This window comes from Camellia sinensis, chromosome 5 (assembly GCF_055761805.1).
Source record: "Camellia sinensis isolate YWXY chromosome 5, ASM5576180v1, whole genome shotgun sequence".
Classification (NCBI taxonomy): domain Eukaryota; kingdom Viridiplantae; phylum Streptophyta; class Magnoliopsida; order Ericales; family Theaceae; genus Camellia; species Camellia sinensis.
This window is the reverse complement of record NC_138965.1, coordinates 192,283,031-192,355,119: the sequence shown is the minus strand read 5'-3', so window position 1 is coordinate 192,355,119 and position 72,089 is coordinate 192,283,031. Positions and strand designations below refer to the sequence as shown.

The 72,089-nt window shown below is 33.4% G+C and overlaps 2 protein-coding genes across 5 annotated transcripts; both read right to left on the bottom strand.

Annotated features, from left to right (window-relative positions):
* Positions 1-25,336: 25,336 nt before the first annotated feature.
* On the bottom strand, positions 25,337-37,837 carry LOC114285664 (GDT1-like protein 4). Its single transcript, XM_082870952.1, has 13 exons — positions 37,557-37,837; positions 37,377-37,445; positions 32,025-32,084; positions 31,867-31,914; positions 30,418-30,506; positions 30,254-30,290; positions 30,129-30,176; positions 28,532-28,600; positions 27,934-27,978; positions 27,787-27,848; positions 27,094-27,166; positions 26,911-27,002; positions 25,337-25,716 (listed from the first exon to the last, which is right to left on the bottom strand). Exons 1-12 carry the CDS (start codon positions 37,575-37,577, stop codon positions 26,931-26,933), a joined length of 693 nt encoding a protein of 230 aa, XP_082727078.1. The 5' UTR covers positions 37,578-37,837; the 3' UTR covers positions 25,337-25,716; positions 26,911-26,930.
* Positions 37,838-44,688: 6,851 nt separating this feature from the next.
* Positions 44,689-63,795, bottom strand: EMB1997 (para-aminobenzoate (PABA) synthase family protein). Of its 4 annotated transcripts, XM_082870951.1 has the most exons (16): positions 63,505-63,795; positions 60,050-60,442; positions 59,268-59,452; positions 58,764-58,895; positions 58,175-58,242; positions 54,509-54,573; positions 54,222-54,288; positions 52,420-52,529; positions 52,245-52,317; positions 52,037-52,163; positions 50,339-50,613; positions 49,543-49,622; positions 49,301-49,403; positions 48,440-48,522; positions 45,923-46,540; positions 44,689-45,496 (listed from the first exon to the last, which is right to left on the bottom strand). In XM_082870951.1, the coding sequence occupies exons 3-16, from the start codon at positions 59,434-59,436 to the stop codon at positions 44,995-44,997; spliced, it is 2,472 nt and encodes an 823-aa protein (XP_082727077.1). In that variant the 5' UTR covers positions 59,437-59,452; positions 60,050-60,442; positions 63,505-63,795; the 3' UTR covers positions 44,689-44,994. The 4 variants fall into 4 exon arrangements, with proteins under 4 accessions (XP_082727077.1, XP_082727075.1, XP_028084528.2 ...); XM_082870949.1 differs by having other exon boundaries at positions 52,245-52,529; XM_028228727.2 differs by lacking the exon at positions 59,268-59,452.
* Between the last annotated feature and the right edge of the window lie 8,294 nt (positions 63,796-72,089).

The window sequence follows — 72,089 nt, the reverse complement described above, 5'->3', positions numbered from 1 at the left end:
TTTAGAAATGAATTCAGGGAGCATGACTTGAGAGGGAGCCTTTCTTACTCCCAAATCAAATTAAAATATCATTGTGTGTCATCATCAAAAAGGGGGAGATTGTTAGACTTATTTATTTTGATGATTTATTTAATTATATTTTAATTTATTTGAAAAAGAAAAATAAAATCTAAAATTTATTTTGATGATTTATTTAATTATGTTTTAATTTATTTGAAAGAGAAAAATAAAATCAAAATTTATTTTGTCCCATTATTTCTCACCTAAACCTTTATCTTAAATGTTGTTAGAATGTATTTAATGTTTGATTAAATCAGGAGTTTAAATAGCCCAAAACAGAGGTTCAAACAGCCCAACACAGCAGCAGGCCAAAAGGTTCAAACAGCCCAGCACAACAGCAGGCCAAAAGGTTCGAATGGAAGATATTCAAATTAGTAATGATGGAATGGAAGATATTCAAATTAGTAATGATGGAGTACAACGGCTATAAATTCAAATGAATACAACAGCTATAAACGGCTATAAGTTTCATTATATATACCAAAGCCTTTAATGTAAACAAGTTACAAAAAATCAGAAAATATTCTTTGATCTATAATCACTCATATCTATTCTCTGAAAAATTCTCTGAGAAATGTTCTTCAATTTTTGTTTACATCCTCTTTCAAAAATTATACACTGATACGTATAGCTTTAAGCCTATCTTTCATGTGTGAGGTTACAGAAAAACTAGAGTTTCATTTCGTATATCCATCTGGGAGAGATATTTATTGTAAGCTTTTTTTTAAAGCAAAAATACCATTTCATCTTGTAATAGTGTTCCAAACACTGTGTTCTTGAAATCTTGAAAGTGATTGTGAATCACCTAAGATTTGCAAGGGTTTGGGCTTGTGAAGTCTGTGTAAAATCTATGGAGGATTGCTCCATGTTTATGAGGTTGCTAACACCCCTGTGAAGCTAGAAGATAGTGAAAACTCTCAATTGAAGTTTGATGAGTGGATGTAAGCTTGGTTGAAGCCGAACCACTATAAATCTGTTTGTCTCATCATTCCTAATCTCTTCACTTTCCTACTACTGCTATAGCTACCTAATATTCATGTGTTAATCATTTGATTTACCCTGTATGTTAGTTATACTTCATTGTTATTTTGTTTGATCATTTACTGCTAAGTTCATCATTGTGTTTGTTAATAATTTTTTGTACTAGTAGTTAATTGTATTGGGGTATTATTAATTTTAATTTGTAGAAACCTAATTCACCCCCCCTCTTAGGTTACTCTTTGGGTAACAGCTTTCTTCTTTCTTCTAAAGATCCACTTACTCCCAAGACCTTACTGCCTAAGGGTAGTTCAACCAACTCCCAAGTATGGTTCTGTAAAATGGAGTCAATCTCACTCTTAATTGCTTTTTTCTACAAAAGACTTTCAGGTGAAGTCATAACTTTATGAAAAGTTCAAGGTTCTCCCTCTAACATATAAGTCAAGAAGTCCGGACCAAAGGAGTTTATAGTCCTAGCCCTCTTACTCCTTCTTGGCTCATCTACATCCTCAGCTTGATCATCAACTTGATCATCTAAGTAATCATCTGGTTTATTATCTATGTGATCATTGTCACCTTTAACATCTTTCATGGAACTCAGAATCCTTCTTGGAGACGACAAGGAAACACATTTTCAAAGAAAGACGCATCTCTTGATTCCATGATAGTATTCTTATGTATATCTGGAATAGCAAACTTCACCACAAGATATCGATATGCACTGCTATATTGTGCATGACCGTTGAATACAAAGTCAACGAATTTTTTGGCTTATCCTGACCCTCTTGGGTTTAGGTATTCCCACATTTTTGCATAACACCCCCACATTTGTATAATTTATACAAAGCCTTTTGGCCTTTTCCAAAATTCATACAGGATCTTTAAACAATTCCTTGTGTCACAATGATTTTAAAACTCTCAAAATCATATCACAATAAATACATTCCTTGAATGTCATTAACCGAATTAGGCACCCAAACATATTTGGTCCAACCTATCACTCTAAAGCCAATAGTCTTACTATTAAAAAACACAAACCTAGTGATCAATAGTCTGCTATTCGGAACTTCATAACATGGACAGTAGTCTTATCACTAGGAATCACTCATTTCTCATCATGTGGTCAGTAGACTCTCTACTACTAGGAATGACAATGTTTTCACATGTGATCAGTAGTCACTCTACTACTAGGAATCACAACGTCTTGACATAGGATCAGTAGACCATTTCATTACTAGGAATCATCATGTCTTGACATATAATCAGTAGACACTTTTACTACTAGGAACCATCATGTCTTAACTTATGATCAGTAATCTATTTAATACTAGGAACCAGAATCTCATAACTATATAGCCAGTGATCTAACACCTCCTAGAAACCACCAGTCTTTTATCTCTATGATCAGTGATCATATACACACTAGGAGCCACCAATTTAAGAATATATTTGGAATTTAAAAATTTAAAAATATATTCACACACCCTAAAGGGTTGTCTCATCTTTGCTTTCAAGCAAAGTCACATAGTAATCATATATGTCATGACCCAAACCCGGTACCCAAAGGTTCAGCGTCGCAACAAGATAAAAATAAAATAATTCTAAAATTTCTGTAGTGGTAGCGCAACTAGGGGTGTGCATAATACCGCCGAAACCGCCGAAACCGCCAAAACCGCACCGAACCGCACCGCCAAGGCAAATTCATTATTATTTGTCAATCGAACCGCCGGTTTTTGGTAAGAAAAATGGCAAATTCTAATGACACTTTTATCAATCCGCCGGTTTCTATTTTTCTTCCAAACCGCACCGACCCGCACCGCTATTAAATCATGTTTTATAGGATTCTAAAAATTCTTTTTTACTTAAGTTTGCTTATTGTTCTATACCTTAAAATATAGTATTACATTACTGCTCGAGGGGAATTTTATGTATTGTATTTGATCATTGTAGCTTCCACAGATGCTTGTAATGAACTGATGGTATAGTCGTTGATATTATCATGTTGTTGCTATACTTGCTGCATCAGAAGAAAGCTTCACAAGATGCTTAACATTACGATATCTCTCGTCTTTTTTTTACTCTTTGATTTAAGTTTTGTAATTTGAATTATATTTTTTATAAACCGCCAATCCGCCCGAACCGCCAAGGCAAATCCGCCATTATTTGCCAACCGAACCGCCGGTTTTCGATAAGGAAAATGGCAAATTCTAGTGACACTTTTATCAATCCGCCACCCGCCATACGGTTTCTATTTTTCTCTCAAACCGCACCGACCCGCACCGCGCACACCCCTAAGCGCAACGAACAAATTAAATAAATTAAAATAAAATAATTGGGTACCAAAAGTTTATTAAAAAAAACAAAACTAGTGATTTGGCTTTTACTTTATTACAAGAGTGATAGTAAAAAAAACAAAACACTGTGATTTATCCCCCATCTTGATCCTGCTAAATTTCGTCACTTGAAAGGGGTAATAGCTATAAGCACATAGCAGAATGAGAAATATTATACTGTGAATATAAGGGTACAAATTAGCCATAGATAGTTATTTAACTTAAAACATTAACATAATTTAAGTTGAATAAACAAATTAATTAAGTGGCAGAAATTAAAATTTAAGTTAAACAAACTATAACCACGATACAGAACAGAATAGAACAGGGGTCACTAGAGTGACAATCAGAACAGGGGTAAATGGATCCATAACAAACAGAGGACCATAAAGTGGCCAAACAGGTTGCCAATGGTTATTTAAGTCCCCCAAGGCATGGAACTCCCGTGGTGATACTTACAAAAAATAATTGTTTACAAGATATTTGTCAAGTACTTTTTAAAATATAAACAAACATATTCATGGATTTCCATTTAAGCAAATAGAGATCATAAAATAATCCACATAATTGAAACATTAATATAACTACAAAACATAAAGTATATAAATAAATTGTGGTAATTCAAAACATCCGTAAAATATATTATGGCGACTCAAGACATATAGAAAACATATTATGGTAACTCAATGTATAACATAACTCACCTTAATATCAACCCTTAGCCTTTACTTTCCTATGATTGTCTCATTATTCTCTGCAACTAGTAACTAGCACGCTGCTTCTTAGATTTGTATCTTTCCTCTATAGTTGCTCCCTATTTATAGGCATGATTGCATGGTTTCAAATTAAGTGGGTTGCTCAAACTTGGCCACCTGCCTAACAGGTGCCATTTCTCCATTCTTTCATGTGGTCATTAAGTGGCCTAAGCTGGTGAATTACTTAGTCACCATCCCATATATTAGGATGGTGATAAACCACCATTTTTTTCCCCTAACCTTTGATTTAATTCACATTAGGTCCAAGGTTTTAATAATCTAATTAGATTACATTTTATCACCTACAGCCATAACATTTATTATTTTATTTTATTGGTTATGGTATTATTTACATATTTAGGGTTTATTATTATTATTATTATTATTATTATTATTATTATTATTATTATTATTATTATTATTATTATTATTATTATTATATTCTATTCATGAGTAATTGATCTAATCACGATATTGAATTAAATTAAAAATTCGGGTGTCACAATATATGCTATAATTGACACAAGGATAACATATTAATTGCCTCTGATTAATTCAGAGATATTATCATGCAATCTTTATGATTTACTTTAATCACACATGATCTCTCTAGATCTTCCTTTGAGAATCTCGCAAGGCTTAAGGTTGTCAGGTGGAATAACAATTTTGTTGTCACCTCTTGAAGCCATTTCTAAAAAATCACAACAGAATTTCACTTTTTGTGTTTCCAGAAATTAAACTTATTAACACTAGAAAATCCCCCAGTTGGAAATTTAATTAAAAACTGGTCTCACCACTTAACCTAGAATCAAACATGGTCAGGAATATTTTTAGGAAGACTAGATGGGTCACATCAATCCCACTTAAAATCTAATTAACTTTTTGACAAAAAATTTCAGAGCATGTTGACTCCTTGTCCATGGGAAACGATTTTAGAATTAAGTTTTCCAGGGGATAAACCAACTTAAAACAAACTCAATTACACCACGCATAAAAGTTAACCAGTACTCCCAGAACTGAGCCCATTATTTCTGTCACAACCCAAACTTAGTACCCAAAGGCTCGGCGTCGTAACAAGATAAAAATAAAATAATTCAAATAATTTTGTAGTCGTAGCGCAGGCAGATAAATTAAATAAATTAAAATAAAATAATTGGGAACCAAATGTTTATTAAACGGAAACAAAACATAGTCATTTGAGCTTTATTGTATTACAAGAGTCCGATAAAAAAAAAAAGATAGAAATCTTAAAAAAAGAAATTAAAAAAATAACACAGCGATTCATTTCCCATCTTGATCCCGCTAAACCTCGTCACCAGAAAGGGGTAACAGCTATAAGCATATAGCAGAGTGAGAAATATTATACTGTGAGTATAGGGGCACAAAATAGCCATGGATAGTTATTTAAGCTAAAACATTAACATAATTTGAGTTGAGTATACAAATTAATTAAGTGGCAGAAATTGAAATAAATAACTATAACCACGGTGCAGAACAGAACAGAACAGGGGTCACTAGAGTGACAATCAGAACAGGGGTCAATAGATCCATGACAAACAGGGGACCACAAAGTGGTCAAACAGGGGCCAATGATTATTTAAGTCCCCCAAGGCATGTGACTCCCGTGGTGGTACTAACAAAAAATAATTGTTTACAAGATCATTGTCAAATAATTTCTAAAATTTAAAAAAACATATCCATGGGTTTTAATTTACGCAAATAGAGTCCAAAAAATAATTCACGTAATTGAAACATTAACCTAACCATAGAATATAAATTATATAAAATAACTTGTGGTAACTCAAGACATGTAGAAAACATATTATAATAACTCAAGGTATAATAAAACTCACATTTGCTATAAATTTTCTCTTATTTTTCTCGTATTCCCGAACTTCTCTAAGTTTTTTGTTGCTCACTCTACCCCAATGCCCTCTATTTATACTTGAACAAGAGTGAGGCCGAGATCACACGTACATGCCCCCCTCTTGTGCCACTTGTTTGTGTGGGGCCCAAGGGGACACTCAGATGCTTCTCATTTTTCCATTTGTTTGACTATTGTTTTCATCTCCATGATATCACCAAGGGCCAAGTTGACCCTTGGCCCCCACCGAAATTTACTTGGTTTTTTTTTTAATTTTACTTATTATGTTATTTCAATTTTAAAAGTCATAATTTCTAAAATTACTTATGATTATACGTTAGATTCATGTCTAAAAAACCTCACTTACCACTTACTAAAATATTTAACGTGTGGTGTCTCACAATTTATTTCCTTAACAATTTAATCGATTAATTCCCAATTTCCTAAACTATGCATTTATTATTATTATTATTATTATTATTATTATTATTATTATTATTATTATTTGATTTATTTATTTTTATTTTTTTTGAGTGCTATTTATTGCAATATTAAAATTGAAAAGAAAATTCGAGTGTCACATTTCTCCTCTCCTTAAAAGAAGTTTGTCCCCAAACTTGACGTACCTCGATTTTCGAAGAGGTGTGGGTATTTGGTTCGTATTTGGCTTTCAGTTTCCCATGGCGCTTCTTCAACGCGATGGTTTCTCCATAAGACTTTTACGAGAGGTATAGTTTTATTTCGAAGGACCTGATTACGGCGATCAAGAATTTGTACTGGTTGTTCCTCATAAGCGAGATCTTCTTGAACTTCCAAGTTCTCATAATTGACAACATGCTCTGGATCCCGAAGATATCACCGATGCATCGAAACGTGAAACACATTGTGGACATTGGATAGTTTGGGTGGAAGGGCAAGGCGATATGCCACAGAACCAATCCTTTCGAGTATCTCGAATGGGCTGATGTAACGTGGGTTTAACTTTCCTCGCTTTCCAAATCGGATAACCCCCCTTGTTGGTGAGATCTTTAGGAACACATGATCGCCTATTTGAAACTCTAAGTCTCGTCTCCGTGTACCTGCATAGCTTTTCTGGCGGCTTTGGGCAGTGTGAATTCACCGTTGGATGAGTTGAATCTTATCACTTGTGATTTGCACCACTTCGGGGCCTAATAATTTCCTGTCTCCGACTTCCGTCCAACACAGAGGTGATCGACATCTCTTTCCATACAGTGCCTCGTACGGTGCCATTCCAATGCTTGCATGGTAGCTGTTATTATAGGCGAACTCCACCAAAGGTAGGTGAGCATCCCAATTACCTTTGAGGTCTAGTACACACAAACGTAACATATCTTCCAAAGTCTGAATCGTCCTTTCAGATTGCCCATCAGTTTGTGGGTGATAAGCCGTGCTAAACTTCAGAGTGGTTCCCAAAGCTTTTTGCAATTTGTTCCAGAAGTAAGACACAAAGTGGGGGTCTTTATCGGATACGATTGAAACTGGGGTGTCGTGTAAACAAATGATTTCCTTAATGTATAGAGTAGCAAACTTAGAGAGGGAGTACATGATTCTGATTGGTAAAAAATGCGCCGACTTCATCAATCGATCTACGATAACCCATATTGCATCATTCTTCAAGACTGATTGCGGTAGCCCAACCACAAAGTCCATAGTAATATGCTCCCATTTCCATTCGGGAATAAGGAGTGGTTGCAACATTCCTGCAGGTCTCTGATGTTCTGCTTTAACTTGTTGACAATGCAGACATTTGGAGACATGGCTTGCTATGTCTTTCTTCATTCCTGTCCGCCAGAAATGTTCATTCAGATCGTGATACATCTTCATATTGCCAAGATGGATCGCAAACCTCGAGCTATGAGCTTCTACCAATATCCTTTTCTTAAGTTCTGGAAGGTTGGGTACGCAAATTCAATTCCAAAATTTTAGCATCCTATTGCTTATCGTGAAGTTAGGATCGGGCGTGCTTCCTTGTTCCTCGTACTTTTTCTTCAAAAGTTTATATTCACATTGGCAGATTCTAATTTCTTCAATCAACTCGGGTTCCATGATTATGTTGGCAAGCAGTCCATTGATCTTGCGGGGAACGAGGGTACATGCCAAACTTTTTGGTCGTTTTCTGACTTAATGCGTCTACTACTACATTAGCTTTGCCGGGATGGTGATGGATCTCTATATCATAGTCCTTCATAAATTCTAGCAATCGTCGTTGCCTCATATTCAATTCCTTCTGTGTAAACAGATATTTGAGACTCTTGTGAGCAGTGTAAATCTCACAGGTTGCACCATAAAGATAATGACGCCAGATCTTGAGGGCGAAGATCACCGCAGCCAATTCTAGATCATGAGTTGGGTAGTTCCTTTCGTGAGTCTTTAGTTGGCGGGAGGCATAAGCCATGACCTTCCTATTTTGCATAAGAACGCAGCCCAAACCATTGTATAAGGCATCGCTATAAATTACGAACCCTTCTGTTTTTGCAGGGAGTGCTAGTATAGGAGCCGTCACGAGTCTGTTCTCCAATTCTTGGAAGCAACGTTCCTGCTTGTCGGTCCATTCAAAAGGTGTGTTCTTCTGAGTTAGCTGGGTCAAGGGTGAAGCTAGCTTCGAGAAATCTCGCACGAAGCGTTGATAATAGCCGATTAGGCCTAAGAAGCCCCGAATCTCAGATACGTTAGTAGGTCGTGGCCAATCCACGATTGCTGTAACCTTTTGGGGATCAACTGAGATGCCATCTTTGTTAATGACGTGACCAAGGAAGTGTATACTATTGATCCAGAATTCGCATTTATTCTACTTGGCATAAAGCTTGTGATCACGTAATGTCTGTAGAACTCTTCGCAAGTGGTGCTTATGATCTTCTGGCGATTTGGAGTATATAAGAATGTCGTCAATGAAGACAATGACGAACTCGTCAAGATAGGGTTTGAACACTCGATTCATGAGGTCCATGAAGGCCGCTAAAGCATTTGTGACACCAAATGGCATAACGAGAAATTCGTAGTGCCCGTAACGAGTTCTGAAGGCAGTTTTTTTGATGCTTTCTGTTTTGACTTTTAGTTGATGATAACCAGAACGCAAGTCGATTTTTGAGAATACTTGGGCGCCTTGCAATTGATCAAACAAGTCATCTATTCGTGGTAGAGGGTATCGGTTCTTGATGGTGACTTTTTTCAGCCCCTGGTAATCGATGCATAGCCTCATTGTACCATCCTTTTTCTTTACGAACAGTATCGGAGCTCCCTATGGTGAGATATTTGGTCGGATGAAGCCTTTGTCCAGTAGTTCTTGGAGTTAGGTTTTTAGTTCTTTCAATTCTGTCATGGACATGTGGTAAGGGGTCTTTGAGATTGGTTGTGTACCATGTTGAGTTTCAATGGTGAATTCAATTTCCCGATCAACTGGGGTACCAGGCAGGTCTTCAGGAAATACATCCGGGAATTCTCGAACCACAGGGATTACATCAAGTGTGGGGATCTTTTGTTGAGTATCGATCACATAACAAATACTACAACAATCCTTTCTTAATAGCCGTTGGGCTGTTATGAAGGATATAGCACATGGAGGGGGAAAGGCCCCAGTTCCTTCGAAGACAAACTCGAGTTGGTTTGGTGACCGGAGGAAGACCTTTTTGGCTTTACAATCAATAGAGGCACGGTGGGCAGCTAATCAATCCATTCCTAAGATCACATCAAAGGTACTAATGTAGAGGGGAATCAAATCTACATGTAAGGTTTCACCTTTTAAGGATATAATACAAGATTTGTACATATTAGTACTAAGGGCGGGATTACCAGAAGGAAAAGACACAAACAATACATATCCTATGGGTTCGGGTGTTGATGCCAACTTGGTAGCAAAGTGTGGTGTAACAAAAGAATGAGTTGAACCAGAGTCAAAGAGAACATAGGCTAAGTGACCACAAACAGAAAGTGTACCTGACACAATGTTCTCTGTAACTTCTAGGTTTCCAGGCACCAAGGCAAAAGCTCTTTCTTGGCGTTTTTGGTCCTTTCTCACTCCTCCAGGTACTGTGGGTTTTCGGACTGGTTCAGAGGGGCCAGCTGTAAGACTAGTAAGCTTTGGACAATCTCTCAGCAAATGGCCAACTTGGCCACATCTAAAGCATGCTCCCGTATCTCGATGGCATTGTCCCCAATAAGTCCTTCCACAGGTAGAGCAAGCTGGAATGGTGCCACCTCAAGGATTTGTAGGACCTTGATTGCTTGGACCGGTTGAATTGGTTGTGCCTGTATTTATCCTCTTGGAAGGCGCGACACCGAGCCTTCTGTTATCTCTTTCCCAAAATCGCTTCATATGGCTTGGTTCCCCGGGGCGCAAGGTTTTAATCCCTTTTTCCGCAATGTGTGATCGATCTACCACCGCCGCATAGGCTAGTAGTTTCAAAACCTCCAGCCTGTCCTTAATTTCAGGATCCAATCCTGCTTCAAATTTTCTGGCTTTTCGAGCTTCGATGGGGATGATTTATGTCGCAAATCGAGCTAGTTGCGTGAACTTGCTCTCGTATTCGGCCACTATCATGGTTCATTGCCTTAGATGTATGAATTCTGATGCCTTTTGTTCCCATAGTGAATTTGGGAAGTATTTTTCATAGAATACCTCCAAAAATCTTGCCCAAGTCACAATATCTTCCTTCTCCTAGGTAAGAAGCCACCATTCCTGTGCATCGTCTTTGAAGGTGAATGTGGCGAAAGTCACCTTCTGTCTTTCTGTGCAAGGTAGCGCGCGAAAGATTTTCTCCATGTCCCTAACCCAAGCCTCTACCACTAGTGGGTTTGGACCGCCGATAAACTTGGTGGGTTTCAGATCCTAAAATTGTTTAATCGCAGTCGGTTCTTCTCGTCTCTCTAGTGTCCCATTGGTTATACCGGTTTGCAAGGCCTGCAAAAAGTTGGTGACTGCTCTTTCCATGATTTGCTCCATTAGGACGGTACCGCTGGCTGATGATCCAATTTCATTTCCTTCATTGGCCATTGCTACAAGGTAAAATAATATAAGCGTGACATCACATTGATACAACTTTGATACAACGTCATATATAACATATTAGTTTTACTAGTTTTACTATAATATTAATACTACCACATTAATACCACATAAAACATCATATATACATCATTGTTACTATACATAAGGCGTTAGTCCAGCCGTCAAGAGTTAATGTCTAATCCTACTTATACAAAATTGGATTAGACTAATCATGGTCAAGTCACAAAAAGGATCTCCTGGTCGGACATCTAGAAGGGACCATTAGGCCACCACCATGAGAACTGGCCCCGAAAAACTGGCCAATGAAATAACCCCGCGAACTCACTCTGCACGAGGGACTCGAACTCCCACCCACTGTGCTCTATTCCAAAGCAACTCCATACCACCTAGACTATGTAAATAGGAACACCATGATCATAACCCCAAAACTCCCGTCTGGTAATTTGTACCGGTACCTCCAAGTATGATGCACTGTCAGTGAAGTCCACAGCTGGGGTATGGACAATGTGCTGTGGAGAAGGTATCGTGGTGCGGATGTGGCTGCTAGGATACGCATGCCCCCTCCTCTCTGCAAAGCCTAGGAGTAGAGGTGTGACCAGAAAATGCGGTTGTTCTAGGTTTGGAGCAAGACCAACGACATGGGTCGGTCCTGTGTACCTCTCATGAGTGCTGCCTCGGCTAAGTCTCCAGAATAAGAAATCCTCATCGGGGTCGGCCTGCAAATAAATGGGTCGTCCCATGAGTCGGTCAAGTGCCGGGTGGGCTTGCCTGACAAGACTCTCCAAATCACCCCTGCCCTTTAATAAGTTTGGGACAAGATGAGCTCCTGGGGGCTCAAGCCAAAGCAACTCCATAAGGTTGGTCATTTCCTACAACACAAGAAAACTTAGCCTAGACATTATAACATGGTTTATTTGTGTTAGACATACCATAGAATATCAAATAATACAAGGTTAATAATTTTTTTTTTCAAATATATATATTTTTTTTGCAATTCAAATAATGTGAATTTCAATTAATGTAAATAAAATTCATGTGAATAATTGTACAGGAAATTTCAAAAACATACAATTTTTTTTTAAAAAAAAAACCATTGCTCTGATACCACTTTTTGTCACAACCCAAACCCGATACCCAAAAGCTCGGCATCGTAACAAGATTAAAAAAAAATAATTCGAATAATTTTGTAGTCGTAGTGCAGGAGAATAAATTAAATAAATTAAAATAAAATAATTGGGTACCAAATGTTTATTAAACGGAAACAAAACATAGTCATTTGAGCTTTATTGTATTACAAGAGTCCGATAAAAAAAAAGCAGATAGAAATCTTAAAAAAAGAAATTAAAAAAACAACACAGCGATTCATTTCCCATCTTGATCCCGCTAAACCTCGTCACTTAAAAGAGGTAACAACTATAAGCACATAGCAGAGTGAGAAATATTACACTATGAATATAGGGGCACAAAATAGCCATGAAAAGTTATTTAAGCTAAAACATTAACATAATTTGAGTTGAATACACAAATTAATTAAGTAGGAGAAACTGAAATAAATAACTATAACCACGGTGCAGAACAGAACAGAACAAGGGTCACCAGAGTAACAATCAGAACAGGGGTCAATGGATCCATGACAAACACAAAGTGGTCAAACAGGGGCCAATGATTATTTAAGTCCCCCAAAGTATGGGACTCCCTTGGTGGTACTTAAAAAAAAATAATTGTTTACAAGATTATTGTCAAATTATTTCTAAAATTTAAAAAAACATATCCATAGGTTTTAATTTACGCAAGTAGAGTTCAGAAAATAATCCACATAATTGAAACATTAACCTAATCATAAAACATAAATTATATAAAATAAATTATATAAAATAAATTATGGTAACTCAAGACATGTAGAAAACATATTATAATAACTCAAGTTATAATAAAACTCACATTTGCTATAAATTTTCTCTTATTTTTCACGTATTCCCAAACTTCTCTAAGTTTTTTGTTGCTCACTCTACCCCCAATGCCCTCTATTTATACTTCAACAAGAGTGAGGCCCAAGCTTAGGAGATCACACATACATGCCCCCCTCGTGTGCCACTTGTTTGTGTGGGGCCCAAGGGGACACTCAAATGCTTCTCATTTTTCCATTTGCTTACTTGGCTTTTTTTTTTTTTTTTATTATGTTATTCCAATTTTAAAAGTCATAATTCTTAAAATTACTTATGATTATACGTTAGGTTCACATCTAAAAAACTTCATCACCCATCTATAAAACATCACTTACCACTTACTAAAATATTTAACGTGTGGTGTCTCACAATTTATTTCCTTAACAATTTAATCGATTAGTTCCCAATTTCCTAAACTATGCATTTATATTATTATTATTTATTGATTTATTGATTTATTTATTTTTATTTTATTTTTTTATTTTTATTTTTTTTGGGTACTATTTATTGCAATATTAAAATTGAAAAGAAAATTCAGGTGTCACAATTTCTAAATAAAAATCAGAATATTTTAGTTAATGCTAAAATTGGTTTCTTTTCTCAAAACCAAAACACTTTGGAAATAATCAGATCATAACCAAGACTTTCTCCAAACTTGGTTTTTCAATACTTTGGGAATAAAATGATTAAACTCAAAGACTCCCTCAAACCCCAAAGGTTTGAAACCAAATTCGTCTTAATTATCATTTTTGAACAAATAAGAACTACTCTTTAACCACAGCTAAACACTTGGTTTCTATTATAGAAAACTAAACCAAGTTCCAAACTTACAAGCAATTTTAAAATTTGCTAACCAAAGGGTTAAATTAGTAGAGAAGTCGTCAAAAGGAATGGGTTTAAGGCTTGTAGTGTAAAGTGTTACCGAAATAGAAACCCAATCTAGTTGATTGGAGATCCCAAGATCTAGATTCAATAGGAAAACCTAATTGCGTATAATGGTGGTATGTCATTGAGGAGGTTAAACCTCCAGCCATTCATTTTTTCAGTAATACTTGCAAGTGTAGATGTTAAGCTGAGTTTTTAATGACTCTAATGTGTTAAGCTGTTGAGTGTAGTATAGCAGGATACTCAAGTAGAGTCACCTATGTGAGTGTGAAGTGAGGCCACTTCTATAAGAATTGACAGGGCCTAATTCTTTAAACCACTCACTGAACCAGGCTAGTATTCCAGAGCCAAACCGGACACAACAATGAGAACAGAACGATGGTTGAAGTAATTTATGTGTGAGGTCTGTTGTCTTGGTTTACATAAACGATAGAACAGTTCAAGACTTCGTGTTCACTAGGTAGCTAGTAAATCCGATAGACTTCACTAGGGGGGGTTCAAAGCCAAAAGCTACCCTTTCCGATGTCGGGGTTATTCCGTTGCACTCTCTCCGAGTCTTTGTTATTAAGCGTTGTCTGTTTGTTGTTATTCGATCAACTTTTTATTCATCTGGGGAATTGTTGGAAAAATAATAATTTTTTAGTGGCTTTTATTGCAATATTAAAGTGTGTGTCAATCCTCAATTGAGGTAGAGTAAAGTGGATTTAGATTCTTTATAATGAAATTTTTACACCACAAAAAGAATGACCAAAAACCTTAAAGGTTTGAATAAGAAATTGACTCATTAAGTTGGCCTCATGAAAGAGGTGTTGGGAAAAATGTAAAACCTTGTATCCCACATCAATAGTAGAGGAGAGTATTGATGGTATTTAAATCTCATTTTTTGCATAAGAGTGTAAGTCCTTTGGGGCATCCAAATTTTCCGAAGGAAGAGAGTTATAGATGTTTCAAGGATAGACTTAGGCTAAGACTATGGTCTAAGTTGGTTATGCAAAAATTGCCACATGAGCGCGCGCCGCCTACCCTCCCGGATCGGACCGGACCGAGCTAGGTCCAGGTTCGGATCCGTGATTCGTAGGTCGTGGATCTTGGATCTTGGGCTTGGGTTTGGACTTGCTGGAATGGATAGAGTGTGGGGGTTGGGTTTGTCCCACCCATCTTAATCTTTTTGGGCCAAGCTAAATGTGTGGGCTACAGGAATGTATACACAAAACCTATGTGTATAATAGAGTTGGTAACTTCTCTATTCATGATGAATTTATTCCATTAGTTTTGCAAATTAATGCAAAATTAATTTCAGCATTTGTGAGGGGCTCTAATTGCTGGAGCCTTTTCCTCTCTCCCTCCATGTGTATAAAAAGAAGACCCTTCTCCTTCATTCTTTGGACCTAGAATATTTGTTCTTGTCTTCAAAAATGTTCCTCTAGTTTGTATATTATACTTTTCCTGTGAGAGAGTGTTACAAAGTACTATTCACCGAAGCTACTCAGTCGGTGCATTGCTGTAGCTGGTCTAACCATCATATCCTTGGAGACAGACATCGAACAACCTCCAGCATCCAGCCGGTGAGGCGGCGAATCTATTTTATTTTATTTTTTTATTTTATTTTAGTTTGCTTTCCTTTACTATTTTATTTATTATGTATTGTAATTTTCAGCATGGTTTGTTTGTTCTGAAAATTCAATTATCAATTATGAATCTATTTGGTTATTTAATTATACAATTTATACAACAAAATTGACTTAAAAATTTTTAAAAGTAAATTCATTTTTTAGAAAATCATACAAAAATATTTTTCTTAAAAATATTTAACTTACTTTTTTCAATTCAATAATAAAAAATAAATAAAATAATTTTAATAAAAATATGTTACGTCAAAATAATCGAAACCCACATATAATTGGGGTATTTTTTTTAAAGTCCCTGATATTATGATTTTATAGTATAAAGGACATCAAATATTTTTATGATGTCTAAGGTCCCTCAACATCAATCCAGAGAAAATTGGTCCAGAGAAAATTCAAGTCAGAGAAAATTGGTCCAGAGAAATTCTTTTCTCTGAACTTCCCTAAACTTCCCACTGTAAATTGCTCTGTCTTTTTTTTTTTTTTTTGAACATAAGAATTCCCCTATCTCAACTCACTTCCTTGCTTCTCAAAGGTGAGGAAGAAAGGCAACAGTACAATATTATATACATACTTTCTCTCGAATCGCTCGCTGTCTCAATAACTCTCTGTACGTGTCTGGATCCTTCAAGTATTTGTTATAAAGCCACTTGGATGTGTCGAGAGCATCTCCATTGCTTTGCACCGGATACAAATTCCTACTGCTTTGCCAATCATTTGTAAGCTTAATCCATTCCTTCCTCCAATCTTTCACGCGAAAATCATCACCCTTTTTCGAACTCTCTGCTGGGTATTTTTGTTACCTGTCAACACAGGTGTGAAAACTATGAATTGCAAGTCGGCATAGAGAAAATTCATATGTCCAGAGAAAATTCACAGTCCAAAGAAAATTCACACATCTGGAAAAAATTCATAGTCCAGAGAAATTTCACACATCAAGAGAAAAATCACACAATCCGGAAAAAATTGAATCTGATTTTGGATTTAAGAGACAATTTTTTTTTTTTTTTTTTTTTGGTGCGTGAAGGTACAAATTGTTACTTAATATGAGAATAGCATATCCTAAACAAGGTGTAGCATCTGGCCATGATAAAGGGAAGTTGTGTCATACCTTTCTGCATTTGCAATCACAAATGCTTCCAAAGCCCATCTTGGATAGCTCAAGTTTGCTAGTTTCTTCACAAATTTACTCTCTCCAGCCTGAATTGAAATCAGAGCTAAAACTACCGGAATCAGCACCGCACACTATAGAAAGTGGAAGTATATTGTCAGCAAAAAATAAAAACTAATTTATGGAAACTCATATTGAAAAGCTGATGAGCTTTCAATGTAAAATGTTATTGCTCACCAGTTGGGCAAGACCAGGTCCAAGGAAGATGGACAGTGCATAACCTATGCGAGTAACACAGTACACGAGGCACAACAATACAATGTAATTATCAACAAAAGAAGATCTGGGGTTGCTAAAGGAATAGAACATTGAGAGATACACCACAGGCTTTATCACTGTATTAAAATGATCTATTGTTTCCTTGGAAAGAAAATGAGCCATACTGCTAATGCCAGAAGCACTCTCCATCCAATATTGTAACTTGTCCAGAGAAAATGTTCGCAAAGACGCAATTTGGCATAAAAGAGCTGAAATCAACAATATGAGGCACAATAAGGAGGACAATCTTGAGCAAAACTCAGAGAAATTCACTGATAAATTCCCAGAGAAAATCACAAAAACTCAGAGAAATTCACTGATAAATTTCCAGAGAAAATCACAAAAACCCAGAGAAATTCAAAAAAAGATACTCAAAAAATGGACAAACTTAAGAAATATGTTCAGGAGAAATATGTTCAATCAGCCACTAAGCCCATCTCCATCTCTCTCTAGCTGGGTCTCTCTCTCGGCAACTTTTCTCTCCATGCATGACCAACCTCTCTCTTGTTTTTCCATGAATGACAATTTGATGCCCACATAGACAATTGATCACCCTCTCTCTCTCTCTCGTATACACTGCAACTGCTCTCTCTCTCTCAACCTGATCTCTCTCTCTCTTTCGGGGTTCAAGACTGTGCTGGTTGTTGTTGGTGTAAAAAAAAAAAGAAAAGAAAAGAGATACACGCACAGCAACACACAAGCTCCCTCACTCTCTCGGTGATGGTCTCGTCCTCCGCCGACTTCTTCTTGCAGATCATGCAAATGCTGTCTCCGTCGTAGGAGAGGTTGCTAGAGTACGTCATTGGAGAAGGAAAGGCAGGCCGGGTCACGGATCCGGGCTGCGCGGAGGTTTGTGACGGTGGAAGAGCGGAGGGAGGAGTCGGAGGAGAAGCTGTTGAGGAAGAGGTCGTAAAGGAGGGTGGAGAGAAGGGTGGAAGAGCAGAGCTTGTTGCCTTGGATCTGGAAGACAGTGGGTGAGAGGAGAAGAGAGAGAGAGAGTAGAGTAGAGACAAAGAGTCAAATTTCTCTGATATATGTTTAGGGGCCTTAGACATCAAAAAATAATTTTGTGAAACTCTTTCATTACGAAAAGTGGGAGAGGGATCCTAGACCAATTTTCCCCATATAATTTACCAGTAGTACAATAATGCTCGACAAAAACAATTTACTTCTACACTCAACAGGAGAGTAGGTGCGTGAGTGGGCATGTCGACACACCCACTATCTCTAGGTTATATGGGGTGTGTATTTGAGTAATGTTACAGATTTTAAAAATTTGAGTAATTTTCTTTATGTAAGACATTTGATTCAATTTTTAGTAGAATTTTTAAAATTTCTAATATTTTTGGTATGTATTTGGATGGAAAAGTACATGTAATTCATTTTCCATGAGTATGTATTTCGATGTAAAAGTAAATGTAGGCTTTTTTGGAAAATGAATTAAAAGTCATTTATCAATTTTTAATTTATTTTAAGTTACATTATTTCTCATATTTTTTATATATTTTTTTATTAATAAAAAAGTTTTAAAAAAATAAATTTTTAACCATCTTCTCAAAACAACCCGTAATTCATTCTTTTTTTATTAAATTTTCAAAATTTATTTATATTCAACATTTATTTATATGCTTCTTCCATTTTAAATTGATAGTGCCTTCTGAAAATTTAAACATATTAAGAAGATATAATCATTACATATTGAATTCAAATTTTACAAAATAAAATTTCAAAAATATCTTTCTATTTTTATATTTTTAAATTTGTTTATAATTATTTATAAGGGGCAATTCTAACTTCTAAATTTAAATTTTTTAAAATTTTGACCGTTGAAAAGTAGACATGCATTTTGAGACAATAAAAAATGAGATAATAGACTAATAAAATGGGAAGAATGGAGTATATATATTTAAAAAAATAAAAATTAATTAGGTAAAAAAAAAACTTATCATTTTCATATGGATCATTTTTTGATAAATCATCTTTCTAAGTGTTTTATTTCATCTAATCCATCTTCTTTTTTAATATTCCGTTAGGTCTTATTTAATTTAATATGACCAAATCACTCTTCTAATTTTTTGCACATGTTTCTCTTTTGAAACTAATACACAATAAAAAAATAACAATTGTCTCTCATTTCATGAAAAAAAATCCCTCCCTCATTCTAAAGAGAAAATCTCTCAATTATTCTATGGAAAAAATTTCTCCCTCATTCTATAAAGAAAATCTCAAATTATGAACTTTTAACTTTTTTATAATGTGAATTTTAAAAGTAATGGAACAAAAAATCTGAATGAAAATAAAATACAATGTGAATGTTCACAATAAATAACAAACGTACAACTAACTTTCGAAAAAACAAAACTCATACCAAAATATAATAATATTCACAGTTTACAATTAACATACAATTAGCCTTAAAAAAAAAAAAAAAAAAAAAAAAAAAAAAAAAAAAAAAAAACTCATACCAGTGTAAACATTTATACTGCAACGTGAAAATATAAAACAAAATTTAAAAAGTGAAAATCGATTATTTTGATTATTCAATGGTAACTAATATGATTGTCCAACCAATAAGCATAGTAATAAAACAACAAACATTCAATTAGCTTTTGAAAAAATAAAACTCATACCAAAATACAATGTGAATGTAATACATAATTAGCCTTAAAAAAAATAAACTCATACCAATGTGAACATTTACACTGCAACATGAAAACATAAAACAAAATTGAAAAAAGTAAAAATCAACTATTTTAATTGTTCAATGGTAAGAAAAATAATTATTCAATTAACAAGCATAATAACAAAAAAAACAAACAAACAAACAAACAAACATACAACTAACTTTCTAAAAAAATTATAAAAAAAAAAACTCATACAAAAATATAATGTAAATATTCACAATTTACAATTAACATAGTCTTAAAAAAACTAAATTCATACCAATGTAAACATTCCCACTGCAACATGAAACAAAATTTTTTTTAAAAAAAAATCGACTATTCCGATTGTTTAATAGCAACAAAAAATGATTATCCAAACAATAAATATAGTAATAAACAATATATAAAAAATCATCAAACAATATATAAAAAATCATCAAATAGTTCATATCTATTGACGCACCTTTTTAGAAAGAAAAAAAAAATAACTATATATAATTAACACCAGTATAATATTGGTGAATAAACTACATAATACTAGTGGCTATATAAATCGATGAAGATTTATGTGTTATAGTAGCAAAAAAATAATTATTTATCGCCAATTTACCATCATCTCTGTTGCGAGTTCATCATCATATTTCTTCTATGGCAGGACCTTAATGCAAAATAATGGTGAAGGTTCTTAATTAAGTGAATCCCCTACATTGAGGCAAAAAAATACTAAAAATAATAATATTTCATATTCTATATACAATGTTTTATATGTACCACAAATAAAATATATCTAATAATTGATATTCTCTCTCTTAAATATGTGGTATATATATATATATATATATTATAATAAAAGTCTATAAAGGTAAAATAATCCACATAATAATTTTAATATGGGAAAACGGACATATTAGAATATAAATTTAAAAATTTATGGACTTATTAGACTATGGATGAGATTTATAAATAAGAGAATTTTTTTTAAAGTCCTTGGTATTAAAATTTTATAAGATAAAATACATGCAATATTTTCATAATGGTTGAGATTCCTCAACATTTTTCCAAATAAATTCGATCCAAAGAAATTTCAAAACACATTCTCTGGTTTGCTCAATTTCTTTGATTTTCTCTATGTTGAAATTTCTCAATTTCTCTAATTTGAAATTTTTCTAATTTTCTCTGTATTTTGAAATTTCTTTGAGTTGAAATTTCTCTAGTTTGCTTACAAATTTCTTTATGTTTTGACTAATTTTCTATGATTTACTCACAATTTTCTCTGATTTAATTTTCTCTGTGTTTTGACCAAACCAGAAAAAATTGAACAGAAATAGACTCATAGAGAAATTATATTCATATATATATATATATATATATCAGTTAATACAACAATAATTGAGCAAAACCGGGCAAAATACATAAATAACTTCAAATTTTAGAGATCAAAGCCCTAATGTCACAGTCATGCTAGCAATCAGCAATGATAAACTCTATCCTGTTTGGCTTGGCTCTGTTTGGCTTCGCACTTTCGATGGTTTCACGTGATGGAAAATCGAACAATCGGTTGTGTTAATGCTTCAAGTATCTCCACAAGCCCATTAAAACACCATCTGGAAGAAGCATAGTTTTTCGACAGAATCACAATTCAAAACCTAGATCGATTAAAAGAAATGAGAGAGTGAGTGTGATATATGAGTGTGGGTGAGGGACCTTGGGCTAAAAAAAAATATTGTTATTCTCTTCTATTATTAAAAGTTCGAGAGGGATGTTAGATTAAATTTCCTTATAAATCTCCCTTTTGGGATACTTTTTTCTTTTTTGGGATAAAAAGTATTTTTTTAATTTAAAAATATTTCTTAACATTTTTTTTTTCTATTTTGGGATAAAAAGTATTTTTTAATTTAAAATTTTTTTTAACATATATTTTTGTCAAATTAATTTTTTTTAAATACCTATATAAATAAATTTTAAAAATTCAACCAAACATATTTATTACTACTATTTTTACTGTCAATTATAATATCATGCTTTGTCCCTTGGATTATGCCATGGCCCATTACAATCGGTAGCTAGCTAGGAATTTTTCGTTTTTTGTTTTCTTACCTTTTAATAATTGAGTGTCTGAATCAGCTGCAAATAGCTCAATTAATCTCGAGACTTTAAAATTAACGAAGAGATAAATTTTCAACAACATTTTAAAATAATTCAAATTCAAGAGCTTAAACTTTATTTTTAAAACCAATCATTAGGGTTGCCCGTAACCTTGCATGGATGCTCCAGCCACAGATTCAGACGTGGCCGCTTGGAGAATAAATAAAGGATAAGTATGGCCCAAGAAGAAGAATACTATCATTTTATGCCAACAAACAAACAAGACGCACATTGTTTTTATACAAGCCCCCAATGTCGAATATTCGTGGCATTTCATTTCAAGGATAAGATGTGTTATTAATATATAAATTTATATGTACACATCTCAAGTACATTGGTTTATTATGTATAATAATATAGACAATGTGCATGCAAGTTTCCATTTCAATTTTTTTTTCATTTGTCAAGTGTATTCTCCAATTGTTTAACTTATCTTCTAGGTTAAGGAGCACAAGAGAGACAAATATATATATATATATATATTTTTTTTTTTTCTAATCCTTGCAATATTTCCTTTTGTCCAAAATTTCATTGTATAATGTAGGTCTCTATAGGTGTTTCTATATATTTATTTTCAGTAATTTTATGTACAAAAAAAAAAAAAAAATTAGTAGATGAATAATTTATGTAATGAATAAGATCCATATCTAAAAGCAATGATCTCCGGTTTACAATGTGACTGACCTATACAGTTCGGTTGTGGACCTACTAGGGCTCCACTTTGATTATTTGAATTATTAATTTTTTAATTTTCATATATAACATAATCTTTTCACATAAGGTGAATATTACGTTTTATGAGTCCTACACTATATTTATGTGAAAATTATATCTAATTTTATAATTAATTTCTCTACAAATAAATAAACTGAGCAGAATTATAAAAGTTGATATTGATATAAACTATTATCATACACCACCAATGGCTAATTCAAAAGGTGGGTTGTTGGTAAACCAAACCATATGGAAGGTCGCAGAATGCCATGTTGTCTATTCAATTTGAGTGACATTATATGTATTAATTAATATATTAATTAGTATATTAATACTAATTATGATATTATTATTGACCTCAATCATTATATAAATTATAAATATCAAAAATATTTTAAATTATATCACATTATTAATTAATACATAGAGCATTGGTCATTCAACTTTGTTTATTTTGTTCTTCTATTCATTAAAAAGCATTAAATGTTATTTAATCTGTGGGTTTTGGGAAGATAGACATGGAACGTGGCAATAGAGAGAGAGAGATATATACGTCCCTTCAGTGAATCTGAGGGTTTTTTGAGGGTGTCCCTTGCGGTCTCCTAAAACGCAAAGCACTGTTTACAGGATTCATAGGAAAGTCTTGGTTTGATTTGTTTGACGACTCACCCATTTTGGGACTTTTCTGGAACTTTGAGAATATTTTGCATAGCCTAAATTTAGACATCTAAGGTTAGGATATTAAAATATTAAAAATTTTGAATAATTACAAATTCTCCTCTCATGAAACTTACAAAATCTTATTGTCAAAAAATTTCCTACAACTAACCTAACAGAAAAAAATAAAATTACTCAAATACCCACCACTAAGAAGTTATTTGGGATGAACGATATAAGTGCACTTTTTTATTATTTGGCTAAAAAAGTAAAGAAAAAAAATAGATATTTGGAATAACTTTTTGATTTTTTACGAAAAAAATATATATTAAAATATGTATGAAATACCAGAATTATCTTCCTACCCTTTTGACAGTGCACTAAGCACTGAGCACTTGTCACTTCCCCTCTCAATGCACTGAGCTGCATTGGTGCATTGTTTGACTTTCTTCTTCTTTTTTTCTCTTAATATGTCAATGAAGGGCAAAAATGTCCTTTTGCCCTCTGAGTATTCAGTCCCATTTTCTCGCCCAAACATTGTGAATAGTATAAATTTTTTTACTTTTTTAGCCTCCGTTTGGGAAGTGGGTTGACTTTTTGGCTATTTTAGCCTAGGGCTAAAAAGTCTGGTTTGGGAAGGATTTTTTGACTTTTTGACTTTTTTTGTGAGAGAGAAGTGTAATGATTATGGGTTGGAATTGATATTTTGTTTTTTTTTGGCTAAAATAGCTTATTTTGTTTTTTGTGACTGTTTTAGCCCCTAACCCACCAAAACCAACTTCTCAAACTATGCCTTAGTGACTTTTTAACTTTTTGTCTTTTTTAAATGATGCCAAACAAGCACTAAATCTCTCTTTTTACACTACCACAATATTCCTCAATCTTCCTCAGTGACACATCAAATGTTTGTAGACAATAATGACAATATTGATAAAATATATATATATATATATATATATATTTACATTTTCACGTAGCAGTGTGCAATTAACCTGGATTTTCTAATTTGGGCTGCCATTTTTTGAATCTCTAGTATGCAGCAATACAGTTACCATCACAGACATTGCTGTTATTACACATGTTTTTCTAGCCTTTTATACTGAAACTAAATTCAAGATGGATCATTCATGGACTTTGCTTTTGGATTTACTCTCTTCTCTATACTCTCCAATTACATTACAAATTCACTTGTGTTGTGGGTTTACGATAAGGTTGTGCCCAAGCCACATATATCTACTCAGAAGCAACAACAGCAGAAAGAGTTGCAAACACCAGCAGCAACTGCAAGCACCACCACCACAATGACGACAACGACAACAACAACAGCTTCCACAGATGCACCAACACCAACAAATTCCACAACAATTTCAGCAGCAACAAGTTGGGACAGGAATGAGTCGTGCTTATGTTGTTCAAGGTCCAAGCTAGTCACAGATTGTATATGCACTACTTTACATCTTTACCCGTATTCAAACGAAAAGCAAGTTCGTCAACATTACTTCAAATGATTGGTTATGTGTTCCATCATCAATACAATTAGGCAAACACTAATAAGTGTACTAGGGTATTGTTTAATATTTGAATGTGTAAAAAAGAATGCCCTTGGGAAGGTTAATGTTTTGCTCATATCTAACAACTCTGATGTCTACACCCTTTTTTTTTCTTTACTTCATTGAGGCCCAGAAGGCTAAACCCTCGTCCAACCTTCTCAAAATTTTCATCTACTTGTGTTACCAAACCAGTTTGTCAGCTTTTATCTACTCCTCCACGCTCTGCAGTATGTTCAAGCCACCCCAGCTTGACCAATACTAATTGACAGTGAAATTTAACATTCAACATGCATCAATGTCAATTAACCCTACTGTTTAAGCAACGTGGGATAATCCCAAGTTTTTTTTTAGTCCAAAATCCAGGGTTTACACCATGTTTGATAGTGCAGGGACAACCTTTTTTTAATAAAAGAAAATACAAAATTCCTTCCCAGGATTATGACTCCTGGAGCCAATCTAATTAATCAATCAAACAGCTTTAAGAAACACCAATTCCTTCTTTTACAAGGAACATACAAGGATTGCATTACACACTGCAGCAATGGAATCCAGAATTAGCACAATTTTCCCTGGAGTATCTTTAACAAGAGAGACCTTTTTCAAATAGACAACAATTTTGAATTAGATTTGTTTAGCCTCTAATATACGCATTAGAGGATGTACTTAAAAACCCATAGTTGTAGAACCAATCCATCAGTATAGAAAATTTTCTTTTCCAAGTGAAATCCAATAACATAGATAACAAAAATGGTTAATTTAGTGCATGGAATGATGCCCTATTAATACCTAAGTCAAGTCAAATATCCAGAAAAATTTATATCAAATAACCTATAAAAAAAAAATAAAAGATAAGTCTTGAGGCTAAAGGAACAAATTATCAATCCACTCCAAAATGCCAGCATGGAGTAACTTTGACCTTTGATCCTTGTAATAAAAATATATCATAGCTCTAAAAACCAGTTCTCTTCTGGTTATGTGAATCACCTTTATGACAAATATATGACCCTCCGCAGTGGTGAAAGGAAAAGAACCCTCACAATGTTGAAATGTATTTGCTCTTTAACCTTCACAATTATCCTTTGTTATCTGTATGAAAGCAATACACATAAGGGAGTCAGCAGTATACTTTTTAAAATTTGAGCTCTTACAAATTAAGGATTCGTTTGAAAATTGACTTTTTTGGTAACTTCTTAATTTTTTTACAAAAAGACGTGCAAAAAAATAAAAATAATGAGTTGACTTTTTGTATTGGCTAATTTAGCCAATTGCCAAAATGGTAGTGTCAGCTTCCTTTGTGCATGCCAAGGCAAGGCCAGTAGGGCTGTCAATAGGCCACTAAAATGGACGTACATTTTGTATTTCAATGAATTTGAATAGCAATCCGGTTTAGCAAACCCAACTAAAATCAAAACTTTTAACAGGCTTTACTGAAGTTGCCTCAAGGTGAGGCTAAGTCAATATGTATTGAGGCTTCAATTTTTAGATAATACTCCCCAAATACCTGCACAGTGCAGTCTGAGGTGGGCTACTAAAATGCCCCTTGTACGCCTTTTCCAAATAAGCATATAAGTATGCATATGAAGAGCTTGTCTTGGCTCTTGTTAAACTTAGTCGGTTTTAAACATAAAAAAGAAAAAAATCCTATTTCACTTCCAATGAGGGTCTTTCTCTGCAGTGAAATCTTTGATATCTCAAGGAGAAAAGTATTTACACCTTCATATCTAAATTTTAATTTTTTTTGTACTATTTTAAAATATTTAATTTATTTACTGAATAGAAAATTTTAAAATTCAAAATACTTATGCCTCAACTCCTTAATGCTTACACCTACCCTCACAAAGGATAAAACGCATCACATTACACTTCGCCTTTAAAAACTTTAATCATATCATACTTTAATCTAAGTAAATCAATCTGATTGATATCTGATATTGTAATAATATATTATATAAAAAGGATGAATAGAAAAATTCTTAAGGTAGTATATGGTATAATATTAATATAGATCTTAAAAACCCTTATTTTCATATTACTCTCGGATTGGATAGAACTCAGATCATGGATTTTGGTAAATTCTAATTAAGGTAGTATTACAAAACATACTTGGATTTGAATTTGATTTTGAATCATGGAATGTGTACTCAGATTCAGATCTTGTCGGATCAGCACTTAATCTGACTCATCGACAGCCCCAAAGGCCAGTAACTATTCTGACGCCACCATCCTAGCATCTATCTTATTAAAGATGTGTACCATGATGATAATGTTGGTAATACTAACCATTAGCAATGTTACAGACATCATGACTCAACAGTCGCAAGGAAGGATTGGATTCCAAAAATTATGAAGAGAGCCCCACCTGAGAGTGCAACCTGCATCAGAATCAAGACTACATGGTTACAGCTAATTTAACAAAAAGGACATCAAATGTGATACAACAAAAATGAAAATTTTGTAAATTACAAATTTCTCAGATATCTGAGATGCCAAGCTCTTTCCTCCCAGGACAGCAGCAGTAGTGCACAATGCTTGTCCTCTGTTAAAGGCAAAACATAATCAGTCCAACATAATAAAAATTAAATGTCATTTTATTACCTTAACTCTAAAGAGTATCACAGATATTTTCTCAAGATTGTAATGTAAACAAAATTAGTGAGAGTCTGAGAGACATTGTTAACTCAGAACTAGTGCCAGGAAAGGTCACACATTCCAGGTGAAATTGAAAACCTAAGTATGATTTTCGCTCAGGTGAAAAAAGGAGGGTGCTAACAAATGTTTGCCGCCAGTTTTAGGGTTTCATGCAACCAAGAAATTTGTGTCCGTAAAGGTCCTGTCAATCTTTTAAGTAACAATCATCAATTCATGAAAGATCCAAAGGGTCCAATATACTGTCCTAGCATCATTAATCACAAACCTATGTGGGCACGAGGGTAGATGTGTATCTGTGCATGTGGGCTAGTGCGGTGGTGGGTGTGGCTGGTTTACAACTGTGCATGAGAGAGAGAGTGTTTTCAAATTTGCAGTGTTTTTTTTTTTTTTTTCCCTTGATAAGACAAATTTCGTCACAAGGAAAAAGAAATTTATCAAAAAAAAAAAAAAAAAAAAACCTAAGACCCAAAACAACTCATATATAAGCAGAGAGAATTGTAGACTTACAAGATTCCACCAAGGACAACACCAAGTGGGTTCTCATCTGCAGCCAAGCCGATGGTAGCTATCTGAAAAGGTATATGCGCAGTGTAAAATAGCAAGCAAAAGTGGTAGTTACATGTGAAATATACACATAAATGTTCTCATGGTTACCTGACTTTTGTCACCCCATTCACCAAAGAAAGTAATGGAAAATGCCTGTAAAATGGTCATGATCATTGTCGTCAAATTGTGAATCGTGAATCGCTTTGCTAAAATAGTGAATCATGAATCTTAAGATTCACTTTATTTAGCATAATATATAACTTTATATATGGATATACATATAAAGCTACACATGTAGTATTTAAAATGAAATAAATATCAATATAATTAAATTATACATATACATATATTTATCAATAAATAAATATATATATATATATATATATGTATATACATATGAAATCACATATATCAATATAATTGTTGATCTCTTTTTTTGGTGAAAAAGATGTCCTTCCATGCATTTTGCAAACAGAATTGAGTAGCATTGAGTAGCAGTGAATTGCAATTGAATTGTAAGATTCACTTAATTTAAGATTCAATTAAACTGTATGAATCAAATCATTTTGCTTAAAAGTCATATCAAATCGTATGAATAGAATTCTGAATCGTAAGATTCTAACAACCATGGTCATGATACATAGATCAAATAACTAGTAGCAGCATGTTAGCCTTGTCGAAGTAAACAATTGATAGAAATCATAACCTTTAGAAAGATGGGTGAGAAGAACTGAGTGAGAAATTGTCGCCTTTCCTTTTTTAAATCGTCATTAGCCTGAAAGAACATAATACAGATTGATGTCTTCAACACACCAAACAGAATGGATCCGATAAATCCATATACCAGAGTTCAAATTCTAATTGCTTGATGAGATTGAAAACCAAATTCATGATGACCAAACCAATAAAATAAGGACAATGAGAGTCCAAATTGACCATGCACTTGTCATGTGAAAACAGTTAATGAAAAATATTCATAAATCAACTTGGCTCTGTAACAAAAAATTTAATTCTCTGTACCAAAATTGACCATGCACTTTCTACTTTCCACAATATGATAAGCTGTTTTTGTGTTTTTTTAGATTTTCAGTCATTATATATATATATATATATATCTATTCATGGAATAAGCGACGTGATGATCCAAAGGTTCTTATTCATGGAATTCTAGGGCTTAGTTTAGGATTTTGTTGAATCATCATGGTTCTAGTATGAATATGACGTTTCAATCGATTTATAGGGTCTTAACAAGAGAATTCCTATCAATAATAAAGGAAAAAATAGTACAGCCATTCAAGACGCCAAGCAAGTGTCCTCCCCTACACAATGATTTTGGATAGTGAAAGCCTTAATAGATTGGATGATAGGTATGGGAATTTGAATAAATAGACTAATGAAGTTCCAGGAATTGTCTTGTTCCCCCTTCTACTGCTTTTTGGTATGTAGATGGTTTGCTAAGGGGGTTCAATGTTTCTACTTGTAAAGAGCTCCTCTGTGTATTAACTTATAGTACTAACAGGCGAAAACATAAATTAACTTGTACAGCACATCTCTGCATGTAATTTCTATAACTCGTGATCTCCATGCAAACAAAGAACCAACATATTGAGAATTCCTTTTCCCTTTCTAATGCAAAGAATAAGTTATTATATCACATACGATGGGAAACAGAAATTTTCAACCTACAAAATAGACACCATTCTCTTTGTATCTACTAGTGCGTTAATATATCAAGAGCCCACAAACAAAACTTAAAAAGATGTTGTGCAGAAATTTCACAAACTAAAAGATGGCCCAAAGCACCAGCTCATGGTCATTCACCCCATTATTGTGTACAGAACATAGTCATGGACCCAACAATACAATTGCTTTAGTTTATCCTTTCAGTACTAGTGATTCATGCAATTTCTATAACTCTTTTAGTGAGGGAGTTGCTTAGTCATATTTTAAACAGGAAAAGTAGATTGGGAATCTTGCACACAAAAAAGACAATAAACAGATATTGCATCCCCTGAAATTTTTTAGTAGTTATCACATAACCAGTTTTAAAATGGTCTAAAGACAAAGAAACAAAACATAGCAAGACAGTGTCAGTATCTGGTCAGCCAGAGATACAAAGCAAGAGGAACAAAATGACAATGACAATAATAATAATAATAATAATAAGTAGAAGAAGAAGAAAAAGTAGAATAATAAGTAGGAGCTAGAAAAATCAAATAGAATGCAAACAAAATATTCTGGTCCCCTTGGTCAAAGGAACCAGTGTCACCACATTTCATGCACAAGGCTGTCATTCATTTTACCTTTTTACCCTGTTTTGTACTTCCTTTATTAGCTCTCCAATCAGCATCCTAGTAGCACCAGAATGGTAACGGTTAGAAAGCACATGATGAAAATATAGAATAACTCAGGGGAAAGAAAAACAAACCAATTTCGCTTCAACTTCAGCCAATTCTTCAGCCTCCCTGGAGAGTGAAACAACATCAGTCTTTAATAGAAGCAAATCAAAGTGTACAAGATGAAGGTAATCAAAACTAATGGCTATTCAAAATGACAGTGAAGGAGGCAAACGGACAATAAATAATTCATTACCCTTCTCCTTTAACTACGTCCCACAAAGACCATAGACCAAACCCCAAAAACAACAATGTTGTTACGTGATGAGTCCATTTACGAGAGATCTGCAAGGTTTACAATTGCTGACATAGTATAAACCAATTACAAGAAAACAAGAACAAAGAAATAAAACAAAGGGACAATAGTCTGCCTTAAACACTCACCACCACCACCACCACCACAACAACAACAAAAAAGTGTGCTCAACAATTCTAGAAAAAATATACAAGAACTTGACCGCCGTTTGCAGCAGAAATTATAGAATAAATCACATATGACTTAAGCTTCATTTTGTCTTCTAGAATAGAAATCATACAATATCATACACAAACTAGGAATGCAACCATTATAGATCAAACCATAGTTTTCAAATCGGGATTCGAATCGTGAATCAAAATGGTATTATACCGAATTGTGCATCAAACCGAATCGTGAATCATAAAGATTCGGTCACCTTTTTTTAATTACATACAAAAGATATCTACACACTTAGATATTAAATATATCTAATAAATATGAAATATTTAGAGTTAAATCAATAAAAATATTGTTTTAAATGATGATCATGTGGTCTGGGTAAGAAATTAACACGGGTTCCCATGTTTACCAATTCATCTTTTCCCTTTTAGATACTATTTCTTATCAACCGTTCTTAATAAAGAAAGCAAACAAAGACAAACTTTCAATTTCAAGTAACAATAACTCAACAACAATATTTTAACTTTTTACAAGGTTAAAAAACCAAAATCTTCGAGCTTTTTCAAAAATCTCCCTTGATGTCCTCAAAAAATTCATTTTGTAAATGCAAGTACTTATTAGATAAAATTAAATATGTAAGCCTAGAATATTGTAGAGAGAGAAAGTAATTTTTTTTTTCTACTAAGGTTTAAGTATTTTAGAGTAAATAGGGAGGGAGAAAGTCAAAAGATGATATATAGTAATCCTAGAGACCTTAAAAAAGCTGTGTGAACCCTTTTCGAACAATAAAAAACCAAAAAAAAAAAGCCAAATATCAATTTTAGCAAATCAAATCAATTCACGATTCACCTACGATTCATAGCTATTTGCGATTCACACAACCTGTTTGAATCGATTACCTACTGAATCAAATCGAATCGTACGATTCGAATCGTACGATTCAAATCGCGAATCATAATAACAAAGGATCAAACATATAATAAACCTGCCTTTAACTTATTTATTAGTTCTAAAGATAGGTTTTATTGGCTCAAGGGATCCTGTGTCACCCTGTCCCCAAAAAAGTCATGTCCATTGGATCATATCTTGGGATTCATACCCCAAGATTCTCAGAATCCAATAGTTGAGTGTTTTGGGACAGAGAAACAAGAAGATTTGGACAATGGATCCTTAGCCCAAATCAGTAACACGTCCTCTGTGAGCATCCAAAAGTTAAGCCACTCTTACCAGATTTGGAGCAGCCCAGCCAACAACAGCAGAAAGAATAGTCATCACCTACAGATCAACAAAAATTTTCTCTGATTGTAAGACATCAAAAAATGAGGAAGAGGTCATTGGTCAACAACCAAGCAAATATAGATAAGAAGTAGCAAGAAAATACTTACAATCAAAGCTGTTAAACACCCTGACAGGACGAGTCTCCTAGGGTAGCGCATTGCCAATATCTAAACAAACAAGCATCATAATGTCAAATTAACATATGGAAAGAAAATCCAGGAAAATAGCAATGTCTAAAAAAAAATATCACATGGCGCAGAGTTCACCAGCATGCTATAATTGCCCTTATAAATCAATATATTATCAAAATGTGCAAATGAAGCTAGAAGTGGATCTTCCTGTTTGGCAAGTTAGGTGTTTGCCAGATTCCAGGAATTAGTTCAAGAATAATTAAAGAATGCTTCTCATCAAGCACATTGAGATGGGATTAGACTCTTAGAGAAAACAGGTATGTTGTATGACAATGGTTTTCATAAGTGGACGGGGGTTCAGTTAAATGTTTCTGGACAACTATTTATAGAATTGTTAACCGGACAATGCTCATTCCTTCAGTACAAATGAACTCAAAAACTTGTGGTATGAATTTTAAGTACAAGCTGCTAAGAGCAATGAGAAGTGAGCGTTTTAGTAATGCAATCTTTAATGATACAATCATCTAGACCATCAATGCACTATTTCCATTGTGAAGGCAAAACTCCCAACACTCACACTTTAGCAAACATCGAAGACAAGTTTCTCCTCCAAAAAGTACACATTGGTTAACTTGATATGCATTAGTTTATTCGTCTTTCTGACACCAGACAAAATTAAAATTGCCCTCATATTTCCTATACCAATGGGCTAGCTAAGATGGTTTATCCAAAGTTTGTAGGCCCTCAAGTTTTCCTGAGTGCATTCCAACAACTTTTCCCAAGCAAAAAGAAACATTTGTTACAGACTTACAGTGCATGTTAATGGTAATTGCATGATGCCAATGCCTAACACCATGCCAAATTCCCCCCACACACACAGACAAAAACAAAAAACAAAAAAAAAACACTCTTGTCTGTAATATAATATACCAATCACCATGTTAATCAAAGTATATTTAAATCCATATTCTTCATTAGGGCATGTGTTTGGACAAATTCATTGATGATATAAAATATCGGCCAAAGAATGTCTACACCAAGGCTTACAAGCATAAAGCATCCTAATGACTGGATGTAAACATACTTTAATATTATCCAAAATGAGAAAATGATACAATAAAATCAAAGCAAGAAAATTCCATTCACAGATGCAAAATTTCCAAATATTTTTAGCTCCAGTGCCCCAGTTGCATACGTAGGTGGAAGTTAAAGCAATTATGGCCCCGTTTGGTAGAGCTATGAAAAAGTGATTATAGATTACAGCTTAATAGATTATTCCTTAATAGATTATGACTTATAGCTATGATTCAGTGTTTTTTAAGGCGAAAAGCGAACCGAGGCGACAAGGTCTCCTAACGCCTAAACGCGAGGCGACGAGGCGAGGTGAGGGCTTCATCGAATCGAGGCGACTAGAAATGATATTTTTTAAAAATAAATGGTATAGACAAAAATATAAATATTTTCAAGAACCATCATGCAGTTATCATTCCAAATACTAAGGTCTCATTTGGGAACAAACTAATTTAGTAACTTTTTGGCTATTTGGCTAAAATATGAGCTAAAAAAAACTAGTATGTTTGGGATGAGTTTTTGACTTTTTACGAAAAGATGTACAAAAAGTAGAGAGAAAAGAGAATATTTGACTTTTTGGTATGAGTTGTTGGCTTTTTGGCTAATTTAGTAACTTTTTGACTTTTTGGCTAAAATGGAGGGTTCCCAAACGAGGCCTAAATATCCATAAACAAGCAATTCAATGTTTCAGCATAAAGAAATTAAAGAACATATTTTAACAACATTAAAGAACATAAAGAAATTAAAATAGTTGAAATTAATTGAATTAAAATAATTAATTGAATAACCAGGAAATTAAAATAACTAGGAAATTAATTGAATTAAAATAAACAAATTAATTGAATTAAACAAATTAATTGAATTAATTGAATTAAAATAATTAATTGAATAACCAGGAAATTAATTGAATTAAAATAAACAAATTAATTGAATTAAACAAATTAATTCAATTAAAATAATTAATTGAATAACCAGGAAATTAAAATAACCAAGAAATTAATTGAATTAATTGAATTAAAATAAACAAATTAATTGAATTAATTGAATTAAACAAATTAATTGAATTAAAATAATTAATTGAATAACTAAGAAATTAAAATAACTAGGAAATTAATTGAATTAATTGAAATGTTAACACGGAAAAAAAAATAATTGAATTAATTGAACAAAAAAATTATTTTTAAAATAATTGAATTAATTGTAAAAATTAATTTTTGCGAATTAAAAATTAATTTTAAAAAATAATTGAATTAATTTTAACACTGGGTTCAATAGTGAACCCAAGTGAAGTCGAAGGAAAGCAGAAAAAAATGAACAAAGGAAGAACAGGGGGGAAGAAGGGGGGGTCCGACAGTGAACCCAGGTGGAGTCGAAGGGAAGAAGAAGAAGAAGAAGAAGAAGAAGAAGGAACTCACCTGTAACGACGTCCGAAGAAGGAAGACGAAGACCCAGGAGGTGAAGTCGACTTCGGTATGCCTTTCAATGTCAACCCAGGAGGTGAACTCAACTGTAATGACTGCGATCTAGGGTTTGGACTTCTCATTTAGTAGAAAGCAACTATAAAACTAATTAACTTTGTCGATGAAGGGCCCAGATGACTTAAACTGAAATCAGGCAAAAAACTGGCAAAGCATCGCTTCGTTTCACGTCACGCTTCATCGCCTAAGCCTCGCTTCAGGCGCTTCTTCATCGCCTCACCATTTCGCCTCGCCTCAGGGTGCGTGAAGCGCTAAAGCCTCGCCTCGCTTAGCGCTTAGGCTCGCCTCTGATAACACTGCCTATGAACATAAGCTGTTAACCTATTTGGTTCAGCTGTGGAATTATGGATTTAGGCAGCTGAGTAGTGTTTGGTTAATAAACTGTAAAATAACTTTTTATTGTGTAATTGTCCTTTTTGCCCTTACATGATATAAAAATGATTATTTTGTCATTTTTTTCAGTTTTAATTTAAAAAAATTATTTCATTAATAAAAGTTCATATAATTAATATTACAAAAATTATCATTTCATTAATAGTATTAATTAGTATAAAATTATTTCATTTTTTCATTATAATTTAATTAGTGTCAATTTTAATTAGCATCAATTAATACTAAAATTATTAATAGTATCAATTAGTATAAAATTATTTCATTTTTTCATTATAAATTAATTAGTGTCAATTTTAATTAGCATCAATTAATACTAAAATTATTAATCGTACCAATTAGTATAATTTTTTTCATTTTTTCATTATAAATTAATTAGTGTCAATTAATGGCTTAATTAGCATCAATTATTATTTTTTGTTCATTAATTATTATTATTTTTATTAAAAAAAACACTGAAAACCTCCACACACACACAAGAAAACTGAAAACCCTAGTTCCAACGGGCACATCAAGAAAAAACTGAGGAAGATGGGGATTGATCCTCTCACCCACAAGCCACTACCTACTTCTCCAACGGATCATGATCAACCCCAACAAGAACAACCACAAGAAGATCAACAACCACCACTGCCATCTTTAACTTGTAAAATCTCTGAAGTGGCAGTGGGTCAAAACAGTGAAATAGAGACATCATTAGAGTCATCCATTACTGAAGAGGCCAAACACAAAGAGAAAGAGGATGACATAAACATAGAAGGCCCATTTGACTCATTAATGGATGTCAATAATGGGTTTTGCACAGATGATATCCCATTGATTGAACCCCATGAGATCAATCTGCTACCACCATGTACTACTGCTCCTTCAAGATCTAAAATCTGTGTGGATTTGAGGTGACATTCCACCCTCCGAACCCAAGATCTACGACGAAAAACCCTAGGTACGGCGCCATGGGTGTAGCAAATTGAGACAAAGACAGAGACAAAGAGCGAGGGAGAGAGAGAGAGAAAAGAGAGATTTTTGGTTCATGTTCGTGCGAGAGAGAGAACTCTGGTTTGCCGAAAATCGCCAGACAGTTTCGTGCAAGAGACAAAAATGAGAGTGTTTTGATTTATATACATGGTACACTTATAATAACTTGAAATTGTGAGGGGCATTTAAGTCATTTTGCCCCTCAAATTGTAGATGTCCGCTTAAGCTGATTGGAAAAGTTTCTCCTCTCCCACTCAAAGAAAAAGCTAATTTTTGACTTATAAAAAGTTATAATCTGTATTATTAAGCTAAACCAAACACACCAAAATAACTTAAATTAAGTTAAAAGCTTAAATAAGCCAAAAATAACCCCTACCAAACAAAGCCTATAGCAAGCTAAAAAGGGAGAGGGAAAGTGTATCAGTATTACTTACAGTGAAAACAATAAATAAATTAAAATTAAAACAAAAACAAAAAAACACTTGTCTTCCTTGTCATAACATCAAACTAGCAAGCCAGGCAGTTTATTTTATCAGTCAATTGAAGAAAAAAAGAATCAGCCATTCCAATACGAGAACCAAACAAACAATCTTGGAAAGATCTAGAAGAATATTAGGTAAAGAAAATAGAATTAATTCTCAGCCTTGTAAACCTGTGGAAATCAGGAACCATGTTCTCATTCTTCCCCACCCACAAAAAAAGAAAACGAAGAAAAGCTCTACAGTTTGATTCTTACCACCCAGATTCTCACATTTTATATAATAAACCTAGAAAACCTATAAATTGTTGAACCCCTAGAAAAGTAAAATATGCCAAATTAAGCCTTTTGAAAGAGCAAGGGCATCATGGGTCTACTCCAATACATCTCACAGTTCTCTCCGCATGTACAGCATGCATTTTCTTTTCTTTCAAAATTTAATTAACCTTTTAATCCCTTTTAGCAATTTACTCTGCTTCCAAATTGTTCTATGCAGGTAAGTAAATAGGAATAAAAACGTAAAGGTAAATTACACTGACTTCGTCTACGGTTTATAAAGGAAAAAATAAATAAAGTAAAACCCACAAATTTGGTCTAATTACACTTTACATTAGACTACTATAAGATTTGAATTCACATAAATCTTAACCCATTCTACATCAATAATTTCTTAGCCGTATGGATGGAAAGCTCATGTCTTTATCTTATTAATCTGTAAACTTAAAAGAGCAAAACCTAGCCCAACCCAATCAAGAAAAAAGAAAAAGAAAAGATAGAAGCAAACAATCGTATCTCCCCTGTACCCATTGATGTTAATATGAGTTCCCAATAACAAATCAATTACATTCACTCAAATCAAACACTAAACAAAATTAAACAATCAGATCGGAAAAAAAAAAAAAAAAAAAAAAGGCATAATCACAGTAACTAACTAACCGCGGCGGCGAAGAAAGTCTTGTCACCGATCTCGGAGAGCACGGTCATGGCAAAAGACTTGGTGAAACCCTAAATCAACAAATAAATAACTCAGCATTAATCAATCCGAACCCAAATCAAAAACCCGCAAACACAATACAAGCAAAAGCGATAGAAAAATAAAGTTGGAACTAAAATTACTTGAGCAACAGAGAGACTCATGGTTGCAAAACCCTAGAGATTTGGGAGAGAGATGAGAGAGGAGGAGAGGGCACTGAGTCAGAGAGTATACATACAACTACAATTGTAGTTGTATGTATAGGTTGTTGAATGAGAGAGAGAGAGAGAGAGAGAGAGAGATGAGAGTTGTTGCGAGCTCTGACTCTGGGGCGAGAGAGAGAGAGAGAGTCGTTGATGAATAAGGGCATATACTTGGTAAAATCATTGGGTGGTGTTGGAGTGTTACCTGACTACGTTTCACTAGGTGCGTATTAGATATATCGATTTACTTAAACTAATCGAATCGATTTGATTTGCCACATTTTAGATAGGTGTGTGATAAGGAACGGACGGTTATATATTAATTTTTTTAATTTGTTTAATTTTAAATAGATAGTGAATTTGAGATTCCTTTCACCGCAATTGAACTATCAAATCGCGAGTACTCGTAATAATTTATAAGATTTTTTGTTTTTAATTTATTTAGATATTTATTTGTATTTTCAATTAAAAAAAATTTAATATTATGTTAAATATATTCTGTTCAAAAATAATTTTTAACTTGAATATATTTTTTAAATTGGAAAAAATAAATGTATTATTTGTCTATATTTTTTTATTTTTAATCTAATTTTAAAAATAATAAATAAAAACGATGATAGATTCTAGTTAATTTTTGTTTTCAAAAACAAATATATATGTAATAATACAGAGACATACAAATCTTTACTACTACTTTATTCATGATTTTAGTGGTTTGAATTATTTTTACATTTTAAGAACCACATATTGTAATACTTTCTCTAGATGAAACCTGTTGTGATTGTAATATGTGGATGATGTATGCAGTGATTGTAATATTTTAAAATTTTAATTTTCTTTCTTTGGATGAGGCATGCAGTGATTGTAATACTTTTTTAAGTCATTGACTATAATACTTTTTTTCTTTTTTTTTTTTGAGAAAATGCACCGGTTGAATTATGTTGAAAATTTATAAAATTTTAAATTGCCAAACCGATTCGCATCCATCCATCAATCCATCAATTCGTTCAATTTAGATCCGCCGGATTGACGGATGGATGCGGATTGATTTTCTCTAATCTACCAATTTGACGGACGAATAACAGACTGAAGGTTTTGTGGCCGTAACTGACTCGCGTACATCCCTACGTCTCACATTAATCACAATTTATTATATATTTTTATGTTCCTTAATTATTTAATAAAAAATTGTAAATTTTATTTTCTTTATTATTCATAATAACATTAAAGTGGGTTTGATTTTAGTTTTTTGAATTTAGCTTTTTTTGAAATTGAGTTTTTTTTTCGTCTTTTTTTATTTTTAATGAATACTTTAAAAATTTTAAGTATTTTTACTTAGATGTATCTAAAAAGTAAAATATTTGTGAAAAATATTTTAAAAAATTAATAAATACACAAAAATATGAAAAATATACTGAAATTTTGTATTTTTTATTTTTGGTATTTATTGAATTCTTTAAAAAAATTATAAAAATTAAACTTTTTAAGTGTATTTATTTTAAGTATGTTTAAAAACTAAAAAAATTACTTAAAATATAAAAAAAATTCAATAAAAATTAAAAAAATACAAAATATAAGAAAATAAAATTTTTTAAAACGTATTTTTAAAAAATTGAAAACAAATATGATCATTGGAACATCGGGCCAAGACCAATCAATTTTGCCGGCTTTACCAATCACAGTAAGATTGGAACATCGGGCCAAGACCAATCAGTAACCTCTCATGTAGTTGTCAACTGGAATGAAGGTGCCTTTAGATGACAACAAAATAACTGAGACTTCAGAATTTGAAGGAGTTTTATAAGTATATTCTTGTCGCTTACTGTTTTTTTTTTATTTTTTATAAATTTCTAGATGTTATGGTTATAATTATTAAATTAATATAATATTTTTTTAAATAAAGAAAATTGTATTTTAAAAAAAAATTAGAGTTTAATCATTATAATAAAATAAATTATAAATTTTAACTTTATCAAGTTTTGTTTTAAATTTTTTATTTATTTTTAATCTACACTATTTGTCTATTTTTACTAAATAAAACTAATAGAAAATAGGTATTTTAATTATTTATTAAACTTAATAAAAAAATAATATTTTATGTACACCTATATTGAATTTAATGTCTAAAATATTCTTTTTGTATTAATTTTACTTAACAAAAATATACAAATGATTTAAATTGAAAATCAATAAAAATAAATAAATTTAAATTGATAAAAATAAAAAATTATAATTTATTTTTTCATATGAGCAAGAATGTTTTCTATAATTTTTCCAAAAACAAATTATAAATATTTGGGAAGATGGTTTGTGGCTATTTTAGCCACAAAAGACCAAATAGCCTATTTTAACCACAACAAATAAAATATCACATCCAATCCATAATCATTGCACTCTTCTCTCACAAAAAATGTCAAAAAAGTTAAAAAATCAAAAAGTCATTTTCAAACTAAATTTTTTAGTCTAGGCTAAAATAATTTAAAAAAATTAAAAAGGCAAAAAGTAAACCCACTTTCCAAACGAAGCCATAGTAGAATAATAATAAACGAATTGGATGAAAGTGGACCGTGATGGCACCAATGGGAGAGTGATTACCAATAACAAGTGAGTGGTGTGTATTACTTTTGTTTGTTGGTTTGAGGGTGAAGTTTATAATATAAAAATAAAATAAAAATAAAAAATTATTAATTAGGCTTCGTTTGTCATTCACATGTTTTTTCAATTTTTTTATTTTATTTTAATATTTTTTTAAAATTTATGTCCAAAAAAAAAAATTTGTATGTCAAAGAAAGAAAAATATAAAAAAAAAAAATAGCAAAGAATTAAAGATCTAAGAAAAATTAACTAAAGATTAAAAAAAAAATAGTCAACTTGTTTTTTTATTTGTATTTAGTGATTTTTTTTTTTTTTTTTTTGCCTAATCAAGTAAAACTTAAAAGATAAAAAAATAAAAATAAAAATCTATGAAAAAGTCACTGTACAGTAAAGAAAATTTAAAATTTAAAATATTGCTCATTTTAATAATGTGCTAAGTGTTACATTATTTAATAATAAAAAATCTATTCACTATGTTTGATTTTAAATTATTAAATATAATTTTTGATTTTTTGTATTTTTATTTCTTTTAATATTTTAATTAATATTTTATTTTTATTTTTTATGCACCTAACTAAAATGTACTTCAAAAATAAAATATTAATAATAATACTACGTCATCGTTAACAAATAATATCATCATCCAATCATAATATATCATATAAGAAAAGTGAATCCTACCCTCTAGTTGTAACTAGTCTAACTCATCCCATTAGTTGACACACATATACATAGTCATCTAACCATCTTTAAAAGAAAAGTTAGGTACATCCAAAAAAATGGTTAAAATATGGGGAAGAAAAAAAATTCACTAAGAATAACAAAACACAAAAAATAAAAAATTCAAAAATGTAAAAATGTAAAAATTATATTTAAGAATTGATAACCAAACTGGGTGATTTAATTTATTAATAGGTCTTGCTGGTGAGTGGTTCTATTGTACAAGAAAAATGTAAAATAATAATAATAATAATAATAATAACATTAACATGAGACACTCTTAATTGAATTTAAAATTTTTTAATTAAAATTAATACATTTTCTTAATATTTTTACTTATTTTCAATATTTTGTTTTCTCTTCAATCCTTATGTTAAGTAAGGCCAATGCTAACAAATGCTCAAGAACATTCTTTAGCATTTGCCTTTATTATTAATTTGTATAATATTACACATTTATTAATAAATGTGATCTTAGAGAAAAAGCAAAATTGATTAGGATTTCAGATTACTTTAATAGACTATCACCCACTTTTGGTTTGATTTTGATATATTGTTTGTCAGCTATTTGAAGTTGGTTTTGTTATTGATGTTTTTATTAAAAAAAAAGGATAATTGAAAAAAGATTGTATAAATTCACATTAACAAGATACCTTTTAGTGTTTCTTAAGAAATAATTACTGATATATTTTGATTTAATGTGATTTGCATTAATTATATTGCAAGTTTATAATAATTAATTGTTAAAATAGAATTAATAGCATTTAATAAAACATACTATTAAAATCTTTTTTAAATTTTAATACAATACATACCCAAAGTTTCTACTTGAACTTCTACTAAAAAATCAATCGCATGATCAAATTCATTCTAGATGTAAGTTTTACTATACAATAATTGAATCCAAAGCACATGTGATCTTTCTAAACAAAATTCATGGTAAGCATTTGGCGATTCTTTTGTCTTTTTTTTTTTTTTGTGCATTTTTTAATTAGAAATAATTGTTTTTAAATGCATCAAAAGACCCCCAAAAAAATAATAATAAGACAAAAAAACAGTTTCCAAATTAGACCTTTAATCAAAAGTCTTAGGCATTTTCTCTCTCAAACAAATGTAGGGCCTGCATACTTCTATGATGCAATTACAAAAAAGTTGTTGTGGCCTTAAATTTAGAATTGGTTTTGATAGCACAAAGGTCAACTAAACATACAACTACGTAGGTTTCACCGTCTTATATATCATTATTTATACAGTCACTTTTTTTAATTAAAATTTGATTACATAGGCTGCATGTGCTCAAAAGAAGATTAGTATCTTCAATTTGACCCCATTCAATTTTATTTAATTTGGATAATTTGTCTCCATGCATGGTGTTTTTTTATGTGTGCGCTTTTGATTTTAGACAAGTAAAATTATTTTAATAAAACAAAACATATTAATATAATACAAAAATACTTCAGACCACTAATTAGTGGGTCCCACCCATTGTCACAGTGTGGTTGTGTCTTTTTTTTTTTTTTAAGTGTGTGTCAACTCATTAGTGATGTTTTAAAACACCACTTTTAATAGTATGTAGCATTACTGAATATAATATAAGCACACTATGATTTGCATTAAAGCTCTATTGAAAAGTACACAAAAAAAATCACCAAATTGACCTTCATTGAGCCCTTTTGTGTAGTGGGTGACACCTTTTACTTTTTTTTAAGTAAAAGATTATATTTGTTCGTTTTCATATTATAAATGCTTTTTAAAAAGCAAGGGTATGGAAAATTGGAAAGCAACTTTTGCTCAATGGTTGGGGGTTTATCATCCTACCCTAGAAAGTTCACATGCGGGCACCAAAAACATACATACTGTTGGTGAATATTATAGAAAATTACTAAAATAAAATATATTAAAATTATAATAAATGTGAAATTTCTGTATATTATAATAACCAACACATACAAACAATTTTTTTTTATTTTATATATTTTAAAGTGTGTATTATATATAAGTTATTATAGTTTAAGATATGATCAGGGCTGGTCCTAAGATTTAGGGGCCCAAGGTAAACTTCAGAAATGGAGCCCTCTTACATTGGAAAAAAAAAAAAAAGCTCATGGATAAAACGATAAATTACAATTTTTTTATTTGTTTGTAGCCACAAAAAAATTTACTTGCACATATAATCATTAAAATTATAAACAAAAATTTAATTTCATATATTAAAATAAAAAACAATCATTACAAATACTTTTAAAAAAATAAAAATCTAGTCTCGTTGCTTTTTTTTGGGTCTCATGTTCAATTGGGTCTATAGTATTTGACCTTTTTTTTTTTAATATCTAAAACACAAAATTATATTTGAGAACTCTTATTTTCAACTCCAATTTGGAGGCTCAAGACGCAGACCTCTCTTGCCTACTCTCAGAGGGCCGGCCCTGATAATGTTAGGATACACACATTCACGTTATATACATACTTGTACATAAATGTATATAATATATCTATATCTTCTATTTGCACAAAGTGTATATTACTATTTGACAATTTTTTTTATTTTTTTATATCTTTTGAGTGCTCCTAGACTAGAAATGATTAAAAATAAAAATATTTTTTTAAAAAAAATTACGAAAGATAATAAAAAATTAAAAAAAGGGCAATCTATTAACCCTTTTCAATTCATTTTCAAAAAAATTAAGATTTAGAGTTTAAAAGCTCTTAAGAAGTTTCAAAAAAAAAAAAAAAAGCATACAATTTAAAAAAGCGACGCAGATGTACCTATGTATGCATGCAAGCACATATACATCACCACAGGTAATTAAAAAAGTCAAAATAACACAGTACATCCTACGTTATCAACTTTTATTAATTTAAATTTTAAAATTATATATTGCAAAATAGAATAACATAAGATATAATTGTGAAGGAGGACCAGTGTTTTTGAAAGATGAATGAATAGTGTTTTTAGCCAGCTTCATTGAGCTGCCAGATTTAATTAGAATTAAAATTTAGTATCAAATTTGATGAAGGTATAACATTACTATTCATTGAAAATGTAAAATTAAAATTTTATATTTTTTTTAACAACAACAATCCTTATATTCCACCAAGCAGTGATGGTGATGCGAGCGTAGACAAAATTCTGTCAAATATGATTAAGAAAACAAATATATTTTATTTCTAATCCACCATTCTTATCAAATCAAATTTAATATAAAATTTAAGCCATAAATACACTCACAACGATCCACTTCTCACAAATTATTGCATAATTAAACCGCATATATAAAATAAATAAATAAACCTTATATATGTCATATGAACATTGACACTATTTACGTAATTAAATTATAAATTTATATAAGAATACATGACTCAAACACAATATAAGTGATAAAAGAAATTTTATTTTTAGGTGATGAAAGGAATTTCATGAGACTCTGCGGCCTATTTGGCATTGCCGTAATTTTTTATTTTTTTAAAATAAAAATGCAAATTGTTCTCAAAAATTATTTTTCCAAAAAATTGTTAAATGCAACCAGCCCCTATTTTGGAAATAATTTTAAAATCAAATTCATAATAAAAAGAAGAAACAACAGCAATGATGCAATGAAATCAGTGACATTATAGCATTTTTTTTATACAAGGGCAGAACATTGGATTTACAAAATCTTTAACAGAGATTTTTCCTAATTTCATGAAATTAGAGAACTACGAACCGGGTTAGCAAAGAATAAACACTGACAGAATACCTTCAACAAGTAATCTTAAAAATTAAAAATATCTTCAACAGAAGACAAATGCATCATGTCATTTGTTAAAATTTAAATCAATCTGCAGATTACACAAAATGCAAACACCAGTTGATATTGGTTTTACTACCAGGAATTTTATTGATTTGGAAAAAATAAAAATAAATCATGAAATCTGTAAAAAAAACTCCAATGATACAACATTAGTTGCACTTCTCTGCAGGCATTCTGGATTTCTCTCAGTTGCAGTTTCAGAATCTCAACTTCAAAGAAGCAAAAAACAAACTGAAATCCTAAAAACAAAAAAGACTGATGGAATTACTTCTATTCTTTTGATAGTGATCCACGCTGATACTCCATAACAGCATTAACCGGTGCTCGTGTTTTGAGAAGCATTTCATTGTACTCGTCTTCAGGATTCGAAAGAGCTACAACCGCACCTCCTGCTCCTATGGAAGCTTCGCCGTCATGAATAACAACCGTTCTTATCACAATGTTAAGATCAAATGTTTGGTTATATGAGAAAAACCCAATGCAGCCAGAGTATATACCCCTCGAACAACTTTCAAGAGAATCAAGAAGTTCCATGGATCTCAACTTTGGTGCACCCGTCATTGAACCACCTGGGAATGCCGCTCTAACACAATCAACCGCACTTACATTTGATTGCTTTTTCCCCCGGATTGTACTCACCATGGTGTGAACTGTCGCATATGATTCCACTTCCATAAGATGGGGTACGTGAACAGAGCCAGGCTCGCAGACCCGACCAAGGTCATTCCTTAGAAGGTCAACAATCATTAGATTTTCAGCCTGATCCTTTTCACTGCTTAGAGAGAAGAGGGAGTGAGAAGGACAAATATTGCGAATGCAATACACATTACAAATATATATACATATTGATTGTCAATTAAAGCTTTTCTTCTTTTTCTTCCAAAGAATTTGGTGAAATGATAAAGCTAATCACAACAACGTTGGCTCAAAAAAAAAGAGAGAAGTGGGCCTATATTGCATTCATAGATGAGCAGATAACCATTTGCTTATAAAATATATATAACTAACATACTATTCATGCCATATCAGAGGTTTTTTTTTTTTTCTTTTCATTCCAATTATCGGATACAGCAAAAGGAATTGCAGTCAAAGTCAATATTTTAGTAACGATTGCTATAGGCAGAAAGCATTTCTCAGAGAAACAAGAACATGTTTCAGCAAATTTCCATCTCTTTAAAAAATAACTGATTCTTATTACCTGCACTGCAATTGTAATTTGAGCAATTCATCTTCCTCTGGTGTTGAACCACGAGCTATAGTACCCTTGATTGGTTTTGCTTCCAAAACACCATTTCTATCCAGTTGTAGAAACCTCTCGGGTGAAGAACAACAGATGCATAGGCCTTCCTTCGAAAAATTAAGCCAAGCAGCATATGGAGCTGGATTCTTTTCTCTGAGTTTTAGGTAAAGTCCCAAAGAATCTATTTCCCCTATTCTCTTTCTCATCTGTGTTGTGTAACACAACTCATAGCTTTCCCCATCCTTAATGAACTTCTGACATTTCTCAACATCTTCGATGTAGCGCTCTCTAGATTTCTCAGCAAAAAAGCCCACTTCAAATGAGGCGCTTGTGACGAGCTGTGAATTTTGAGACATTAACTTCTTTGTAGCTGAAGCCTTCAAGCTGAAAAGCTTCTGCTCTACAAGATCCAAGCATGGTGTCTGAGTTGTGTTTCTATCATGTATGGACATAATATAAACATCGTCATTACGATGATCTATCACTATAAAATTATCGGAAAAGAAAAAACAAGCATCTGGTGTCCTTGATTTATGATGGTTAGATGTCATGCCGCATTCAACTTTGAGGCCATACCTGCATGACAGAAACATCAGTATCAGCCTAATCCAAATTTTGAGATGCATTAGAGAAATTGTGAGGGAGACTGAAAAACCAATACCAATAGACTGAAAAGTGATTGTTTCTAGCTTCCATCATGTATAAGAAAATTTATGATAGACGTATTTCAAAAAGGCCAAAGCCACAATTCCTAGGGTTCTCCAACAAAAATCATACACATGTCACGGACTGGGTTGTTTCCAAGTAATCCGTGTGGCACTTAGACAATCACAACAAGTTTTACTAGATGATGCTAAGTCAACCTAACCCAAGAGAATTGCAACAAGAGAAGCTAGAAACACAAAGAGAGTTTGAAAGAATGCCTTTGTATTTACTTAAGAGAATTTGTACAACTCTTGAATGGATTGGAGCAAATGAGCTCGGCACCTTTGGAACATTCTAGAATACCTTTTAGAAATATCTATACAAATATCTACAAGTCTAGTTATATGTACAAGTGTGTATGTACTTGAATTCGCTAGGGGCTTCTAGAATTCTCCGTGATCTCACATGTGTGCTAGAGTTTGCTAGGAAGTTCTAGATTCTTCTGTTGGCTCCCATTTGGTAGGATTTTTGCCATGGAGAATTCAGCAGGATTCATAAATCTCTCGATGTAGGACAATTTGTGATCTTGCATATTGTAGGTTTTGGTTGTAGAAAGCTTCTAGGGTTAGAGATTTATGAAGGATCAGAGAGTTCATAGGGTTTCTAGCTATGAAGCATGGATACGGATACGAGATACGGATACGACGATACGACAAAACTTAAAAAAATAAGATACGGGTACAAGTAGGATACATTTGTGAAAATTTTATTTTTTAAAATAAATAGTAGCAAGTTACACATATGCTAGAGAGTGTTAAGAAACCACAATGTTTATAATGCAAAAATACTAACTTTTAAAAATTAGGTATTAATTTAAGCTAGTAGCTTGTTTATCTTTTAAATTTTCAATAGGTTTTGCACATATTTCATTTATATTTGTATTATAATAATAGAATAATCCATAACTTATCTCTGTGCTTTTTCCCTTTGGCACAAATAAAAAATATTGTATTCAAGTTTACTTGTTTATTTATTTATTAATATTTAATTTTACAATTATTATATTCTCTTGTTAATCCTTACTTTCTATGTAGTATAGGAGATATGCATGAAACAATTAGGATACATCAATTTGACAAATTCTATTATTTAACTCACTATGTTCTTCTTATCAAAGAACTAAACAAAATATTAGAAAAATATTCTTATATTTATCTTTGCAATTGCAAGAAATGCTACAATTCTAATTTCGTAAAACAAGTAATAAGTGACTTGTGACTTGAAATATCCGATACTCCAAAATTAATGAAAAATTAATTAAGTATTTGATACTTTTAGTAAGTATCAAATAGTTATCTGCGAGTATCCAAGGAGTATCGGTATCCAATACGAATACGATACAGATATGTCACCCTATTTGAAGTATCCGAGCTTCATAGGTTTCTAGGTGTAATTGATATTCCTCATGTCAGAAAGTTAAATGATGCATTGTTTTGGTCATATTGCAGCAAGCAGTTCATGATGTGAATCCAAGAAACCTCAAATTTACTTCAGTACAGACAAACAAATAATTGGAGGATATTTGGGGATCATTTCTGACACCTGCTGTCAAGGTGTGCTTAAAGCCAATTAGACTATTAAACAGTTAAAATCAAAACACGGTATATCATATGCAATAATTTCCAAACAAGTCAGTTTACATATCATTTTGCAACATGACAGAATGGCAAAATCGGATTTACACCACAATTTCCAATAAAAGTCATAAGGAATTGCCAGTAATGAAGAGCAAATTGAAATTTTTTCCATAGCACTAAAACAAAAACATACCCAATGTACCCAATATATCCACCATGAAAATCAAATGGCAATCCTTCAAAATCTTTTTGGTCATAACAAAATGACTGGAGCTCCTGGAAAACATAGAAGAGATATCTATCAAAACTGGTCCTTCCAAACATTTCGAAATTAAGATAAACATCATTCAGAATGAATACATAACACATGATTATGATAAGAACAGATGATTGGAGTTCATGATCATACAAAAGGAGCAATGGGTTAGAATGTATAAGATTACAGAAAATAACATTACGGGAAAAAAATGCAATATTTTCGTTGCCATTCTTTTTGCACACATCCTAAACCAAGAGACATCTCCCATGAACAACAGAGCAATAGTCATGTCTTGTGGTAAGGCTGGGTGTTTATAAGACATTGACAAAATGCAGGTGCTTTTCAGAATGCAACTAGACCACACAGAATTTCATAATTCCCTTTACTTGTTCAAATAAATCGTAATAAAATTAAAAAAATAATTGTAGTGCGTAGTAGATACATGGGAAAAAAAAGTGTAGTTAAAACAGTTAATAAGTCAGAAATGGTGCACACTGACACGTCTACAAAAGATAAGGATTGTGTAGTTAATTTTGGATTTTAAAATTAAGACTTTGTCAAGAAACAAATCATATATTTCACTAGAAGTGTTATTGCAAGTTAACATGTCACTTCTCATCACAATTTCTCATCCAATTTTCAGAACCAAAATACTGGGAAGAAACATAATAAACCATAGTAAATAGGTTTAATAGTCTTACTCTATATGAAATGATATTGTAAAGTAAGATTCTCATGTTCGAGTATGAGAAATACATAAAGCATCTAGCAATCAGAACAATACTCATTGAATACCTTGTTAAAAAAATCAAAGAAACCATTTTCCAAATATGTACTGCTGGTAAAGCCCCGAGCATCTTCAGTAGACAAATAGCCTCCACCTCTAAATGTCATATCACTGGAAGGAAGAAAAAAAAAAAGAAGCTGAATATATTATTTTTCAGAAGATGCATCTCATAGCAAAAGTGAAAAATAAAAACCATGGCAGGTTCTCCAAATGAACGGTCCATGCTATCTAAACCATTCTCTATTCAAACCTTTGATCTGACAATCTGAATGTGAGTTGCTTCCACAGAGAGCCACCTTTACCCCCCATAAATGAAAACCGTGCCCTTCTCTAGACATAAATAAGAAGATTATTATACAATAGAACTTCCAAAATTTTAAAAACCATAAAAATTACATCAAGCTTTACTAAATTACTACAAAGACTTGAACTGAGAAACCAAGTTGTTAAGAAAGAGTAACCATGTTGTTGAGAAAGCAAACGTAATGCACATTGATTAAATAAAAATACATAGCAGTCCTACATATTCTTTTTCTCAAGTCTGTAAATAACATATGGCTTCTTTTTCTTCTGTTACACATATTTTTAGAACTCCTTTAAACACACACACACACACACACAAGACATCAGTGGGAATTTTGCAAAATATTTACAGTTAGAGGAAAAGTTTATGAATTTAATTATTAATGTTTATAAACTTTACCAATAATTTGAATTTTTTTTTTTTTTTTTGAAAAACTACACTGAGTTGTAATCCCCCCCTATATATAACATCTAGTCCTTCCCAAATCTTGGAACTCATGTAGTTCACCCTCTTTACTCCATACGTGAATTTTCAAATATATCTCCTCTATCTTAAGTATAAGAAACATACATCAAAACTGTCATGACGAAAGAAACACACTATCCATTATTATATACACTTTGAAATATGAATTATCTCATAAAAACAGACGAATTCAATTTGAAACAGTAAATACTAAACAATAAGAAAGCTGAAAAACAAATTTCAAGTATGAAGGATCATCTTTGAGTAAGAAACATACCTTTTCTACTGAGGAACTGTCCAACCAAAAGGTGTTGTTGGCTTTATGATCACCAAACAGTTCACAGAAAATATTTCTTGCTCCGCCAACTTCACTGGCTAGCCGTTCAAATTTCCTCCATTTCAACTTCAGAAATTTAGCATCATTGCTCTGATGAGATTGATTTGTCATATTGCACAAGCTGCAGTGGTTGCCCTCACCCAAATCATTCACCAACTGCTTGCTTCTAAGATTATCTCTGAACAACTGGCTTGCATGGGGCACCTGCATGCATGCTAAGTAGAGCTTACTGCTAAGAGTAAATAATAGGTCAGGTTCTATGCACCAAATGCAAATGGAGAAGCACAAAAATTAGGGTAAATTATACTTTCACCCCCTAAAGTATGAGTCACTTCACACTTTAGTCCTTAAAGAAAAGATTCTCATACTCTGGTCCCTAAACTACTTCTCGTTTCCCACATTGGTTCAATTACCAACTCCTGCCACAGTTAAGGGGCAGTTTTGGAATTTTAAACTAGGTTTCCCATTTGGCCCATAAAAATTAAGTTTTCTCACTTTGGGAGAAACAAATTAAGCTTTCCCACTTTGGTCCCTAAATCCAAACCCAAACTAATCTCAAAACCACCCCACTCCAAAACACATTCCCAAACCCTCACAATCTCAAAATCCAACTTCATAATGGACGAAAATGAAAATTTACAATGGATATGAGTCAATAGAGAAACAATGGGCGGGTCGTGGTGGGTGACAAGTGGAGGTGGTCTGCGATGGAAGGTCATATATTGAGATAGTATTTTTGTGAAAGGGAGAAAATAAAGAGGGTGGGGTGGGATGGGATGGGATGGGAGGGAGGAGGATGTGGTCAGTTATGGGAGTGGGGTGAGGGAGGGGAGGTGGTCAGTTGTGGGAAGGTGCACAAAGGAGGGAAGAGAAGGTGAAAATAAGAGGAAATGAAGGTTCACGTGTTGTGAAATAATATTTTAGCGGATTATGTGGCAAGTTGTGATAGGATTTTTTTTTATTTTTAAAGTTAATCAAATTTTTTTGTGGGGTTAGGGAGGGATTAAAGTGGGAAAATATTTTTCTATAACGATCAAAGTGAGAAAAGACCCATACTTTAAAGGGTGAAAATGTAAGTTACTCTTTATTTCCACGGGATATGGGTCAGGTTTGGGTCAACCGAGCCACGTGGCATTTTCCATCTTTAGGTAAATGGTCATTGGAATTTGGACCAAAAGTGAGAAGAATTTGATAGTTTAGGGGCATTATGAGAAAATCAATTCTTCACGGATCAAAGTGAGACAAGGGTCATACTTTAGGGGGAGAAAGTGTAATTTACAACCCATGAGGAAACTTAACGCACTGTCCAGCAATGCTATAAAATTTCCGTAGGCAGCAGTGGCACACAGTGTAATAAATACTTAAACCAGCCCTTCCATCGCTACATTCAACATAGGAGGTTTACTGCACCCCGAAAGATTAAGGCAATCACAATACCTTTCAGATGTGTCAAACCACCGATTATTGGTATATCATGTTAATTATAATACTTGATAATTAAGAAAACCCCCACAATACAAAGTGATGCATGGAGGCATTTAAAATTTTACTTCATGAGTTCTTTTTGAGCCAAAAGGAACCACATATTTAACGATAATAACAACAATCATGAATTAGAATTTTAATAAAGTAGTTTACCAGTATGACGAACTTTTCTCTCGCTTTTGGAGGATGATCTCAACTTGAGCCAATAGTCCTCAGTGATCTCTCTAAAGTTCTTAAATATTTGCCTCCCATGACAGGTCGCAACACTCTCGGGATGAAACTGAAGGCCAAAACCAAAGATAATAGTTGTGAGATATATAAAAGCAGTGTGGTAATTACAAGCACAATCACCAAAACAAACCTGCACGCCATAATGAGGCCTGGTGGAGTGCATGATGCCCATAAGGACTTTCCCACTCATCAACTCAGAATCACTGGAAGGCCAATAACTACCATTTTTAGACTTTCTCAAAGAAGAATTAACAAAGATTTGTTCATTTAGCGGACTTTCATAAGCATCAGAGATAGCATCAGACTTTCGGGTGCCAAGAAAAGAAAGTGTGCCAGTGGAAGAGGTCCATGCTATCGGTATGAGTTCCTTTGGAAGTGATTCTGCATCTACAATAAGGGAATGGTATCGAACCACCTGCATTAATTCAGGCAACCGCAGAAGTTAAGGGTGACATTCCTCGCTCTGTGGATGGGCAGTAACTACTACAAGTAATAGCAACAATTTTAACAGTTTCAGATCCAGAATTCTAAGAACAGTTAAAGTTATATTAACAGTTTCAGATTGTTGATAAGCTAAATTATGGCAACGAAGACAACTGCTCAACTGAGTGTTTAACGTAACCGCAGCCTGCATCCTGCTCTCAAGGGGGTGGGGTAGAGACATAGCTATATCAGAAAGGTTACTGAAAACTTATTAGCGAGTGGGCTAAAAAAATTTTATCCTAGAAAACATGTTTAAGGTCAAACATTTGACATGTAAAAGTAAAAATACTCCCAATTGAACGAACTTACAAAGGGCAATGACGACTGAAAATACCTTCCTTTCAATATAGATAAATTAAGCAGCAAAAAACAAATTAGGATGCCAACAGTGGCAACAGAGAATGGAAAATTAAAAAAAAAAACAAAAAAACAAAACAAAAACAAACTAACTAACAAAATGACAGTACAGTTCTATGCAGTTGCAAATTTCAGTTCCATGCAGCGGGAAGTTTTTTATCTGATGTTAAAAGCAGAAACAGATGAAGAAAAGAAAAAAGAATCCTAGACTTGCACCATGTGCCATGTGACTTCTTCAAATATAGTCTTGATTCACAACAGAGATCAGAGAAGGCCAAAGAGATTATGGAGTAAATGGGAAGTATGTGAGATTATCAATATATCAGTTATTAAAAAAAATCATAATAAAAAATTGAGAACACCTAACAATAGTGAGAATGGTCTACAAATTAAAAGGGGAGAAACTGGAGTAAGGAATATATGTTGGCACTCAAGGAACAAAAAGCAGGATGCCTGTGGAAAAGTTCTCCGCATTCGGTTCTTTAGGGGACTCGTAAACATTGCAAATTCTACAATTTCCAAAGCTGTGAACAAGAACCTTGGGAAAACCAAAAGAAGTAAAAGAAAAAGAAGGAAGCCATTTTCTACGAGAAAAAACAAAGTTTATGTTGTGCAATTTAAACAAAACAATCGTACAAATTTCAAAATGACCAAAAAGTAGGATCGAGGACGTTTAATTGATGGTGCACCCACTGACACCAAAACTAATAGTGATTTCAATATGTTTTAACTAAAATATTTTCTCGAGTGATAGAAACATGAATCCAACAATACTCCAGGGGCTGAATTATTGGTCTTAGTGCATTTCTTCATAAATTGGGGGAAGAAAAGAAAAAAAAAAAAGAACAAACCAAAGGCCATCAAATAATGGGACTCTGATCTGGGCATGGGCTCCTTTGGGTGTCAATTTCAGTTTATGAATGTACATGCAGCCTGTTGTGCAGTCATAATATTTTGTTACGTTAAATTTAAGCAAATCCTAAAAGGCTCAACACAGGAGCACTCTGTGAAGGGGGGCCAAGACCACAGCAGAGAAGGTGGTCAAAATCAGCATGCATCATGCACTGACAGTCTGACATGGGCCCTTCCCTCCTCTTTAAGATGGACAGGGTGATTTACAGGTTTACAAGGCACTTTCAAGTTCAACTCTTTCACATGTTAGCTTTAGCTCATAAAAATTTGATAAGAGCTCACCATGACACATGAAACTATCATAGTAAAGGGCATTAATAAATTTAAACTCTTTAAAATGTATAGTCACACTGACCTTAAATCCTGAATTTCTGCCAGAAGGAATATTATGGAACAGTCTACATCCACTGTGCTCAATTTCACTACAAGGGAGAAAGAAAAAAGTTAATTGGTATAGAAGAAAGTGCACACTAACCCTTCGAAAAAGTACTTTAAAAGAGGAAAAAAATACTCTGCATAGAGGTAGGACGCTGCCGTAGTAATTTCTTTTAGTAAAGCATATTCTTATCCAAAATTATATGTTTTCTCAACTAATGGATGCCTTTAAAAAACCAATATCCTTGCACCTACAGTACACCATACCTCAAACGTCCATGGACTGGTTCAGATGCATGGATAACATGAGCACCATTCACGTATCCTAAAGCCTGTTAAGTCAGTTAAATTATTCAGGTCAATAAGCACCATGAAATAGCTAAAGGAAAACTCGGCAGATTAGAAGGCAAAGGTACAAGTAGAGGAGTTAGAATTTGTTATGGGTTATCAAGCATCACACACTTAGATTTTTAGATTATTTTAAGTCTAAATCACATGTAACAAAATAAAAATAGTGACACTTATGTAGGAAAAAAAATATGCCAATTGAACCAAACCAAGCCTTAAGTCCAATCAAATGGGGTCGGCTACATAAATCATTCTTCTCCACACGACTCTATCAAAGGCCATTTCATTAGTCAAATTAAGTATTTTCATATCTCTATTTACAACACTAACCAATGTTAATCTAGGCCTACCTGGTCCCCCAACACTTCCATCTATCGTTACTGCATCGCATCTCTTCACTACTGCCTGTGTTGATCTCCGTTGAATATGACCAAACCATCTCAATCGATTCTCTCTCAACTTATTTTTTATCGGTGCTACTCCTACCCATTCCCGAATACACTCATTTCTAATTCTGTCTTGTCTAGTCTTGCCACACATCCACTTTAGCATCCTCATCTCAACCACACTCATCTTATCTACATGTTGTTTCTTGGTTGCCCAACACTCTGTCCCATACAACATCGTTGGTCTAATAGCCGTTGTATAGAACTTACTTTTTGGTCTAATGGGTATTCGTTTATCGCACAGTACCCTAAACGCACTTCTCCACTTACACCATCCCACCTTAATCCTATGAGCCACATCCGCATCAATCTCTCCCGCTGTTGTAATAATCAACCCTAAATAATGAAAATGTTCATTCTTAGGCAGTTTTTAGTTCAGAATCTTTACTTTTCCTCTACTTTCATTGTTACTGTTACTAAATTTACACTCCATTTACTCTGTCTTAGTTCTGCTTATTCGGAATCCTTTAAATTCGAGTGTTTTTCTCTAAATCTCCAACTTTGTATTAACTCCTTCTCTAGTCTCATCCACTAGTGATGTAGGCCAAAAGGTACCACGTTGAGGCCACTTAAGTTACATTTTTAATCTTTTAATTTTGTTTATTTGGTGGAGATGATGTGTTTCGTGCACTTGTACAGATTTGGCAAAAAATACGCAAATTCAATCAAAAAGGGCGCGAAAGCAAATCCTCTGTGTGAAAAGCGAAAAATCTGAGCCAGCCAGATCACCACACGTGCGGCCCATCACTGCTTGAGCGGCCCACATGGGCGCTCGACGGCCCAACTAGGGATGCATGCGCAAAATTTTGGATTTATTCTGCTGAGAATAAAAGAAAGAAAAATAGGCTAACCTAGGGTTCGAAAATTATTCGAAGGAAATGAAGGCTAGGGTTTTGAAGAGGTGATTTTTCCTCAAGCTTCTAAGGAAACTTCCATGGGGACTTCCACTTCTTCCACCTCTTTCCACTCCTCCATGAGTGGCTAGGTTATTCTTTTCTAGAGTTTTGATGAAACCCTAGCCATGTAATAAGATTTTTCATAAGCTTTGATTGTGAATCGGTTTGAATCAATGTATGGATGATTTAAAAGTTTTTAATAATTGTACTATTTGTGATTGTCTAATGCTTTTCATACATTAGTTTTCTTTGTGTTTGTGTACAAAGTCATGCTACGAGATACAGGTTGTGTTGCTACCATAGTTTAAAGCAAACGCCTCGTGCTACTCGGGATGATTCGTGCCTGTACGTTGAATGCAACAACTCTCTTGATCAATATTTCAAACTTGTAGTTGTGAAATATTGGATATTTCAAACCGGATTGCAATTATTGGCCGATGTTAAATCTCATTTATGTGGTTAGTGGTGAATTTTTTGCTCTAGGATTTTTCCCAAAGATTTATATCTCAAACCCTAATTTTAATTGTCAATTTAATTATTCAATTTCATTTAATTCTTGTTTAGTCATAATATCCATCAATCTTTTTAATCAAAATTAATTTAAGAATCTAGCAATTAAATTAGTTTAATTTCTCATTTGTCCCTGTGGATCGATACCTGGACTTGCCATTATTCTAAAAGAATTTGGTATAGTTTAGTGTTTATATTTGGTGTGTATAATGACCCATCAACTAGTACGATATCGTTTGCAAAAAGCATACACCATGGCACGTCATCTTGAATATTTCTCGTCAACTAATCCATAACTAAAGCAAAAAGATAAGGACTCAAGGTAGATCCTTAGTGTAACCCTACAGTGATAAGAAATTCATTTGTCTCTCTAGCAGGAAATCTAATAGTGGGGAAAAAAAAAACAAATATGCCAATTGAAACAACAATAACATAAAAGCCTTCAATCTCATACTTTATCTAAAAGCCTTCAATTTGGAGCCACATGTTTTCAAATTTAAACAACGTCCCCAGGACAATGATTTGACACCGATCTTGGAAGGACCGTCTACACAACCTCATAAAAGTGCTTCTCCCAATCAGTTAACACCAAAAAATCAGTAATAAAAGACATAGAGGAAGACTCCTAGCCATTAGACAAAATAAAATAACCTCCCAAAAGTGGAAGATCCATAAGACCCAACTCATCAATGAGATCAGAGAACTCCCGCATGAGTGATAATGCTAGAGGCTCCATATAGAAAGAACTACATAGAACCACTATGTTTGTTAAGCATTCAGTCCCCAAGTCAACTAGGTATCTGGAGGTAGGCTCTAGTTGACCAATATTGCGAGTAAGAGAGAGAAGGACCATAGATAGTTAACAATACCCAAATAATGTCATCCAAGCTAATACTTGAAAAATTAGGGTTGGTAGATTCAAAAGAGGTTGAGAAACTAATCAAATCCAAAGCCTGAAGCCAATCAAAACAGAGATCAACAAATGCTCTTTAGTCCTTTCTTTCCACATTAACCAAATAAAAGTCATAAAACTACTTCTCCAAAGCATTTTTCCTTCAGACGACTTTACACCAAGAGAAGATCATAATTGGATAGAACAATTTTCAATTGAAATCACCCATCTAACACTAGCACTATTGAACCATCATCTTGCTAAAGAACTATAAAGAAAGCAAGTCAATGGTGGGTTTCTAATATCACTGCTATTGCTGGCGCTATCATATTGAGCAATTGCTAAAGTGGTTTTGTTTCTTCTAGAGCCATTTAATAGAAATGAATGAAACATTCACTTGAAAAGGTGATGCAAGTAACCAAAATAGTGAAGGTTACTTTTATTGGGACATGAAGGTTGTTTTCTCACTTTTATAGCTAGACAATTAGGAATAAAGGCTTGTCATATAATTCTTAATCTTTTTTCTTGTCCATAACCTCTCTTCCAAACTGAATATTTTAGTTAGGGTCGCAGAATCTCCAATAAAATAAAATAAAAAACATCCTCATATGAGGAATTCAGAATTGTGATATTAGCTTGATAAGGGCAAAACTAGTGAAAAGAAGAGATAAGTAAGATCTTACATCAGAAGAAAACAACTTTAATGAAGACTAACAATAATAACATAAAAATAAAATGAAGGGAAAACTCATCAATATAATCAAACAGATACAGACGTGATTGATCAGATCACAGTTGCCACTGTGACCAATTTCTTATGAACAAATTTGTAGAGAAATACCTGGTGTCCAAGGCAAACACCTAATATAGGGATGTCCCTACACTCGAGTAGCAGCTTAAGGCATATGCCTGTGAGATTCAAATAAGTTACAAACAAGTAATAAAATTCAGCTAAGTAAAAACATTGTGCAAATAATCTAAGCAGAAATCGATAGCATGACAGTCAACCTCATCACCCTATCACAGCAACAACCAAAACTGTCAAATTCATAAAGGTCTAATGCACAAGGTGCAGAATTCTGAAGTTTCAGCAGCTATATTTCTAATAAGATAGTGTTTCGGTCTGATCTGAACAATATTAATTTGGCAATGAAATATATTGCATCATTCAGGATGTAGATTACATTTAAAACTCCATCCTACAGAAAATGTAAACTTCCACTGTCAACCTTATGTCCAAGGACACTGATTCTGCCTTTTGGGTGATGTAGTTCACATCTGCCAATTGCAATAAATGTAATAATGTATGTGTCATGATACTCAAACTACCTCTAATGTGTGTGTGTGTGTGTGTGTGTCTGTTGTATTCAAACTGCTTACCATAAGCTCATAAGAATAAAAGGCTAAAAAGCAGAGTTCATTTATCTAACCTATATCCGCTGGGCATGTGGGAGAACCGGGACCTGGTGATATAACAATATTGTCAAAGGCATTTTCTTCATACAAGTAATGGTAAATGTCTTCCCATGTCCATTCATCATTCCGCACAACCACTGGAGGCACTGGCAGCATAACAAGTAAAACAACAGATGTCAAAACAAGAGCCATAATCCACTGAAGTCCAAAACTTCTCATTCATAAAATGTCAAATATAAATGTTAGCAATTTTTATTTTCTCATAATGGAAGCCCGTGATATTTTAGATTGGAGGCACAGCTTTTATCAGCATGTTTTCATATCAAGCTGATAATTTTATTTTTTTTAAACAATAAGATATCAATTCAGTGACTAGTACTCACACCTACACCATGAGCCACAATGAAATATTGTTTGATAAATAATGGCAACAACAATGTCCCCCAGGTACTCAACTCAACAAAGCCTCAAGCCTAACTATTTCTATATGGAACTATATTCTTTATAAGATCGCTTACGATAGTTTCCCATCTCGAAGCACAACTTATGTTCATGTTGGCCTTCCTCTTGCCTTATCGGTGCCTTCAACTTGAATAAAAAGCTAGCTCCTCTACAATATTGCTTTCGGTGGCCTTCTTGCACAAGGCAAAACCAGTTCATGATCTCGCTATCTTGTATCTTCAGCATAAACCAAGTCTACCTCCTTGTGAATACAGTCAATTGTCATTTCATCTTTCATTATGAATGATAAACACAACAACCTCTGATTGATGAAATCTTATACAGCATGCTTAAAATTTGCATCATTGAGTATACACTCACGATGCAGCAAGTTAACTCAAAGTAGAGGTTGTTTCTACAGACATAATATGCACGCTTATGGTGATTGGTAATAAAAAATAAAAATAAAAATGTAGCAGTAAATATGCAGTTATCAAAAATTGGTCACAAAGGTTGAATTCAAAATTGTTTGGTATTTTTCAAACAGCACTTATAAGCAAAATTTTGCTACTCGTGGATTTGATGGTTTATCTTTTGTGCTTGTGGGGATCAAAGTTAACATAAATAGCACATATCTTGGTGAAACAAGAATATAGTATGTCAACGACCAAATTGGGAAGAAAAACAAATAAACAAGAATCAGTTTATAATTAATAAAATGTAGATTATAAATTACATGCTACTGAAGTTTTAAAGAATAGAGCTGTGCATCTAAGATTAAGAACAATCTTCAATAACAAAATACTTGCACTAGTAAAAAAATGTAAATAACAATAAAATCCTCAGTATGAGAGCTTACCTCCATTAATGACAGACAACTCTTGGTATATATTGTATGTGTAACTATCATAATTGTCAATCAACAATGTCCGTACAAATTCCAACTTCTGACTTGGCTCCTCCAGCCTTTTCTTTGGTATATGTGATTGTTCCAGGTGTCCAGACAACATATCACTAGAAATCACCATCTCTCGAGCTTCATGATTGAACACTTGAACGCTGTCTTTCCTAATTAATTTACCAACCCTAATAAATGGTTTAGGTACTAGTAAATTTATATTTTTGCTTCGCAACCCTTCGAAGCATGGAGGTGTCACCTCAGAAATTATAGAGCCCAGAGTGAAATTCATTCTCATTTAAAAGGAAGAACAACAAAGTAGTTCAAAAAGCCTTCAGTACACCTTCAAACCGCCTGCACAATAAAAATAATTGCCATTTAGGTACACCTTAAAAATTTCCAGGTGGCTCAGTTTGGTAGTTATAAGCATATTATTATAAATTACTCCACATAGAGAGGTTTAGAAATTTTTATGAGTTGGATAAAACTCCACGTTTCTAAGTTGGGATAAATTTAGTAGAAAATATTGCACAAATAGTTCAGCGAAAAATATATATGCATAGAGTACACATATAATTACACTAGTAGCAACAGGTGCACAAGCAATGCACGTCCAAAAAATTGTAGTTTATGAGTAGAAAAGATGAATAGAAACCGTCCCTGTTTGTGGAGTTTTAAATTTTGAATCAGTCGGCATTTTCAAACTCATCAACTGTTGTTGTCTACATTTTTGAAAAATCAAAAAAGCATGAATATTGACACCAAATGACCTGTACACTTTGTACAATAGTATAGTATAGCTGGTGTGTAAAATTTATATGATAGTATAGATAGTATAGATTATTCCTACAGAGAGAGACAAGAACAAATACTAAAAATATGTCACTACATTGAAACCAGTAAAAAAATTTGGACTTAACTCAGTAACTACAAAATTGAAGCCCCGACCATTTTATAAATCTAGTAAGATTCTTTAATTCAAATGTTATCCCTACATAATCACATGGTTTGTGCATCCATTTTATGTTGGAACAATCTTCTGTGTAAATAAAATAAATGGATACAAAGTCAAACAAAACAAAATAAAACTTACAGAATTTATTTTGCTGAACCAAATTACTAATTAAAGACCAAGTCAAGTGTGTGACACTCTATCCTTAAGACAGATTCACCCCGCTACGGTACTTATGGTTAAGTGGCATCTATCTCCCAGGATACAATGATCTTAACCAATTTGTAGTAGCATTCCAAAACAAATTGTTCGGCGAACCAAACCTGTGTTCTAACTCTCTGATTATTTAATCTAAAACTAATATATGAAGAATAAATGCACTAGGACAAAATCTGGACAGCAAAAGCAAAAAAGCAGACTGATTTTCGGATGGAAAAATTCGATCTTCAAGACTGCTGGAATTGATGGGTATATATAGGCACTAAACCTTGTCCGAACAGGTTCCAAAGTTTGAATGAACAAATGCAAAGTATTTATTTTAAACAATTCTGACCGGTAGCACTTTGAACCCTTAAATTCAAACAAATAGTTTAATATATATATATATACAAATAGTTTAATATATATATATATATATTTCAAATAGTTTAAATAATAAAGTACCAACAGTTCCTTTGACTTGGTCCACCAACGGACAAGTTTTCAAAAATTGTTTGAATTTAAGGGTTCAAAGTGCTAACGGTCAGAATTGTTTGAAATAAATACTTTGCATCTGTTCATTAAAACTTTGGAACCTATTCGGACAAGGTTTAGTGCCTATATATACCCATCAATTCCAGCAGTCTTGAAGATCGGATTTTTCCATCCGAAAATCAATCTACTTTTTTGCTTTTGCTGTCCAGATTTTGCTCTAGTGCATTTATTCTTCATATATTAGTTTTAGATTAAATAATCAGAGAGTTAGAACACAGGTTTAGTTCGTCGAACAATTTGTTTTGGAGTGCTACTACAAATTGGTTAAGATCATTGTATCCTGGGAGATAGACGCCACTCAATCGTAAGCACCATAGCGGGGCGAATCTGTCTTAAGGACAAAGTGTCACACACTCGACTTGGTCTTTAATTATTAATTCGGTTCAACAAAATAAATTCTGTAAGTTTTATTTTGTTTTGTTTGACTTTGTATCCATTTATTTGATTTACACAGAAGATTGTTTTAACAATCTTAAGACAGATTCGAATTATTCTGTTTACAGAATTTTTCGTTTGTTTCCTTTTCTCTTTCTTCTTTTAAGAAAATTATTTTCTGTGGATTTACAAAATAATATTCTGGTTGGAAAAACAAATAGTGATTATATGCTATTTGACAGATAGTAGTAATATACTATCTATTTTCTTTGACAACTAGTAGTACAATACTGATGTCATTAACAATTCAGAATATATTTTTGTGGAATTTTTTCAGAAATTAATTTTGGGTTTTAGAAATTATTTTCTGAGTTTTTATTAATTAAAATTCTGTTTTAGTATTTTAATTATTGAAGTGTTACAGAAATTAATTTTTTATGTGGAATTAATTTGGTTGAATAAAATTTTATTTTATTTCCAAATTAATTGAAAAATAAAAGTTATTTTCTTATTTCTTTTATTTTACAGAATTTAATTTCCTGTGTGGAATTAATTTGGTTGAATAAAATTTTATTTTATTTCCAAATTAATTGAAAAATAAAAGTTATATTCTTATTTCTTTTATTTTACAGAATTTAATTTCTTGTGTGGAATTAATTTGGTTGAATAAAATTTTATTTTATTTCCAAATTAATTGAAAAATAAAAGTTACATTCGTGTTTCTTTTATTTTTTACATAATTTAATTCTTTGAATTTGGTTTTTGAATTATTTATTGAGTTCTACAAAATAAATACTGTAATTTTTATTTTATTTTGTTTGAATTATTTCAAAGTATTTTATTTACACAGAAGATTGTTCCAACATTTTAAACCCCAAAACAAAAAACAAAACAAAAATAAATAAATAAACAATGAATTTGTTGACACAAATTGTGATTAAAGAGTAGGTTGCATATCCAAAATTGCATACACCCGCCCAAAGTTGTGAGCTTCCATTGTTTTGAACCAAAATAAAATTTGTTGAGTGTGAGAACAAAATCAGACTCGGAAAGAAATGAATCACATCAGAAGATCTCATACTCATATACGAAATCAAACTCGAAAGTATATATACACGCCATGTATTATATCTACATCTATGTAACATATAAAAACACGATTTTTTTACTTTTCATATATTGAAATCTGTAAATGGGCAGATCGAGAAACATGAACAGGGAAGAAAAATGAGCAGATCTCACAAACAGAGCACAGAGCACGGAACAAAGAAAAAAAAAAAAAAAAAAAAAAAAAAAAAGAGGAATGTGTGAATTGAGGTTGGATTGAGAAACGAACCTCGGATATCATTGGCGGGAATGGAAAGCTGAGAGAGCTTGGCAAGTTGGGGAACAACAATGGCCTCTCCTCCTCCTCCTCTGTTGTTTATAGCCACCGCATCTCGTATTTTGGTTTTAGAGCAAGTGTAGATAGAGAAGCGGCGGTACATAAATTTTTAGTTGATTTTAAAAGTTTTTTTTTATTTTTTTTATTTTTTGTGGGGGTTGGGATGTGAACTAGAGATGGAGGGGTGGGAAGAAAAAGTGACCAAGTGGGGGTGGGTAGGTATCGACCAACCTACGAAGTCCAGGCATGCGCTGCCCACGTGACTAATCTCAATAAATGTAGGATACTGATAGAAAAATGGTAGGTGCCTTAAATATTTTATTAATATTTTTATTAAATATTTTACGTGAATATGAAATTTAATAAAAATATTAATAAAATTTTTAAAACCCCTAATATTAATGGGGGTGTTTGGGAAGAAAAAAAATAGCTAAATTTAGGTTAAAAATCACAAAAAGACAAAATAGGCTAAAATAGCTAATAAGACAAAATATCACATCAAACCCATAATCATTTCACTTTTTCTCTCACAAACATCACATCCAACCACAAAAAAAATCCAATCATCTTCCCAAACACAAAAATTTTAGCCTACTTAAAATAGCCAAAAACTAAAATAGCCTACTAAAATAGTTACTTCCCAAACGAGGCCAATGTAGAGGATAAATTACGAGAGGTTTCTCTCGTCCATATTGGACAGTGGAGAATTGTTAGGATTTCGTGGGCCTACCACAAAAGTCGTATCAATTATTCGGACCGTTTGATATATAAAGTTTATTAAGGATTAGTTTGAGATGTTTTAAAAAAGTACACTTTTTAATTTATTGGCTTGTATAGATTGGGTTTGGGTTGAGTTTGATGTGATGTATTAGAGAGGTGATGTGATTTAAATAAGATGATGTGACTTAAATAGGATAGTGACTTTTTGACTTTTTGTATTATTTAATTTATGTCAAACTAACCCTAAGTATTTTATCTCTATTAAAAATTATATTAATCGAATATCAATAATAACTTGATAATCTTTATACATTAAACAATTCGAATTATCAATACCGCTTCCGTGGTAAACCCAGAGAGGCCCAATAGCACCCTAACCAGAGAGAACCCAAGTTCGTTACAAATACACTTAAAATATAAACAGTTCTTCGGGTTCTAAAAATTATACATATCTTTTATCAAAAAAATTATTTAATAAAATTAATATGAAAAAAACTCCTAAATACTCTCCTATATATTTTTGACATTATTAAAAATTTAATTAACTTAATAATTTATTAATAAAATAAATTATTTATTATGTAATTAAAAATTTAAAGAGGTAGAATGTAATTTGAGAAATGTTATGTATTCCAAACATTCTACCAAATCTCTCACATGAGGTGGACTCACATAAATCCACATGTGTGTGGGTCCCACACTCATGTGAGAGTTTGGTAAAATATTTGGTAGAATATTTAGAATCCCTAACATAACTCATGTAATTTATAGTTTGGAAAGTGGGTTGGTTTTTTAGCTTTTGACTTTTTTTGACTATTTTAGCCTGGGCTAAAAAGCTTGGTTTGGAAATGACTTTTTTAACTTTTTTTATGAGAGAAGAGTGTAATGATTATAAGTTGGATATGATGTTTTGTTTGTTGTGGTTAAAATAGTCTATTTTATCTTTTGTGACTAAAATAGCCACAAACCTCATTGCCAAACGGAAGCAAAACTCATAAATGTATTTATAATTTATCCTAAAAAATATTAGGTAACTTGCACTCACCTCTAGTGCAATTTAAAAAAAAAATACAAAAACTAACGAAAAATGCTTTGGAGCTTTAATTTTTGAGCTTTAAAAATAGCTCTAATGAGTTGGTAGTGGACTCCACCCACAGTGATGTGATGTTTTGATCTTGGTTTGTTTTTATTTTTATTTTTTTTTGTTTATTGCCATATCATTAATGCACCATTAAAGTATCAAAATTAGTAATCTGAATAAACTAATACATATGATAAGATAGATACTAAAATAAATAAAAATAAATATACGTTACACCTCGATGGTTTTCTTTTGAAGCCAAAAATCATATATATATATATATATATATTAGTGTTTTTCTCCTTCTTAGATGACACATTTTAAGAGCTTATTTTTTTCTTAAAAAGTCACATTTATATATTTTCTACATATATTTAGAGTTCTATACAAATTCAAACTCAATTTAAATTATACTAACTTTACTTATTTTCTTCTATATTTTGACATTATATTACAAATGATTAATTACTTCACATACTGAAATGTATCTATTTTTGAATGTTTTTATTTATTTTTTCTTTTTGAATTTAAATGTTGTTATGAGATTCTTTATTGATTAGTCGTTGTTTAATTTCTTGTATATAATTGATATTTTAATTTAATTAAAAATGTTTATTTTATAATCTTGTAATTTAATATATATCATATAAAATCATATATGACAATTCAACTACAACATATTTATATTTAATTTTTTCAATAAATTTTATATAGTTTATGTTTCTATATATTTTTATTTTTCAAATGAATATAAAAGAAAATTAGATAGTTAGACTTCTTTGTTCTTCTAATTATTTTTAATATCAATATGACTACTTATTTTACTGTCTTATAATTTAATATATATCATATAAAATTATTATATGATAATTACACTTTTATAATACTGTAAAACTAAGACTATGAAAATACAAAATAATTTAACTAAAATGAATATATATAAGTATTCACTTTTTATAGAACGATAGCGCCAATATTATCAAAATAAATAATTAAAATCATATTTTAATTTTAATTTTAAATTAAATTTGAAATTATTTTTTTATAACACACATATCGTACTATCAAATATATATATTTTTTAAAAAAATATATCACACGAGTCAACTGATAATATTTTCAAATGTTGTTGAACCACCATATTTAACTTCTTTTCATACCAAAAAGATTAGGGGATAAAAAAATTGAAAAGTTTTTCTAAACACAAACCGAACAAGGACCAGGGTATGTTTGGTTTGTATTCGTAGAGTAGTTTTTGAGATAAAAAATACAAAAACTTGTTTGGTTTGTTTTTTTTTAGAAATAATTTTGAAAAATTATTTTGGGGAGAGAATTTTAAAAAAAGTGATTGATTTGATGTGTATGAGAGAGAGTGTAATTTTAAAAAGTAGGTAACCAAATAAAATTTTGAAATTTTTTTAAAAAAATTTTGTTTAATTTAATTACTCTTAAAAATTTATTTGTAAAAAAAAATTTCAAAAATTTTTCTGAAAAACAAACCAAACAATATCTCCCAAGGTATATAAGAGAAAAACCAACTCCCAACAAGTGTGATTATGACTTGACTTGTATGAAAAGGATGCCCATGGAAGAATTTTTTGCACAAAAAAGCATTTGACCTAGCTACTTCTAACACATGAGATCTTTGAACTTGCAAAATATTTGCAAGAAGACTTCTGGGGTTGGCTTTGCATTTTCATTGGTTAAAGTTGTTGGGTTTAACATGCTTTCATTGAATCTGGAGGCAACAATTGTCAAAGATCCATTTCCCACAGACAATTTCTAGTAGGAAGGGCATAATTTATATTTTAAACATGAGAAATCAGTCCAGATTTTAAAAAAACAAAAACAAAAACAAACAAAACAAAACAAAACATAGAGTATGTAAATGATTAATAAATTAAAAAAGAAGTCTTTATCTTTATATCTTCTTTTTTCCTATGGTATGGTAACGTATATATTCACTAATTATTTAGGAATTTTGAAATATCATGCTGTATTATTCACGTATTATTCTTCATTAATAATGTATAGAAATATTTTATGGGGTGAGACAAAATCAATCTATCCTCAATGTTGGATTGTTTAGTGTGGGAATGTATTTTCTGAATACCAACACGTGGCAAGGTGACGCCGACGTGTCAGCCGAGGTGCCACGTGTGCAGGTTGTGACGCCGAGGTTATCTCGGTAAGGCCGAGGTTATCTCCGAAGATATCGGAATCCGAGATAAATGAACAAAAGATAAGGGACAAGAGTCCTAGAGTAAAGAGGAGACTTAGCCAAGATAAAGATAAAACTCTTAGGGAGTTTATCTTTATCTCTTGAGAAATCCAAAGTAAGCACTGAATGGGAGTCCATAGAAGTCAGGCTTCTAGTGGGATCAGGATTGAGTTGGCTATAAAAGAGAGGCACTCCCATGAGTCTAAGGTATATTTTTTATACTCAAGCTTCTGAGTTTAGCACTTGATTATCTTTGAGAGATATACTGACTTGATCGTCGGAGTGCCCCCGGGTGGAAGAGCCACCGCCGGAGCCTTTTATTTCTGTTACAGGTAAGCTGAAGCCATCTATTCTACCGGTGCTCTCCAGCTGATTACTAGGCGGGCAGTGTGGTCAGAAAATCACCCACACAATTTGGCGCCGTCTGTTGGAATCTTAGAAGAATAAATGGCCAGTAACGGACAGAAGGAAAACATTGGGGGCGACACTCCTACTGGGAGTGGCAGACCAATTGACCTTGACATTGAAGAAGACAATCACAATACAAAAACTCATAACCAGGGCCACGGAGAGAAAGACGTCGACCAGGAGGGCGACACTTCAAAGAAGACAGACCAAGGCGAGTACTATCACGAAGATAACCTTCAGGTATGGAGGGATAGGTGCCTACGGAGGGATGAGGAAGTAAAAGAATTAGCAAACAAGTTGGCAGACCCACAGTCGGTCGTCAACTTCATGATGTAAAATAATGTCATGCAGCTACCATACCCGCTGCAGGATACACCGATGCCAGCAACTAATACCCAGAAGGGAAGAAGAAGAACAATCCCCGAAGTCCCTCAGCACACCAGGAGCGGACGACACTCTCACTGACCTTCTAGGGAAGTCGGACGAGAGGAGCCAAGACGAGAGGAGTCCCAAAGAACGCATCACACGAAGGGCCTAGGGCCCAAAGAACATCGCCATGTTCAAGGGCAGGCACTCTACTTTGACACAACACATGTAGAGAGATCAAAACGAGCCCACCATGAGACTGAAAGCAGTGTACCGAAAAGATTGAAGTCCAAAGATAGCCGAGCTCCAGAGAGGAGTAAAGAAAACTTGAGAGATTACCTCAAGAAGAAACAACAGAATACTGAAGCCGAGGTAACTTCCCCGGTTAAGCCAAAGACACCATTCTCGGTGGAACTGGACAAATTTCAAGCACTAAAGAGATTCAGTATGCCAAGGTTCCAAATATATGATGGTAAGTCAGATCCCAACTTCCACGTTGGGCTATACTTGAATTCAATGGCATTATATAGTGGGAACGAGTTGTTGCTCTGCAAAGTATTCCCCTCGTCCTTCGGGAAAATTGCATCAGCTTGGTTCCATAAACTACCGAAGGGAAGCGTAAAGACTTGGGAAGGCCTGGCCGAGATGTTTGTGGCCAGGTTTGTGACAAATAAACTTCAGCCCTTGAGGGTCGACGCAATGATGGCTTTAAAGATCGCCAAGGATGAAGGCCTTAGGGCCTACGCAAAAAGGTACTACGAGGTGTTCAATCGAATACCTAATTGCAACTAAGAGGTGGCGGTTGTATCATTCAATAAAGGCTTGAAAGATGACTGCCCACTACGGAAATCTTTGGCAAAAACATTACCAAAAAGCATGGAAGAACTCATGGCGAGAATAGAGAAGTACGCCAGAGCCAAGGAGAATACGTCGGGAAATAAAGAAACAAAACAGGAGAAAGGAAACGGCTCGCCGAAGCGAAGCCGAGGTAACAACGGACTAACCAAACAAGAAATGGACTTGAAGGCAAAACAAGCAGTAACGACCATATTCCGAGTCCCGATCCACAAAGTCTTGGATTAAATACGAAACCAACCATATTTTAGAGGACCGACAAAAACACCAGGGGAATTCATGGGAAGAAATGTCGGTAGGCGTTGTGCTTACCATAATGAGGAAGGGCATCCAACTCAGGGCTGTAGAGCCCTAAAAGCACACTTAGAAGACTTGGTAAGGCAAGGACATCTGAGGGACCTTGTTGATGAGACCAGGACTAAAGAAGAACATGCAAGATTGCCTCAAGCACCAGCAGCTCCGCCTCCCCCAGCATAACAACCACCTGCAGGAGGACCACGGGTGGTTAACGTAATTCACTCAAAGGTGAACGAAAACGACAAACGAGGGAAGACCCATAAGGTAAAACACCTGCAGCACGTGAACCAGGTTGGACATAAACGACATCGGCCTGAAGAAAGCCAGGGGCCGATGATAGCATTTACTGAAGCTGACCTAGAGATGGTTCAGCATCCCCATAATGATGCCTTGGTAGTATCCCTCCAGGTTGGGAAGTGCCAAGTGAAACGCATCTTGATTGATCAAGGCAGCTCTTGTGACATCATGTACGTTAGATGTTACAAAGAGCTGGGCCTTCATCCTGATGACTTGGAACAATCAAATGGTCCGATGGTCGTCTTCAATGGAACGCCGACGTGGCCACTAGGCGCAACAAGCTTGGAAGTACAAGCTGGCATTAAGAAGATCAGGACAGAATTCATGGTGATTGACACACCTTCGCCATATAATATCATCTTGGGAAGACCATGGTTGCATGCAATGGGGGCAGTTCCCTCAACAGTGCATCAACTACTGCGGTTCCCAACAGAGCATGGGATTGAAGAAGTCAGAGGAGATCAATTGCAGGCGAAGAATTGCTCCATGACAGCAATGAAATCCACCTGCAACATTCAAGAACCAGAAAAGGCAGAAATTGAAGATGAGGACGTGAAAGTCCTAGAAGACGTCGGCAAAGAACCAGCCGAGAAGAGCGAAGAGGCGCTGAAGAAAATCCTCGTTCAGGATGGGGATGAAGAACGCTTCTTTCTTCTCGGCTCGGGCTTAGCCGAAGAGGAAGAAAAAGAGTTTGAGACTTTTCTAAGAGCCAACATTGAGGTGTTCGCCTGGACACCTTACAAAATGCCTGGCATTGACCCCGAGGTCACTTGCCACAGACTAAATGTCGACAGGTCGGCAAAACCTGTGATTCAGCGAGCCAGAAGACCAACGTTGATGCACGTCGAAGCAGTAGAAGAAGAAGTGGACAGACTCCTGGAGGCCAGGGCCATCCGAGAAGTTCATTACCCGACATGGCTATCCAACATAGTCGTGGTAAAGAAGAAGAACGGTAAATGGCGGGTCTGCGTAGATTTTACAAGTCTGAACAAAGCTTGTCCCAAAGACTGCTTTCCTCTACCCAAGATTGACCAGTTGGTAGACGCCACATCTGGACATGGAAGGATGAGCTTCCTGGACGCTTACAGAGGATACCACCAGATAGCCATGTACCCCCTAAACGAAGAGACGACTGCGTTTATCACCCCGAAAAGACTGTATTGTTACAAGGTGATGCCTTTTGGGTTGAAAAACGCAGGAGCAACATACCAAAGGTTGGTAACCAAGATGTTCAAAAATCTGATTGGCCAAACAGTGGAAGTCTACATTGATGACATGGTCGTGAAGACCAAGGAACCAAGGGGTCATCTTGCCGACCTAAAAGAGGTCTTTGAGATACTCAAAACATACCGGCTCCGACTCAACGCATCAAAGTGCGCGTTTGGAGTTGGATCAAGTAAATTTTTGGGATACCTGGTAACAAGAAAGGGCATTGAGGCCAGCCCAGATCAAATCAAGGCCATCCTAGAGCTAAAAAGCCCGACGTCGGCAAAACAAGTTCAGATGCTTACTGGAAGGGCCGTAGCCCTAAACAGGTTCATAAACCGAAGCTCAGACAAATGTAAACATTTCTTCAACCTGGTAAATAAGGCCACAGACTTCCTATGGACTGAGGAATGTGAAGCCGCCTTGGCCGACCTAAAGAAATATCTGACCACGGCTCCAGTTCTCTCAACACCTGAACTTGGAGAAGAACTGTTTTTGTACTTAGCCGTTTCAGAGTATGCAATAAGTGCGGTATTAATTCGTGAAGAAAAAGGGGAACAAAAGGCTGTTTACTATGTAAGCAGAACCTTAGCCGATGCAGAAACAAGGTATCTACCCTTGGAAAAATTAGCGCTAGCTTTAGTAATGGCTTCAAAGAAGCTGAACCATTACTTTCAAGCGCACAAGATTATAGGGCCAAGTTTAGGCCCTATAATTGTTGTTCAGGCGGAGAACAGCAATTAAGGGTCAAGTTTAGGCCGACTTCGTGGCCGAATTCACGCCGGAATACATCGAACATCAGGCTCTGTTGAGCCGAGATGAACGATGTCCAAGCAAGCAAGGAGAAGCCCAGCCAAAGACAAAAGAACAAGGAAAAGAAAAACTAAGACCCTGCAGCATTTACATCGGCGACTCCTTTCACCTGTTTGTCGATGGGAGTTCAAACCGGCAAGGAGCGGGGGCAGGAGTAGTGTTAATATCTCCTGATGGAGAGATATTAGAACAAAGGTTCAAGGCCTCAAACAATGAGGCAGAATACGAAGCACTGATTGCAGGACTGAAGCTAGCAGTGGCAGCAGAAGCAGA

What these genes read in the sequence shown, in the direction of transcription:
- LOC114285664 (XM_082870952.1), bottom strand. Translation starts at nt 37,577, where the DNA reads ATGAGTCTCTCTGTTGCTCAA. An exon ending in GCTGGGCTGCTCCAAATCTG is followed by an intron (nt 30,507 to 31,866) that starts GTAAGAGTGGCT and finishes TAAACCTTGCAG; the next exon opens with ATCTCTCGTAAATGGACTCA. An exon ending in CTCAGATATCTGAGAAATTT is followed by an intron (nt 27,003 to 27,093) that starts GTAATTTACAAA and finishes ATTCTGATGCAG; the next exon opens with GTTGCACTCTCAGGTGGGGC.
- EMB1997 (XM_028228726.2), bottom strand. Translation starts at nt 60,386, where the DNA reads ATGAGAATGAATTTCACTCTGGGCTCTATAATTTCTGAGGTGACACCT. An exon ending in CACATGCCCAGCGGATATAG is followed by an intron (nt 58,243 to 58,763) that starts GTTAGATAAATG and finishes TGAATCTCACAG; the next exon opens with GCATATGCCTTAAGCTGCTA. An exon ending in ACAGTTCCTCAGTAGAAAAG is followed by an intron (nt 49,623 to 50,338) that starts GTATGTTTCTTA and finishes ATTTATGTCTAG; the next exon opens with AGAAGGGCACGGTTTTCATT.